Source organism: Thalassophryne amazonica, chromosome 16 (genome assembly GCF_902500255.1).
Source record: "Thalassophryne amazonica chromosome 16, fThaAma1.1, whole genome shotgun sequence".
Classification (NCBI taxonomy): domain Eukaryota; kingdom Metazoa; phylum Chordata; class Actinopteri; order Batrachoidiformes; family Batrachoididae; genus Thalassophryne; species Thalassophryne amazonica.
In genome coordinates this window covers 2,089,642-2,155,556 of record NC_047118.1, presented here as the reverse complement: position 1 = coordinate 2,155,556, position 65,915 = coordinate 2,089,642, and the positions used below count along the sequence as shown (strand labels likewise).

Below are 65,915 nucleotides of genomic sequence, written 5' to 3'. Positions count from 1 at the left end.
TTTTAAAAAATGCTGTAATTTCTAAATGGTTGGTGCAATATTTTTGTGAAACTTCTTGAAATGAAAATAAAAAAAATGTTCACTATAAGTGCATCTTGACGGTTTCTCTTCATCCCCATTGTGGTTGAGTATTGAGTCAAAATGACTAAAACAGGGTAAAAAATCCCTGAAGTGCTTTGGACAAAGAAAGAGACACTTTAACCAAATATGGGGAAAGTGGCATTAAGTAAATAATTTGTAAATGTTCACCTGAAATCGTTTATCCTTCTGGGGGGCCTCAAACTGGGGGATTCAATTTCAGAAAAAAATTAATTGCATCGGTTTTTAAAGTATAAAATTAATCAAGATCAGTGAAGATCTTTGTGTAAGTTGAGATTTTTATAACATAAAATGTTGTAAAAATAAGTACTACACTATCTTTTGAGTTACAGTAACTCTGTTTGTCTTGGGACAGTTCTTGCCTCCAGACTGGTACTTTAGGGCCCATGGAAAAACCTGTACATTTGTGAATCAGGGGACTGAACCCTCTTTGTCAGGTTCAGCTCTGCCTGCAAGTCGTCTTCATCCTTCGGCTCCATCCCAGCTTCACTCTGTGAGTCTTCTTCATCAGTATGTCCACATCTCTCAAACAGCCATCGATTAGCTGCAGCCAGGTGAAACATGGGCATCCCCTTGACCTTCTCCACCCACTGGAGGCCTCAACATTCAGTGACCTTCGAGGTGGATCATGCACAGACAAATTCGCCACATGGCCAAAACGCTCCCTCAGTGCAAGTATCGTCCTCATTTTATTCTCCATAAGTAACCACTCATTTGACACAAAGTCATTCCAGCAGCACCCAAAGGTCTTCCAAAGAAAGGCAGTACCAGAGACGTTTGCTTAGTGACCAAGTCTGACAACCATACAGTAGAACAAGTAGCACCATGTCCGCAAAGACTTGGATCTTTGTTCTCTCAGTAGCAGGTTAGAGATAAACTTAATAAAATAAATCACAGTTGACAAAATCTGTGTTGGGAATAATTTGACAAAAACAGTAAGACTAAAGAATAAGTCCAGAAATCTGCTTTGGAGATGGTGTAGGATGTAATGGGTTGTGCATTGTTGCAAAACTTCGCATGACTTTGATTTCTTTCTTCAGTTTCTTAAAATTGTGAGGTGTTTTTCTTTGAAACAGAGCTCTGTGCTTTCCGAGCTCACCTTCTACTTACACCTGTGCACTATAGTGCATGCAGGGGTGATGGTTGATTAAGAACATTTGGGCAAATAATGGTGGAATGATTGCGGGTTAACCAAGGATCAAAGTGGTTGAATTGGAAAAATCATTTAAATCTCAAGATCACAGACCAAGGTCAAAATTTGGGCTTGATGTTTATATACTGGGGATACTGAGATTGGCTATTTCCAGTCAAATCACAACATAAGTCACTTCAAGCGGTAACACATGAGTAAAGTTTAAAATTTACCCACCCCCCAAGCAAGGACATTGGTGACTAATCAGGAAAAAGTCCCTCAGGTGGTTTTTCAGTTACAGGAAGAAGCCTCGGTGGGGTTTGGCCATACTATCTATAAAACAAAAGCAAAACAAGGAATTGTCAGTCATCCTACAGTGCATGTGGAATGTATTCCCTGCTCTTCTCTCTTCAAAAGTCCCACACTGTGAATACTTTCCGGATGCCTCGTCGACCCAGCCTGCTACAGTCTTGGTCTCATGTACCAGCCATCTGGTGTTCCAACCTCACTGTGGCCACAAAGATATGTTATTTGCTCACGTAAACATCAGCTCTTCATCCCATCAGTCTGCAGCTGAACCAGTTCTTCAAATAAAAACAGCCTCGATGGTCGAGTTCCATCTCTGTTCTCTCTCTGAGGACTCTCATTGTCAAAGCAACCTGTGGCCTCCCCGGGTCCCCACCCCGCGCTCCTGACAATCTGCTCCTCGTGTTTAAAGAGCAGCAGGGCTCTCGGGGCGGGCCGGGCGACGTATGAGCAACAGACAGTCGAGCCGGGCGGCTCACTGAGAGGTATTGTCTCCCTTTACAAGTCAGTGTCAGACACCAGGCCCTGGCCTTCTGCCTGCCACCGCCCCGGCGAGCAGACACACTTTTCACGCGTTCTCCTGGGGACTCCTCTGACGGACACAATGGGCTCGCACTCAGCAGAGCAGAATACAGATTGTATTTGACAGTCATTACAGGTGGCTGTTCACACACATTAAGGCTTCAAAAGAGGCTCATGTTTCAAATCGAAGTTAAATGGACACCCACGGCGGCACGAGCTGATTTATGAAGATGAGATAACAAGGGATATACAAAGATATCTATGTGTCTGATGCTGTTGTATAAATCATAAAAGTTCCAAATATAGGCAAAGAATTTGATTACGGAGTAAAAAAAAAAAAAAAAAGCGATATTTTTATGATGCGATTAGAATCTGGTCTAATTTACATAATTTGTTGTGAGCTAATCCTGATTTAGAGCTGGATTAACTACACTGGAATAGATTACGAATTTTAAAATTAGACAGACATAAAAGATGGGATGGTAAAGATTTAAATTTACACCAAAGAGTCAATTATTATGAAGCATTATGTAAAGGTTTGGGGTGGCTGGGATATTTTGGGGTGGATCTTGAAATAAGGTTGGAACCAGAGAAAAATAAAATAAAATAAGAGTCTTTAAACTGTAAGGTGGGTAAAGGACACGAAAAAAAAAAACTAAAAAAACAGACTCATGTTAATTAACAACTAACTTGCCCATAAGTTCAGGGAAACAACAGAAAGTTGATTTTTGGCTGTCTGTTTTGGCATCTGATCTTCACCAACAATTGAGACCTTGCTGCACATTTCAGCAGCTTTTGTCACCGTCTAGTGGCTGATGTGAGCATTTCCGGGCTTCAGGTACATTTACTACATGAAACCAAAAAATTCAGTACAAAATGCATTTATAAATGTCAGACATGCATAATTTTTTTGTCACTCAGAGCTTTGACCTCCCAGTATTAATGTTTTAAAATTTCGATATTGGGAGTTTTTTGGTTCTTGAGTTTTAAGAAATGAAAGTTTGCCTGAAAGATGTACAGAAGGATGGAATTTCTCCTGACAAGCACAACTTACAGTTGTTAAGTAAATATGGAGTGCATCTCTATGAATGCAAAAAACCAAACCAAACAAAACAAAAAACCAAACAAACAAAAAAAAGTGGTGTCTTTGGTAGATCTATGCACTCTACTGGGTGCCTCTCTAATTATTATTAATTAACAATTTCAAGTTATTGAAGTTATTATTTTAAAGCTCTAATGTCTTTATATTAACTATATCACGTGAGCAGCCAGTGACATTACAATATTGACAACTGGACGTAATGCATCCGACTAATCAATACTGATTTTGATCAGTCATTGTCTTCAGGCTTTATATCTTCACCTTATAGAGTTCACTGTAAACAAAAAAAGATTGAATTTCCAGTGGAATGTAAATTCTGATTTTTTTTCATTTTAATTTCCTTATGCAATTTAGAAATTTAAAAATTTATTTCCTTTAAACTGGCACTGAAAAAATCTCTACAACATGACATAAATACGTAAATAACAGTACTCTGTTAGAACACAACTAAATGATCACTTTTGCTGCCACTTTGGGGATGAATACATGAACATTTCCATGTTACTGAATATGTCTTAGACCTCTGTATGGTACATTCGTCTGGAGTAGGCAGTCCTCAAAAACTGAGATACTGCGCAAGAAGGAGACTAGTGAGGGAAGCCATCAAGACACCCATAACAACTCTGAAGAAGTTACAAGCATCTGTGGCTGTGATTAAAGAAATTGGCAACTTTATATATTTTCATGCTGGAGTGGAACAGAGGACTTTGTTTCGAGAAAATGTGTTAAATCTAGGCTAGTAAACTATAGCTGATATTTCACATCTCTAAAATTCACATATCAAAAAGTCTTTTTTTTTTGTAATGACATAAAACATTAAAACATGTGAAAGCCCAAAGACTTTCTACATCCACATACTGGAGCAGATATCAGTTTTACAGCAAAAATTGTACAAATGCTGGTGCAAGCACCGAATTTGGCACAGTGATTGCCAAGGTAGGATTGAATAAATCTGGTCAATAGGGATCGTGGAAGTTCAAGTTGGTGGCCATTTTCCAAGATGGCCACCAAAATGACCTACAGCAAATGAGTTTTTCTTGCATAGAAATGCTCCTACTTGATTGATTTGTGTGATATCCATGGCAAATTGTATGTTATTCATCACAATGGATGTTAACCTTATTACTTATGAACTACGGGTGTTTATACTACCAGCATTACAAATTTTTAAACTTAAACTTTTTATACTGTTACTGTATATGTAGTTCATTTATGTTCTATTCTTTTATTTTACTTTTGATTTTTATGTTTGAACCACAGTGGAAATAAGTGTTTTCACTTTGTTATTCATGTATTCTTTGACGCATATACGTTGTATGTGTATTGAATTGTGCTAAATAAAATCAATCTACCTGAAGATGGTGACCAAATAGACCCCAAGATATATTTTCTCTCACAAACATGCCATTATGTATTTGATTTCTGTGATCTTGGCATTATATTGTACGTTTTCAGGCATGTTGGATTTAATTTTTCATGTTCCACCAATATAACAATTTTCGTGCCGTAAATTATCATTTGACCATGTTGACTGTGGATATTAAATATAACACAATGTATTCAACAGTTAACACCTTTCTATTGGCTGACATGCAGTCGTTTCAAGAGATGAACACTTTAAAAACATGCTTAATGGGAACTATTAACACTCAATGTCATACACTTCACTTTAATTTGCACATAAGCAAAATAAAACATGCTAAAGACCATAAATAGCAAATAACATATCAGTAGCATTTTAATTGATCAAACAGCATTTTTATGCCAAAAAAGATGATTTTGGCAGTCATCTTGAAAAATGGCTGCCATCTTGGATTTTCAAGTGGCCATTTGACTATCAATATAAAGAGAATTACCACATCCAACAAATGCACCATTTTTCCATTATTTTCTCCACTAACACATCTCCATCTTGCTTCGTTCGTTTAAGTGATTAAATGTAATTCTGCATAGTGACAGTCAGTCAGTGAGCTACAGTCACATGACGTCTGTGTCAATCGAAGCTTTTGTCAAACACGCAGCACAATAAGAGAACATGTAATCCACAGTATATTGTGGCATTAGTGGGAGAACATGGAGCTTAAAGCCGTCAACCATCAAACACGCTTTGATGGAGGCTGAAAACAGAGTTTGAATAAAAAAAACAAAGTTTGACTCTGTCCGTCAAGTGAGGTCAGACGAGGGGGAGTTAGAGAGAAGAACAAAAAGAGAGTGACAGATTGCCGGCCTGTTTAAACGGCCTCTTAAATTCATACATCCCAGCTGTATTCAAACTACAGCGACGGGCCAAAAGAAGAAGGTGTGGCGCCACACCCCTCATTTTCCAGCTCATTTCCCAGAACAGAGCTGCTATTTTGTCCTCAGCCATTCACCTCACACAGACACCTGCTGGCCAGAGGGAGGAGGAGAGACCGGGGGCCAAAGTTTAACCAGTTCACAAGTGAAGATGCCACACGAGTGTCACAGCTCTTCAACGCCGCACAATTCAACGTTAACACAGCCGGATACCAAAAAAAAAAGAAAAAAAAAAGACAAAAACACCAGCCAGCGTTCAAATTTAACTTCTCTATGACCTCGAAGGTTTGACATCGCAGAGCAAAAAAGTTGAAATTTACTTTTTTCCTCCCCACGGTGTCCAGTTTGTTTTAATAAACAGAGTGTGTGCAACAGTTTCAGAATGAACAGTATGCTGATTTAGTAAGAGTTAACATTTATTTGTTAATAATCAAACTTTATGATACAACACATTATTTTATATGACCTTGACCATATTAATGTTAGCAATCAAGACAGTGAGGCTTTACTGACATCTGACCACCGTGATCGTGATGATGATGAAGAAGAAGAAATAACATGCATTTTATAAGTACTTGCAACAAATATTGCTGGTGATATTGTTACATATATGGAAAGAATATTTGATGCCTCTTTGAAAGGTAAATTCTATAGCACAAATGGAAATCATTTATTATTTGTTTTATATGACACCCAAGTAGATCCACATTATTTGATATTTGACCTAAATTAAACTGAGACAGATGTTTCCTCTGGGAGTAGGAATCGGAGGGCAGCGGGACCTGGAGGGTCACTCCGGCCGGCGGGCAACTCGCCGACACACCGTCGAGTTCCTCAGAGAGCTGCTGGGGAGATTAGCAGAATGTGCAGAAATAAACATCTGCTTTGCTCAATCTTCATTTCACAGTGCTTCAACAGCTATGAAAGATGTCAGATTTCACTTCCCTGTATCATGGAAGCAGTTTTACAATATGGTACTAGACACGTGCAATAGAACCAAAGGTGTGGAAGAAAAATGCACAGGAGTGACATCACTCATACAATGAACACAACGACATATAATCCACCAATCAGATGACAAGGATCTATTTAGGTGCCCTATAGATATGGCAACCACCCAGAAAAATAACTCCTCCATCCCCACATCTCTAAAATATCCATCTATGTACTGTAGCCAGGCAGAGTGTGGGCACCGCCTTGGCCTCCTCCATGCACTGGAAGCCTTAACATTCGGGAACGTATTCACTGGATTGTGTACAAATGTGCCAAATGGCCAAAAACGTTGAAGCTGATACTCCCACTACACACACACACACAAATACTACATTTACTTCATCAATTTATGTCAGCCGGCCCCAGAAAACATGGCTGTTTAAATGGGAAACATAACAGAAATAATTTAACAACTTGCTTTTCCCCTTGAAGCAATTAAAGATCTGAAGTAACAACATGAAGCAAATATAATGCTTCATGTCTTCTGCATAAAGCAGGTTGCTTTGTTGCTAGTTTGAGCAAACGGCAGCTTTTTTATGTATTTATTTTTAAAGTCTTAGGATAGCTGCCCCACTGTCAGTCATGCATTCTGTCCTCAATCAATTTTTCTTCAGTGGTCAAAGGTCAGAGTACATAACAGGCTTGACTGTTGCAACATAAAAAAACAACAATAACTGGAGTTGTCAACATGTGAACTACGTACACACCATGTTAACCCGACAAAGCATGCACAAGGTTTGCATAGTGCTGGAATGACATCATACATAAAGGGGTGTGGCAGCTGGTTAAGTTAAACCAATCACAACTACATGCAAGGAGACTAGAACACACATGGAGATAATGAAGTGGTGATGATGAAAAGTTGATGTGACGTCAGTCAGAAGACAAACAAATGGGCGAGTCACTGAAAAGAGTTAGAGGATGGACACACGGAACACACACACACACACACACACACACACACACACACACACACACACACACACACACACACACACACACACACGTAGTGTTGAGCATCAGCATAGTTACAGCTGGAGGTACAATGTGCATGAAAAGGAAAAGCCTCAACTTCACCCCCTGCCTCTGAAAAACAGTAAGAACAGTACCACCACCGTCTCCACTCTGAATCACAGAGAGCAAACTTTTTTTTTAATATAGCAATATCCTTCATGTGTACTGCTGATGGCATCACAGCGTCCTTCAGTTTTAAGAGTAGGCTGCAGGTGTGACACCTCCTGTCTCAGATTAAGAAGCTCCTGCTTGGACTTGTGCAGGGACTCCCTGGACAGCACCGCTGGCCTGGGAGTCGGGGCTCTGCTCCTCAGGTCTGGTGGGGTTGTGCAGGCCCAGAACCTCCTGCACCTTCAGGGGAAGCTCCTGGAGGAGAACATGACGAGGGGAGGTTTTTCACAGAGTTTGGATCAATCATGTGAAATCAAAGAACTCACTAATGATTTTTTTCCTGACTGTGCAGCCAATGAGACTAAGTCAGCAGGAATCAGAAATTTAACCAAATTCCAAATGTTTCTTTCAGACAAAAATATGCATGAAATTAAAACTGACTTTGGATCTGTATCAGGAAAATGACATTTTAGACTTTTGGTACCACTTAAGGCAAATAAACAACACTTACAATCCAGCCTCAGTGGACCATGACCTACACAAAATGTATGGTGGCCATCCCAGGATGGCAGCTGTAGCCATGTACACAGTAAATTTTGCAGAGTAAAATTTACTCTGCTGGGATAACATTTGGTCCCAGTCCAAATAGAGTTAAATATACTCTATAGTAAGTCCCTTCGGCTGCTCCCTTGTTTGCACTTGGGTTCGCCACAGCAAATCCAAGTTGGATCTGCATATTGAATTGGCACAGGTTTTACACCAGATGCCCTTCCTGACGCAACTCCACATTACATGGAGAAATGTGGCAGGGGTGGGATTTGAACCCGGAGCCTTCTGAACTGAAACCAAGCGCATTAACCACTTGGCCACCACCCCTGCAGTTAAATATACTCTATCATAGTGCTAAATCAACTATATCACAGCATTAATGGCCCGGTCACATGGCATACGACGATTCCTGAACAAAGGGAAAAAAGCCACAAAGTCACAAATCATCGAGAAAAGGTGGATGAATGAGCTTTCACTTTTCCCATCACCGAATAGCCTGCGAATCAAGAGCACAATAGGAACGAAAGGAAACCAAAGCTAACGTTGACCTCGATGCTTTAAACGAAACGTTCACGATCACGTGACAGGCAGTTTACAGAATGACTGTAATCTTCGCCTCTCAGCTCAACCATGAGTTGGTCATACAGACTAAACTGTCTTCGGCTCTGGATCCATGGCCTCATCCACCATCTCCATCACTGTCCCCTTTGCCATCTGTGCCGACTCTGCACATACATGTTAATCATGAATTCGTCATCATCTATTTCGGCCTGAAGAACAGCCATCTCGTACTCATCCATAAGGCGGATTGGCTCGTCTCCATGCTGGGGATGGTCACTGTCCATGGTACTGGTCATGGGGAACTGTCCGTGTCAGACGAAGGCCACACCCACATGCAGGCAAGTCACAAACGTTTGAAACATCCGTACATAGTTGATACAATGTTATGAACACTATTGTTGCTCTATGAAAATGTTCAGCTGGTCGAGGCTTTAGTTACTGATTCATTCAGATGTCTCGTTTGTTCAATACGTCGGACTTGTGAGGCTGAATGAAGTCCAACAAAACGTTAATGTTACAAAAACTAAGAAACCGTCAAGAATGACAGCAAAATGAAATACGGACAAATTGAGGTTTTCAGCGGCATTTGTTCAAAACAAAAGTTTCGTTTGGGCTTCGTTGCCCTTCGTTAGTGCAGTGTGACCGGGCCTTAAAATAAGCTCTTACTGGAGTAAAAACACTTGATTTGACAAGCCGGAAGAGCTGATTTCACTCTGTAATTAGGGAATAACTCTGTTGTGTCTGATGATTTGCAGACGTTCCTGCTGGTTACACGGTTGCAAATTGAGCTTTAAGCCAATTCCATTGTTTGCACGGTTTATTTTTCTGTAGGTAATTCGGTTGGCGAGGGTTACCGTCAAGCCGAGGCAGCATCGCTCCAACAGCAGTCAGGGCGTGCAGTAATCCATCAAAAGTGGAAATCCATCAAATGTGAAACGGTAATTCTGTATCAGAATCCACATCAATACTTTCGTATTGTATCTTAAATTCACCCATTTTGGCATCGTTGTCTGTACACAACTTTCTTTCACTCTCAGCGCCATTACTGATATCTGCATAACAGCACACGCGGCCGATCAAGGTGTGGAGTAATACATTAAATGTGAAATGGTTGAATATTTTGCGACCTTACACCCGATATTATACGGTCTGAAATCTCACATGATTAACCAAACAGATTTGCGGAAAAAATGTAATTGGATTAGAACAGAGTGTATTTTACTCTATTTAGACTGGGACCAAATGTTATCCTGGCTGAGTAAATTTTACTCAGCAAAATTTACTGTGTAGGAGTCAGTGAAGAATTACACAGAGGTCAAAATTTCAAAATGCTCCACTCACATTGGAAAGTATACCATGTGATTTGTCTGTTAAAGATATCAAAAAGTATAGTTTGGGCTATTGATGGCTGAATATTCTGGAGTTATGGGGTAAAAACAGCAAAAAATGGTGGCAAAGGTCAATTTCTGTTTCTACAGGGGTCAAAAAAGTTGCTTCAAATTTGGTAAAAAAAAAAATAAATAAAAAATTGATGCAAGCCATTATAACCAACAGCCATTATGTTTGGACTTGCTTTGGCAAATCAACTGTTGAGGATCCAAACGTTCAGCTGATTTTTCTGAACCACTCAAATCAATTACTCCAAATTTAGCACACATTAACTCAGTTTCAGAAACCTCCAAAAACCTTCATTTAAAATGCTTTAAAAGGTCCCATAGGATGTCATTTTAAATGTTCATATAACAGCCAATAATTATTTTCTATGTACAAAATTGAGTGGATTAACTGCATCCTGGGTGGGAAACAGAGCAACACTTCCTCTGTGTGTGTTGTAATCAGAGCTTTTGTGATCTTCGTTTTCATTGCAGGACCAGCTGCACGTGGGTATCGAGTGCACACGAGCCCTGCTGTATAAAACTGTCACCCCACCACATGTTTAAGACGTCAGTGAGTGACCACCCACAGTGTTTTGCAACACTTTCTGTCTTTGACTTTGCAACACTGACAAAGAAAATAAAGGGAGGTGGGAGGAAGGAGTGTAAAATCTAGTGGCACTAATTCATTTATAGAACCTTTAAAACCAGTTTAAAAAGGATGATGTGTTTAAAAAAAACATTTTAAGATGATTAATTGACATGTTGAATCGAGATTCTCTGTATTGCAGCCGGATGAAGTATCGGTCTAAAATACATCAGCTCTTGTAGTTCTTCTTACCTTGCACTGAACCAGTTGGAGATAGATGGCCTCTGCATCACGCAGGACACTCTGCAGGTCCATTCTCATATTTAAATCATTGATGTGCTGCAAACCAATCACAACACTCAAATGTGAATCATGTTGTCGGGTAAAACATTTCTAATCTGTGTGAACTCAAACCAAAACGTACTTTCAGGATAGTGTTGAAATCGTGGTTCGAGCCAATCAGTTCCCCTCTCTGGGATTCCAGGATGGAGCAGGCAATCAGCAGGTGGAAGTTCTCACAGGGTAGACGAGTCCACAAGACCTGGGGACCAAATGAGGACTCAGTTTTCACAGGTGGAGTCCAAGGTTCAAACACGGTTTGAAACAAAAAAGGTAGACAGCTGGTAATTCATCGTTAAGATGTGCAACAACCTGTTACGTGGCAACCCTGCTGTGTACTCGCCTCCCACAGAGTGAGGATGTCCTCAAAGCAGAATTCTCTCTTGAACCAGATGAGCAGCCAGCGGAAACAGAAGCAGAGCGAACCGCTGTCCTGAGAGTCTGAAAAACAAAAAAAAACAAAAATCATGGTTACCAGAGCCATGGTAACATCCATATTCTTCATGTTTGCCATTACAGCAGTACTTGTGGTTTATTTTTAAACTATTCCAATCTGACTAGATGAATATCATGACTAACCCAGATAGTCGCAGAGCTCCGGGTCCAAAGCCTTCAGCAGGATACTGAGCTGGAGGAGCTGCTTCTTCATGGCCTCTTGAGACTCCTCAAAGTTTTGGTGCTGCAGAGAAAGAACAGATGGCAGTAACCTCACCTTTACGGTTACAGTTATAACACATCAGATGTTGCTAACTTCCAAAAACGAACATGGAACAGAAAGTGGAACATGCACCTCCTCGTGTCTCAACTTCATCATTCATATGATCCTACATGTACATCTGCTTGCTGGATCATTCCCAGACAAGCGTTCCACTGAACTAAAATGTCTGCTGATGTTCTCTAAGTTATGACAATGGTACCCAAAGAGCCTCCTAGGACACCAAATAGTAAATATATTTACTTGTTGCATTAGGTCACTGGTTACTGACCAAATCTCACAACTATACAGTAAGACAGGAAGCACCAGGACCCTCAAGACGTGGACCTTCGTGTTTCTGCAAAAGCTATCAGCGTCACCAAAGACCTTTGTCCAATGACCTCATGACTCCATGAGCACTTACCAGGTGTCTCTCGACCACAAAGGTCAAGGACCCAGACACAGTTCTTACATAAGAATTGCAGAAGTCAAACCCTGACCCCTTCAACCAATAAACCCCTAAATTTGGTGACCATAAGACATGTTTGGCACAAGTGTCGTCATTTAAAACAATTCAGAAAAAGCAATTTTATTATTCCTGACATTTTGTTATCAAACATTTATGACAAAGAAATTTAATTGAGGTTTGATGTTTTACAGTTTAAACAAAAACTCATCATAAATTATAACCAACAACCAGTCAAAGTACGTCACGCTGCCTTCACTTGGATTGGCAGCTGCGTTGAATCACTCAGAATTAGCCCCGCCTAGCAGGTGGCATAGCGACCATTTGTCTCTTCTCGCTGTAAAATCCCCAATCTGACTCGAAATAAAGGGCAGCTAGCTGCTTTTCCTCCAACTCTTGTAGCTAATGTGACCAAGGGGTGTTGGGGGTCCCAGCAACTGGCATTATAAACAATGCCAATAGTGCATCCTGAACAAGACAAAATAAACAATCACATCATTACCAACAGCCAAAGAGTTTTTTTCTGTATTTTTTCATGCTGTAAAATAAAAGTTTTCATATCTTCAAAAATAAAGTCGGTACCGATATGTCATAAACGGCTCATATTGACAGAAATGAACAGTCAGGCTTCCATATGGAGCTCTAATTTAAGCAGAAAAAGAACACAAAGAAAAAAAAAAAACATCTAAAAGCACTACTGTACCTCTACAGTAGTGGGCGAAAAAACGTGATTACCACAAATGTTTAGTAGAATTCTATAAACGCAACTTACAGTACTTGTAGCTGATCCTGTACTGGGTGACGGTTGCACTTACCAACAGCTCCATGAAGCCTGTCAGACACCAGAATGACTCCACCTCATTCTGCGTGATGAAGAGCAGAGGGGATAAGAGATCGCTCATCCCCTGGACATAACCTGAGTGGGACAGAGACAGAGGACATGTCAGAGGGACGGCAGACATTAAGATGTTGAAACGTTCATCAATTGGGGAAAAACAAATCAACACCTCTGTCATTCTGAACACATATGGTTAAAACGTCAGTCTATTTTATTAAGATCTTCAGGCTGGTTTTGGCTCTTAAAATGTGCATCTTCACCACAACAACTCCTCACACATACGCACCGAGATCAAAGTTGTACATGCAGTAAGTCATCAGCACATCATGAAGCAGAGCTAATCCAGGATTGTCCTTTCCGGAGAAGAACGTGTTGTGTCTGTCTGTCCTGTTGACATCCCTCTCTGTCACAACACACAAAAAAGGCAGTTTAACAGGTTCTGCTGAACAATGTGATGAACTGATCTTCTGCAGTCTCACAGACAGTACGACTGACCTATCAGGTTTCGGTATCCTCTAAGGAGAGAGTTCCTCATCTCCTGTTCCTCACTGACAGACTTCCACTGAACCTTCATTCTGAAATATTCGTCTCTGCAGACACAGGAGGACATCAAACTGGTTGATGGTGCAAAGAGACATGAGGTGGGGGTGTGCTGTGCTAAATTACTAACGTTTTCTGGCGCAGAATGTCTTCCCTTTCCTTAAAGGTGCTGTTCCATGGATAAAAGCCCAGGAGGAACTTCCACACCTCCTTCCTCAGGGATGGCATGATGCCCTAAAAACATGCAAGCATGGCATGAACACCTGTGCTGGGAAGAAGTGATAACACTCTCAGTGGGTTTTTCTTCTTACCCCTCTGAACACAAGCTCTTTGATTCTCTCTGGGTTCTGGATCCGTCCTTCAGAGTCCACAAACTCATCCCACTGGTTCAAGGGTTGTCCTCTCTTTACTTCTGGTCTGGGACTGAGCTCAACCCCCTTCAAAAAGAAAAAACAGAAGCAATGACTATCTTTGCTATCCTCTGGGATGTAGGTGAACAAATTTCAATTCTAAATTGTTTGTGTGTCATACACATGTGATGAGCTCAAAACCCGGTTCTTCATCAGGCTGAGGAGGTAGAGTTGGATCCTGAGCACTGTGAGGGCGGATGGAGGACTCTGGAGGCCGAAGTGCCCCCTTGAAGAAATTGGTGACTTTAGAGAATCCGCCAAAGGTAGTGGCATAAGGGTCTTGCATGAACCTCTATTGATGGAAAAAAGCAGAATTACAGACAAGGACAAAAGGAGGCCTAGAGGATTGTAAGTGTACTTTATTCCCCTTATAAGTTTTATTGACTCCGTCAAAATTGGCTACTAGCTCATGAAGTAATATTTGCATTCTCAAAGCAGTATTAACATTTATCACCCCCTAGTGGCCAAGAGACAGAACATATTCTACCTGGAATACCTTTCAGGTTCAATCTACCATATTTTAATTACACATAATAAAAGAATGAAGAAAAAAAAAATACCGAAACAAGATCAGAGCCTCCATCATCAAAAAGTTGTAGCTCATCAAAGGACTGTGAGAGGGCACCTGAATCATGTGGGTAGACGAGGAAAAGCCGCCCATCAACGGGTGACCTGAATATAACATCAGGAACATCGTGACAAATTTCTAATCATGTCATGTGTCACCAAAGATGTAAACAGCACTGAAATTAGACATGACCTGTGACATTCATTTCCTGTTTGGGCTTGTTCGAGGGTACTTACGGGGCCAAGATGATGTAACGCTGCAAAGCCCTCAGCAGTTCCCTGGTTCCCCCTCTGTGGAAATGCAGAGGTGGTAGCGGGTGAGCCCCTCTACTGGTCAACACCAGAAAGTTTCGACCCAACGAGAACCGTGCCCTCCGGAGTGAGTACAGTTCAGAGAGAGGAAGCGAGAAAGCCCACTGTCCTGTTACCAAAACGGAAGCCATTTGAATTGCACAAAATTGTTCCCTATAACAACAATAAACCCTCGTCCTTTCTCATTAAAAAGTAAATGTGTCCAGTGTAACAGAAATGGAAACTGCACCTGATTCCTTGAGTGGAACGTGTTCTCTGTCTCTCTTCACTGTGTTGATAACCGCCCAGTCTGGTTCATACCCAGGGTCAAAGAGCGTATCCTCTGCCCCCTCTTCCCCATCCTAATGACAAACAAGGTGGTCAGCTCCAGATTATATTTGAAATTGAATCCTTACAAAACAAAAACAAGACATCACAAGTATGACACAGATGATTACTGACCATAGAGTTGTATCTTAAAGTAGAAGTTGGACTCCCGACACTATGTACATAATGCCTCAGTGCCAACATGAGGAGTCCTCTGTCATTACCAACCTGATAACACAAGTTCCTGCAGTCCTGCTAACAACAGATTTATGAGGTTCCAGTGCATAAATACAAATTTGCATAATTTGTGTTTTTCATGATGAAAAAATATTAATGCCAACTTCCTTGCCTAACCCTAACCAAAGCAAGTGCAGAAATGGGACATATTTATGCCTGAAACACAATACCTCAACTTGACATCAATGCATTTCCTGAATACAGTGAATGTGATTCTTGAACAGTTTGTCCTCTTTGGTGATGCAGACTCTGGGTCTTATCTTCCACCCGGTGCAGAGCCCTGCACACTGCAGCACAAGCGTCACTGATAGTTTCTGTTCAAATCATTTTGGGATTACTGGGAGTGCCCTTGCATGGTTGACATCTTACCTGACCAATCGTTCTCACTGTGTTTTGTATAATAACATTACCTCTAACCTTGGTGACATGAAATGTGGGGTTCCACAAGGGTCTGTCTTTGGCCTTCTGCTTTTCTCCCTTTGTATAGCACCACTTGGGCACATATTGCGGTGTTTTGGGGTTACCTTCCATTGCTATGGTGATTATACTCAGTTATACATGCCGATAACTGCTGGTAATCTCATCCACATAAAATCCTTAGAAGACTGCCTTGCACCAATGAAAAGCTGGATGACTAGAAACTTCCTAATTTTAAACTCTGATAAGACTGAAATGATGGTTCTTGGTCCAGTGAGATATCTGCATCAATTTGACCATCTAACGCTTAGCCTAAACTCGTGTGTCATACATCACACTGACAAAGTGAGGAACCTTGGGGTAACTTTTGATCCTACATTGTCCTTTGACCTCCACATTAGAGATATTACGAGGACTGCTTTCTTCCACTTGCGAAATATAGTGAAGATTCTTCCCATCCAATCTATGGCTGATGCTGAGATCCTGATCCATGCGTTTATCTCTTCTAGATTGGACTACTGCAATGTTCTATTTTCTGGTTTACCGCAGTCCAGCATTAGGGCTCTCCAATTGGTTCAAAATGCTGCTGCCAGACTTTTGACATGAAGCAGGATGTTTGACCACATTACACCCATTTTGACATCTCTTCACTGGCTTCCTGTCTCTGTGGGATCAGATTTTAAGGTTCTGTTGCTAGCCTATAAAATTGTTCATAGACTGGCACCTCCCTACCTAGCTGACCTAATTAAACCCTACGTACCGGCCCGGGCTCTGCATTCTCAGGGTGCAGGACTACTTTGTGTCCCTAAGGTGAATAAAAAGTCTGTGGGTCATAGAGCTTTCTCTTATCATGCCCCTGTTCTGTGGAATGATCTCCCTGCATCAATAAAAAAGTCAGATTCTGTAGCATACTGGCATAGTATGTTACTATACTTTTTACTCTTAAATTAATTTTATTAGGAAACGGAGCAGGCAGCGGCCTCAGTTTTATCTAAAGTCTGGGCCTTTTAATGAAGCTTAGGGCTAGTGGCCTGCAATCACCTTAGTATTTCTTCTGTTTTTCTTGTTGCTTAATGCTGACAAATTATACTGTATTTGTTGTGTTTACAATCCCTGATTCTGTTTTGTTCTCTCTGTTTGAGGTGCAGCTCCACCCAGAGATGGGAGTGGTGTCTACTTCTGCAACCCTCCTGTCCTGTGCAGCAGCAAAATTTCCTGCATATTCATTTTGTAAATTGTTTTGTTAAATGTGTCTGTATCATGGACCAAGCAGAGGGTCACCCCTTTGAGTCTGGTCTGCTTGAGGTTTCTTCCTCAAATCATCAGAGGGAGTTTTTCCTTACCATTGTCACCTGTGTGCTTGCTCTGGGGGTTGGTAAGGTTAGACTTTATTGTGTGAAGCACCTTGAGGCAACTTTATTGTGATTTGGCGCTATATAACTGAAAATAATTTGGAAATCACTTGTCAATTCTATGCCACATGACTAGTTTTTTTTAATATAAAGTATAAATATGCTTAGCTGTACGCCCAAAGATGTGCTGGGTTTAAAATTGGGTGTGATGAAGTGAAGTACCCACGCATCCTTATTAAGGGGCAGCAAAAGGCAGGTGTGCCATAGACCAACAAAAACCTTGTCTAAAGTCAACACGTTTCTGATATTTATATGATAAACTGTTTAGATACACCTAGCATAGGTGAGTTCATGACATGCATACATACATGCAAAAATTACAAGTAAGCACTAATACATCGAGTTGGAAACACCTGAAAACCACCTGCGCTATGTGCTTTACATCACGTACCAAAGACTGTTGAAATCTGTCTCCTTGATTGCAAATGGTCACAGGAGAACTCCATCCTTTATTTACATGCAACTCTATGCCAGAGGTTCCCAATCCTGGTCCTCGGGGACCAACCAGTGTGATTTTTATTCTCCCCGAAGGAGCCAATCAATTGTTGCAGGTAGAGATAGAATAAAAAAAAAAAAAAAAAAAAAAAAAATCTAATAATACAGGTTGGGGTCCCTGAGGAACAGGAATGGGAAACAACACTTCTGACCTTTTTAGAGTAGAGTACAGCCGGAGCACTGTGGCCTTCATCCTCCAGGGGGCTCCATTCCAAAGCAGGCAGGCCAGCCTAACAACAAACACATGGTTAGTCCTGGTGCATTGCAGATCATCTGTGTGTCTGAACAGGACAATTCTGCACAAAGTTGTTTACCCTTTCCACAATGCGGATGAACCCTGGGATGGTGGTCTCCTGGTTACTCCTCTTGGCATTAGTGTGGAGGTATACCCCTTCCTTCTCAAAAATTAGCTAAGGAGAAAGAAAAGTTACATAGATATAGAACATCTGAAAGAATTTCAAAAGCTCAGATGAGTTTCTGATTTCCAGCGCTGTCAGATTCCTGTAAAAGGCACAGGCTTAGCAAAACCTGCATGAATGGAACACAAATGTCTTAATATTAGTCAAATAACAGTAAGAAGGACATGTTACCTTTACTGCATTTAATGTATCTCATGAAAAGAACAAAACAATTAGGAACGTAGAAGAAATGAAGTGTTTATCACATAGTATGTAGCCCTTAGTCATTTCAGCACGACAGATAAAAATCATCTACTTCCTACCAAAGAATGTTTTGCAACATCTATCTCTAAAATTCCTGTAAAAGAAAGTAAGGCTTTGAGGTACTATCTTTAATAAAACTCAAATTTAAATTTTGTTACTTACACTAGAAGTCTTTCAGAAAGCGCTGTAACTAGGTTTAAGGATATGATTCCTTCTTTATGTTCTCTAATGTCATATACCAACACAGAGCAGAGTAGCTACCTAAACTCTGTAAGGGAGTTAGAGTATCTTGTCAATAGTTTTACATCCTCATTGAAGACAACTTTGGATGCTGTAGCTCCTCTGAAAAAGAGAGCTTTAAATCAGAAGTGTCTGACTCCGTGGTATAACTCACAAACTCGTAGCTTAAAGCAGATAACCCGTAAGTTGGAGAGGAAATGGTGTCTCACTAATTTAGAAGATCTTCACTTAGCCTGGAAAAAGAGTTTGTTGCTCTATAAGAAAGCCCTTCGTGAAGCTAGGACATCTTTCTACTCATCACTAATTGAAGAAAATAAGAACAACCCCAGGTTTCTTTTCAGCACTGTAGCCAGGCTGACAAAGAGTCAGAGCTCTATTGAGCTGAGTATTCCATTAACTTTAACTAGTAATGACTTCATGACTTTCTTTGCTAACAAAATTTTGACTATTAGAGAAAAAATTACTCATAACCATCCCAAAGATGTATCGTTATCTTTGGCTGCTTTCAGTGATGCCGGTATTTGGTTAGACTCTTTCTCTCCGATTGTTCTGTCTGAGTTATTTTCATTAGTTACTTCATCCAAACCATCAACATGCTTATTAGACCCCATTCCTGCCAGGCTGCTCAAGGAAGTCCTACCATTATTTAATGCTTCAATCTTAAATATGATCAATCTATCTTTGTTAGTTGGTTATGTACCACAGGCCTTTAAGGTGGCAGTAATTAAACCATTACTTAAAAAGCCATCACTTGACCCAGCTATCTTAGCTAATTATAGGCCAATCTCCAACCTTCCTTTTCTCTCAAAGATTCTTGAGAGGGTAGTTGTAAAACAGCTAACTGATCACCTGCAGAGGAATGGTCTATTTGAAGAGTTTCAGTCAGGTTTTAGAATTCATCATAGTACAGAAACAGCATTAGTGAAGGTTACAAATGATCTTCTTATGGCTTCGGACAGTGGACTTATCTCTGTGCTTGTTCTGTTGGACCTCAGTGCTGCTTTTGATACTGTTGACCATAAAATTTTATTACAGAGATTAGAGCATGTCATAGGTATTAAAGGCATTGCGCTGCGGTGGTTTGAATCATATTTGTCTAATAGATTACAGTTTGTTCATGTAAATGGGGAATCTTCTTCACAGACTAAAGTTAATTATGGAGTTCCACAAGGTTCTGTGCTAGGACCAATTTTATTCACTTTATACATGCTTCCCTTGGGCAGTATTATTAGACGGTATTGCTTAAATTTTCATTGTTACGCAGATGATACCCAGCTTTATCTATCCATGAAGCCAGAGGATACGCACCAATTAGCTAAACTGCAGGATTGTCTTACAGACATAAAGACATGGATGACCTCTAATTTCCTGCTTTTAAACTCAGATAAAACTGAAGTTATTGTACTTGGCCCCACAAATCTTAGAAGCATGGTGTCTAACCAGATCGTTACTCTGGATGGCATTTCCCTGATCTCTGGTAATACTGTGAGAAATCTTGGAGTTATTTTTGATCAGGATATGTCATTCAAAGCGCATATTAAACAAATATGTAGGACTGCCTTTTTGCATTTACGCAATATCTCTAAAATCAGAAAGGTCTTGTCTCAGAGTGATGCTGAAAAACTAATTCATGCATTTGTTTCCTCTAGGCTGGACTATTGTAATTCATTATTATCAGGTTGTCCTAAAAGTTCCCTAAAAAGCCTTCAGTTGGTTCAGAATGCTGCAGCTAGAGTACTGACGGGGACTAGCAGGAGAGAGCATATCTCACCCGTGTTGGCCTCCCTTCATTGGCTTCCTGTTAATGCTAGAATAGAATTTAAAATTCTTCTTCTTACTTATAAGGTTTTGAATAATCAGGTCCCATCTTATCTTAGGGACCTCATAGTACCATATTACCCCATTAGAGCGCTTCGCTCTCAGACTGCGGGCTTACTTGTAGTTCCTAGGGTTTGTAAGAGTAGAATGGGAGGCAGAGCCTTCAGCTTTCAGGCTCCTCTCCTGTGGAACCAGCTCCCAATTCAGATCAGGGAGACAGATACCCTCTCTACTTTTAAGATTAGGCTTAAAACTTTCCTTTTCGCTAAGGCTTATAGTTAGGGCTGGATCGGGTGACCCTGGACCATCCCTTGGTTATGTTGCTTTAGACGTAGACTGTGTTTCATAGTTGTTGTATGGCCTTGCCTTGCAATGTGGAGCGCCTTGGGGCAACTGTTTGTTGTGATTTGGCGCTATACAAGAAAAAAGTTGATTGATTGATTGACTTAATAACAAGAAGGCAGGGCTGGTGGCCAAATCATTAGAGCCCTTTGTTTCAGTGCGGAAGGTTCCCAGTTCAAACTCCATCCCTGCCACATTTCTCCATGTAATGTGGAGTTTTTTCAAGAAGGGCATCCGGCATAAAACTTGATCACTCAGGGTCGCCACAGCAGATACACAAGGGAGCAGCCGAAGGGACTTACTTAAGACCCTGACACTTGCCGGACTTTGATGCACGCACTGTGTCCTGCAGGAGAGTAAACTCGTCGTTAACGAGTGTAGACTAAACGTGAGAGGGGTGTCGGCATGTGCAATTGTGCAAAAAGAATTTTGAAATGTTAAAAAAAAAAAAAAAAAAATCTTCCATGCATAAATGTCGTGCAACGTGAAGTGATAGTGAACAATGCACGATCTACTCGCCAACACTACATGCAGCTCGTCGAGTAAAGAAGTGAACAGTGCGAGTGGTTGCGTCAGCGCACTGCATCAACGATTACAACAAAATGTTAAAATCTATCACAAACATACTTGAACAGCCGCACACAAGAAGGAACGAACATGCAACTGTTTTACCAAGCCATTACAATGTAAACATGACAAATAATTACCGTTTGAAGGCTCCAAATGCTTTCTCCACCTTGTTCAGCACATGACCGCGAGAAGAGCAGCAGCTGAACAGCCCTCTGTGACTCCGGAAGTGATTAAAGGCATTTTCAACAGCTAACTTGGAGAGGAAATGATTAATCCGCTACAAAATAATTATTTTATATATGCAGCATCCAGCACACAAGCGTGGCAGCCAGTGGAACAAAGCATGGCATCCAGCTGGGAACACAGCGGGTGGGATCGCCAGGATGATGTGAGAGAAAGTGCGCGCATCAAAGTCGTGCAAGCATCAGAGATTTAGTATCTTTCAAAGATCAACCCCCCCCCCAAAGTGTACTAGGATGGAATGGCACCGCCTCTGGGCTCAATAGGTCACTTTCCAGGTGGCTGAAATTGGAGTGCCACTGGTACCACTGTGGGCACCACTATTGTGGAAGGTGTGGGATGTTACCATCTCTTGCACTGGTGAGTAGTCCCAGGTAGAGCATTGTTCTGTATCTCTGCAGTGGTTTGGGTTCTGTCCATCACTGAGATTAAGGGTCTGTGTTCTAATATCTCATGGTCGCAGGGCTTGGATTTTCATGAGGTGGCTGGTCTGCCATCCTCATGGTGGCTTTTCACTTCCTGTTGGCACAGGGTACTGGTCAAGTCACATGAAGGGGGGAGTGCTCTGCCTCCATCTTGAATGCTATGTGGCATTGATGAAACTCCTCACAGTCATTCTATTATCATAGATCTAATTTGTTGGTGTCTTTGTTGTTGCTGAAGACGGTGACAGTGGTAAACTGTCACCATCTGTGACCCCCTTGAATCCTGTGGGTGGTGGAAGAAAGGCAGCAAATCACACAAAACTACTTATCCTCTTAAAGGTTATGAGCCATGTGCTACTCACACTAATACAAACAAGACAAAATCAATGTTAGAGAGTTTAAATCTGTGTTCAACTCCCAAAATTATTAAATCTAAGCCTTCACATGAGACTCATCCCCACAAAATCAGTAGTACTGTACTCAAGATTTCACCCCTAGAGTGCAAAAGCACCAAATACAGCTCAATCTGACAATATTCTGGCAGTTCTTGACTGCAGCACAAGGAAATGGATCCTCACTCAACAGGATAACCACCAGAACCATGACAACAATCAAAAATAAGGTTACGGTTGGATAACTGAATTAACTGAAGTCCAGAAAAAGTATAAAAATGTTTTTTTTTAACTTCAATGTTTCCAGATATGTTTAAAAAAAGAAACTGATAGGTAGTGTGATCATATTATGAATCCCCTATTTAAGAGTAGCTTTCTGAGAAAATCAGCCATGAGGGCCCAAAACATGGAAAGTGACATCTCACCGATTTCAATGAAATTTGGTGTATGAACAGTATTTGGCTAGTGTATAACTGTCAGACAATATTTTAACATATCCTTCAATGGTTGCCATGGTAACCAGTCTTGTAATTTGGAAATTAGAATTTATTTATGAGGACATGAATTTGCTATGCAAAAAAGCTAAAAAAAAAAAATAAAAATAATAAAAATAAATAAAAAATGCTGTGCAATAATGTAAACTGTCACTATGTGGACCATACCTGTCGCCTGTCATTCAGCAAATACAAAGACAAGCATTTAATCTTACCATATATGTAAAAAAAAATCCAATTGCATCACAAGGAATACTTGTCAGGAAGCCAAGCAAAATTCCAAATTTGCTGCCATTTCTAGTGTGCTCTGCAGTCGAATTTCATCAATATTTTATCGGCGTGTCATCCTGGTGGAAAATGTCACAGCTGCCAGACCAGCTAGAGGAAACATGATGAAGTAAGTTTGTTTTTATGTTTTCAAGTTAACTAATTTATTGACAAGACAAACAGCTTTGTAACATTGTCTCAAGTTGTCATGTCATGTAAACAGTAACATGCTGATGACAGAATTGAGTTTTTTTTTGCTGAATCCATTCATTCAATCATTGGGTGATTGTGATTCAATGTCAACAGCAAATGAAATTATGAATGAATGGCACATTGAGGTCAATAACACTGTAATGATGATGATGATGATAATGTGTCACTCTTGACATGTGATATTATGACAGAATCCATGCATGATCCACTGATTTATTTTCAGTGTTCCAATCAATTTGACCATTTTCAGTTTTCTGTTTCTTCAAAATATGGCTACGTGGTCTACAGGGGTCACTCTTAAAATGTGGTATGATGACAGGGGCTGTGGATGATCCACATAGTCTCAGGGGTCCGATTAATTCCACCATTTTCACTGATTTTTTTCACAATTTTTCAAAATATGGCTACATTTGTCTCATGTATTGGCACATATTAACATATGCAACAACTTTTGAATATATTAACATGGTCTACAGATGTCATTCTTAAAATTTTCTATGATGACATCAGCTGAGGATGATCTGCACATTCTCAGGGGTCACATTAATTTCACCATTTTCAGAAATTGCGGCCATTTTCCTGGTTTTTGAATAGTACATGGCTATATTTGTCTGACACGTATTGGCATACAATAACATATGCAACAACTTTTGAATATATTAACATGGTCTGCAATGGCCACTCTTTCGATGTGATAAAATAATAGGATATAAATAACATGGATAATCCACACATATGCAATGGTCCCATCAATTTTACACTTTTCAATGTTCACTTTTCAATTCAACGCAATTTCCCATCACTTGAAAATAAAGTCACATTCATGTGAAACATATAGGCACTTAATATTAAAGGAAACAACTTTAAATGATATTTGCATGGTCTACAGGGGTCACACTTTAAATGAGATATGATGATAAGGTCTATAGATGAGCCGCAAATATGCAGGAATCCGGTAAATTTTTACCATTTTAACCGTTTTCAAAAAACGGTTACTATTAAAAAAAAAAAAGTCACATCTTCTAAAACATGATGAAACCACGTCATATAGAAGGCAACAATTATACATTTTAAGTATACACCCATGGTCTACGGGAGGGTATTTTTAAATTTCATATGATGAGGAGGGTAATGTTATAATCTGAAGACAGATAGGTGTCAACTCAACTTTGCTGTTTTTGCTTTTTTAACTATGTTTGAAAATTGGAGCAATTTGTACTTTTCACAGATTCACGCAGCATCTGATGCGATTGGAATTTATTTGATAAATGACAAGCTGAGATGTCCCTCCTCAAGATATAGATCGATAAATTTGCCAGTCAAGGTCCACATAGTGACAACAGGCAGAGCAATATTGTGACTATTTTTTTTTTTTTTTCCACATTTCTGAAATAGAAAGTAACTTCAGCGTAAAAGACACACACCATTGCCTAACAGCTCAAAGGTACAAATGAATGACACATATTTCTGAAATCTATAATCTGCTCATTCTACTGATATGTAATGTTCATTTGTATGTAAAACCAATCACTCTGTATGCTGTGTCTAAAAACGGTGAAAAATACAACCACTGCAGTAGCCACAACAACTGATTTTGGCCCTTTTCCGGCATAGTGTGTTTCCATGGCAACCAAACTGATTTTTTTTAAAATACTGTAGGATATGCCATTTTTCCTCTAAGTTGGTGTGAAAAGTTTCATTAAGATCTGCTGACCTTGACTTTCCACCCCATGGCCGATGTTCTCAGTCAGCAGCTCTTAAAGGCTAATAAATAAAATTGTAGTAGTGCCAAAGAAAATTCTTATTATGAATTAAACCTTAAAAATTTGAAAGGCTGTACAGCTTTAAGTAAATTTATTTCCCCCTTATAGTCACTTTCTCTTCCACTACTGTTGTGTCGCACAACAGTCTGTACTTCAGGTTCTTTAAATGGAGCAATAGTTCCACCTGGTAGAAATTTACCATTAATGCAGTTACAACAGAATTTCAAAAAGAGCGCTTGTATGCTCAAACTAGGATAAAATAGTTTTTATTATCATTGACCCAGGGGCACAACAAAATTGGGGGTGCTCCCTCACAGCTACTGTACTCCACAAAAGAAACAAGACATCTTATACACCACAAAGAATTGTTTAAATATGAAATATACATATATATACACATACATATATATATATATATATACACATACATATATATATATATATACACATACATATATATACATACATATATATACACATACATATATATATATACACATACATATATATATATACACATACATATATATATATACACATACATATATATATATATACACATACATATATATATACACATACATATATATATATATACACATACATATATATATATATATACACATATATACACACACATACATACATACATACATACATACATATACACACACACACTGAAAAACTATGGAGCAGTGCAAAAAAATGGAAGTATATTTTAAATGATTATTATTCGATTGCTCGGTATGTATGGGGAAATATCAGACCTCTGTGAAAAACACAGAGGTCTGATATTTCCCCATACATACCGAGCAAGTGAGGTTAATACATATTATCTTCTCAGGGGAAGAAGTTGTTTGTCAGCCTGCTGGTGTGGGACTTTGTTGACTTGTAGCGCCTCCCACAGGCCAACAGGTCAAACAGGGGGTAGGCAGGGTGTGAGGGGTCTCCTGTGATGACCTTGGTTCTCCTAAGGCAGCAGGATGTGGAGATGTTTTCCAGGCTAAGCAGAGGCTTCAGGGTAGCATTTATGACCCTCTGCACTGCCTTTCTGTCCTTGGCTGTGGAACCTGCGTACCACACAACTAGACAGTATGTCAGTACGCTCTCCAATGAGGAGTGACAGAAGGCCAGCAGCAGCTTCATGCCCATGGTGTTCTTCCTGAGGACATGCGGGAAGTGTGTAGCCGCTGCTGGGCCATCTTAACCTGACATTGAGGTCTTACATTGGAGGTCCAGGTGTGGTCTGCGGAGATGTGGGTGGCAAGAAACCTAAAGGTGGTGACAGTTTCCGCCCGTTCTCCAATTATGAGGGGAAGGGGGTGGTCCTGTCTGTTCTTCCTGAAGTCCAAGATGAGTTCTTTTGTCTTATGAACTTTCAGGGTAAGGTTGTTCTCTGAGTACCAAAGCGACAATTCCTCCACCTCAGACCTGTATGCTGTCTCAGATGAGTCCAACCACTGTGGCATCATCCACATATTTTATAATGCGGTTGGTTGGAGAGCAGCTGTAGGTGTACAGGAGAGGGCTCAGAACACAGCCTTGAGGGGAACCAGTGCTGCTGAGTGTGTGTGTAGAGGAGCGGTGGGGCCGAGCCTCACAGACTGTGGGCAACTAATCAGAAAGTTTTTAATCCAGTTACAGGTGGGGAGGGGGATCTGTAATTTCAGCACTTTGGTGATGAGAATGTCTGGTATGATGGTGTTAAGCGCTGAGCTGTAGTCCACGGAGAACATCCTCACATAGCTCTTTTTGTTCTCCAGGTGGTTCGGGGGGGGGGTACTGTTTGCCCTGTAAGCAAACTGGTGGGGGGTCAAAGGAGGAAAAAAGGAGAGTACTACAGAGTACTTGAAAAAAAAAATACTGTTTGACATATTGGCAAATTTAACATTTATAGATGGCAAATTCTAACAATACACGTTAAAGATAATTTGTTACAGCAGTTCAAACAAATGGGGGGGGGGGGGGGGGGGGCAAACAAACAGCAAAAAACACATGAGAACGTCACATGATCCAGTCTGACTGCTGTGTCAGATAAGTCGGTGGACAAAAAGAACAAACAAACCAACTAAAATACACGCACAGACAAACCTTTCCTAGAAACATAAGAATGTTTATTATTTGACGAACAACTGAAACTGTCGAAAAGTCCCGAGTCGGTCTGTACGAAGTGTAAACTTTACTGTTATCGAACGTGAGCAGTAAGCAGCCAGGAACACTGACGACATTAAAATTAAACAGCTTCCCGTAAAAAAAAACAAGCTTAATACCTTGTAATCTTCAACATTTTGCTCCATTTTTCCTTTCGTCGTTTGTGTTGCTGTTCGACTCCTCCAAAATAAAGACGTCACACTTCCTGCTCCGGCACTACCCCGCCCACACTTCACGACCAATCAGAAATCCCCCTCCATAAAAGTAGGATTAAAAAATCCGCTTCCCAAGAAAGTCTGGATATTTTATTTTATTATTTTTCTTGCTTTACTGTTCTCCCAATTTTGCATTGTTCCTGCTTCTTGGCATGTATTTTTTTTGTAATGTGTTCGTGTGTGTGTGTGTGCGTGTGTGCGTGCGTGTGTGTCTGTGCCCTCGCGTATTTAAAAAAAAGTATAAAATAACTCAAAACATAGAAATATTTGATGGAAAAAAAAAATGTTGTCGATGGCCACGCCCACAGCACCTTGTCACGTGTGCCACATGCGTTCGAGTCTTTTTTCCTTATAAAATTTTACTTGAAATTTCAATATACAAAAATGAACAAATATATAAATGCAGACGATTGTCATAAAAAGGAACACAACAATATGCGTTCGAGTCTTTGGTTTGATGGCACAAATGTGACTTTACTGATGGCTTGAAAGGCTGATTCCTGTCTTCAAATTAAAGCTTTCGCCTACTAAATAAATAAAACAAAGCAACACAAAAACAAATAAAAAAAAACAGTTTAAAGGTTTTAATAATATTATAATTATGTTATAGCCATGTGAACAAAATAGTGACCAGTAGCGAAACCGAACTGTAAAATAATGCACACACAAACTAGGTGTAAGTGGAACCCCAAATATGAGGTGGGGGGAGTATGAGAAAACAAATATTCCTTCTCTTTCACGGACTACACTTTGATTTTTGTAATAATTTCCTTCCTTTTATTATTTCTGATTTTCCCTGAAACCCCCGCATGGATTTTATTTTGAAAGTGTTTCCAGGAAATGTCTTTTATTAAACTTGGCTAGCTTGCCGTTTGTTGAGAAGAAGCCTAGCTAGGGGAGAGAGAGGAATCATAGGCGGAGGAAGGAACAAAAAAAAAAAAAAAAGGGGGGGTTCGAGAATATCTGGGAAGGCGAAAGAAAGAAACTGAACAGGTATGTGAACGTCTTCCGTGGTTTCAGCCACTTTGTCCGTGTGTCGCCGGGTTGTTGTTAAAGCGTAAAATGGAGGTGAAGTGCGGCTGAATCATGTGGAGGTTGAATAAACAAGCTGGACAACAACAGGAGCTGCAGCAGCGCAGCCTGGGACGTGCACGCACGCATGCAACAAGGCTGAATGCATGGCAGTGATGGCACTAAAAATAGATGGCTCAATCGGCTTTCCAAAGGTGCACTAGTTAGCATTGTCTGATGTTGAGCAGAGACGTCGGAGACTGCGACAGACTGATTGATCCGGGCTGTGTTTGCACATAATGACGATATGATAAGTGCAATCTGTTGTAAAACTAAAGCACAGATCCTCTTGAAGCACAAATCAAAATCTAAAACGACTTATGTAGGTTTTTTGTTGTTTTTTTTAATGCAGATATCACCAGCAGCTTGCACCGTCTCTTCCTTGCGTAAAGGCTCAGCTTCATATACAACATCTTTAAATCACTCAGTGCCTGTGCTTGACTTCATCTCCACCAGTGAAGAAAAGAGTCGTCCACCAGCAAGATAGAAGAAAAAAAAAACCCCAACTTTAAATCCTACTACATTTCAAGCTTCAAGAGTTTCTCAAGTTTGCCACCATTAAAAAATAGTCCTTCAGCAGTGTTCATTTCTTCTTGCATTAAGACGGTCCATCTAGACGAGCTGTAACCAGAATCGTTATGGCCTCCATCACACAGCCAGCCAACCCGGACATCCCCGACAACCACAGAGAGAGCTGGCTCTCCCTCATCTCTGCTATGGAAACCTACTGCCAAAAGTCAGGCTGTGACCTGGCCATAATCTCAGCGTGTAAGAAGTTCCAAGCAGCCGATGGAGATAGCGCAAGGAAGCAGGACAGTAGCAGTGCCTTTCCTAGGGAATGTAATTACTCGTATAGCGTGTGGGGTCAGGGGTTTCTGGCCGAGTCAGCACGCCGCTACATTGATGACATTGGTGTGTTGCACTCTATGACCATGCTGACAGCCCAAAGACATACCCGGCAGGCAGACGGAGAGGGAGGAGCCAAAGTGGGGCTTGACCAGACCTCTGACGCTGGACACAGGGGGGTGAGTGAGCTGTCTGCACTACATACTGTGTTGTGGTGTTAATTTAAAACGTATATGATGACAGTTATGGTTGCGTCTCTGTCATTGCAGGGTTTTACTGGGGACAATGGAGTGGGTGGAGTCAGTCCCAATGGACGGCTCTACTCCCAAAGCTACCCTTCAATCTATAGCCCAGGAGTTCCAACCAGACACTCTTCTGGGCGAAACGTAAACGGAGAGCGTGAGCGGGACAAGAGTGCGTTGGTAGCGACTGAGCAAGGGAGACAGAGGGCCGGGATTGTGGATTTGGAAGAAGAGGATGAGGACGAAGAAGAAGATATGGATGAGAGGAGACCCTACGAAAATGAAAGTGCTGGTAAGGATACATGGGGGGAAAAGTGCATTCAGGTCTGTAGATATTTGGGCATTTACAGATTGATTTAAATGGTGTACTACAGCATGCTGGAGCTGAAAACACCTCATGAATACAAGATGAAACCACAGGGTGTCATCTTTAATTTGACAGTATTTACATCCAAATTAAGACCTGTTCTCTGTACGTCTCCTAAAAGATCTGGGATCTACTGTTCCTGGTCATGCCAGTCCACTGAAATTACTTTAAAAAAATAATCTTGAAACATTTAGTTTATATGTCATGAGTCCAGAGTATGTAAAATTTTCACTTTCTAAAATAAGTGACCAAAAATATTAGTCTTTTTACATGATATTTTTTTTTTAGATGCACTTGTACATACTACATACACCCACTGAAATTATTAATCCAGGGGATCTGAAAATTTCAAAATGTACTTCCAGGATGACCAGGATTTTCTACAGCTGGTAGCTTCTCTAATTTGCCAGCACTCATTGGATCATGCCACCTGTCTGTCCTTGTGCAGTCCACTTCATCTGCATTGCCCCAGTCCCCCCAGCTATAAACGGGTAATGGCCTTGTGTGGGGAAGTAATCGTCATCAGACTAATGTCCCATCCAGGGGGAGTTGTAGAGTCTTGAATGCATCCCACTACAGAATTCAGGGATGAGCACTGGCACCAGTGGGCCTCTGGGCCTATATTGGACATACTTCTCTTACTTGTTGGAGTGACCAACAATGGGCAAAGTCCAAGATGGCCAGTGCAGGAAAGAGGATCGTAGGTTTATGCAAGTCAAGAACTCTGGTGTTCAAACAACTGCTGCTTCCAAGATCAACATGTTAAACAATTGAACAAGTTCCTGTGAGGTGTAACAACTTTGCCCAGGTCTGGAAGAACACTCAAACTATTATCCTTAGTCGAGTGAAAACTGGTTTGGAACAACCCATGAACAGTCGAGTGTAGTAGCTTGTGAGGTGAACTCTCTAACCAGAAGGCTGAAACCCAGGGCTCTGACCTTGTGGTGAGAGAATCCTTTTAGCTGTTGGGGAGTGAGGTTTACTGACTAGTATTGCACAGCGACTCTTGCTGGCCTCCGTCACGCGAGCAAAAGGGAAAGTGGCTCATTGCACAGAGTGGATGATGTAATTAAGTACTACCTCAAAATTCTTAAGCAAAACCTCAAACCACCAGTGAGACCAGGGTTGGTGACAGTGTACCATGAAGGGCCAAGGTTTTTCGTTGGAACCAGTTGCCTCAGCAGGTGATTTACTCATGAGCTCCTCACTTCAAATTAGACCCTGCTGAGGTTATCTGTAGCAAGGACCTGCACCATCTTGGGACTTCAGAATACCCCAGAGGTTGAGGTGGGCGTGGTCAAGCAGGTCAATGATCCCAAACGTACCGCAGAGCTGGTTGTGGAATGGATAAAGCAGGTTAGTATTAAACCTTTTGAATGGCCTTCCAAAAATCCTGACTTCCACTTGATCAAAGGCACCTCGACTGAAACCAACAAATGTAAGAACTCGTCACGCCAAGATTTAGTGGTCACATGTTCAACCTGAATCCTGCCAGATGTTTACCACAAATGTCAGCACAAAGTCAAACTTGCTAAGAAACAGTTTGTGAGAATTTCTAACTTTCTCGTTTAGGTGTTTTTTCTATGGATGAGGATTCTCTTTCTCGAGACTGTGAACCTTTTTTTGAGTCTGATGGGGAGGAGGAGAGTACTGATGGTAAGAGTTTCTTATTTTGTTTTGTTTTTTTCGTGTAAGCATAAGGTCCGAGTTTGTGCATCTCAGAAATGTTTCTTTCTGTTGTAGGTTCATTGAGTGAAGATGCCCCTCCGCCCTCACACACCATGGCTATGGGTTATGTCCCCTATGCATCACGCCACGCTCACCCAATGGCTCTGGCTCGCTCCCTGCCAGTATCTGTGCCTGTGTGGGCCTGCCGAGGAAACAGAGCTGCTCAGGGTGATGGCCACAGCGGAGAACGGGTTAGTGGATGGGAATGTGCTTTCCTAAAACCATCTTTCAAACAATTTTAACCTTTTGTGATTTGTGAGCTCGGGTTGCCTTAGTTTGAAGGGAACAAAAGTTTGGATAGTCAAGTCTGGGAGCATGCATGGGTCTTACACCATGCCTTGGGTGTTGGATAGCAACCAACCAGGCAGACACATAGTCCGTCCCAACCTCTTGAAAGTAGCCACCCATCAGCCACCGTTAGATGAGTCATGGTTGTTCATTTGACCTTCTCTAACCACTGAGGTCCTCAACACTGCTTACCTGCGTGCTGGATCATGCACAGAGAAATGCACCACATGGCCAAAATGTCACAGCTGATGCTCCGTCACAGTATGTGACACGTCTCATCAGCATCTCCCCAAGTTGAACCTCATTTGACACTAAGTCAGTCCAGCACCCAAGGATCCTCTGAAGAGACCTGGTAAGAAAGACATCCATTTGCCGCCTTAGGTCAGTGGTTCATCTGACAGCCATGCAGTAAGATGGGAAGAACCAGGATGCTGAAGACTTGGGCGATATCAGCATTGCCATACATCTCCGTCCAGTGACCTCATGACTCCATAAACTCTTCCCATGTGCCTCCTGATCTCAAAGACCAAGGACTCAGAGACATGAATGTGGCTGCTGAGATAAGTCATTCTCTCTACACCGTTTGACTCTTTCACCGCACACAAATGCACATCTGATGGCCAAGTCAGGAAGTCGCTGAAAGCCTGGATCTCAGTCTGTCACACACTGTAATACTATATATATATATTTGTGCCAAAATTGCAGAGTCTGTTTTTTTGTAACTTGGTTGCTATGTAATGAACAATTTGGAACGTTCATATTCGTTCTTCCTCTTATACATTTCTGCTGACTCGTACTTCTGCAGCTTGAGGAAGAGGGGCCAGGAGATCAAGATCTGAAGTGTGAAAAGACAAAGATGGTTGCAGCTTTTCACAGAAAGAAATCGTAATTGAATAAATCTTGTCAAGTTGGGGTTTTTGTTTTCTTGTGATTCTGTCAAATGGCGCCAAAGCGATCTGCACCAGATTTGGCAGATGTTATGCATTTATGATGAAGGTCATATTTTTGTAGCATGAGGAGGTCAGATCACTTCATCCGGTCCCATATTTAAGTTTAAAAGCGCCCCTGCCCTAATGAGTGCTACTTACAACTTGAAATGATCTTTATCTCTTTTCAGCTGGAAACATTTGTTTCATAGTAAAACATCAAACATTAGGATCTACTTCACAAAAATGACAAAACTTTGCTTCAAAAATGGGCAAACGTAGGGACATGTGTGAGGAATATGTTGTTGATTTTTATTGCAACTTTTAAAGCACCGAGAAGAATGCAGTATTTGTCATCACACCACTGCAGTGCTCGGAGCGTTAATGTTCAGGAATCTTTTGGAACATTCTGGAAATTCCCTGCATAGTACAGGAACAATGTGTCCATCTTCTGAACCTTTTTTGTTGACCATATTGGTTCATTCGAGGTACCAAAACCAGCTGGGAGCAAACGTTGCTGTCGCATTCCCTGTGTTCTGCTTGTCAACTACCAAGATGGATTGGTGGTGTCACCAATCCATTACCGTATCCCGAAAATAACTTTAGGTAGGTGGACATCATCAGGGAGTAACGCACACATCAGACGGGTGTAGTATGAACAGGGGTTAGTGGATTAAAGTAACTGATTTCAGCCAAATTTGAGGCGATGAATGAGGGTCAACTAAGCACATTGTAATTTAGATTTTGAGAAAAATCTAGAAGTCAAGATCACAGGACGCGTTCAAAATCTGGCTCCAGTACTTTGACTCTGGAGAGTACTTTGACATTTTCTGGTTGAAATCAAATTGATTCATTTCAGGAGTTATTCAGAGTAGTTGTTTTGAGGAATTGGTTGAAAATAGAGCTATGGTTACTACAGCGTCAAGTCAGAAAAAGTTGGGATGGTATAGAAAAATACTAATGAAAAAAAAACCCTCAGTGATTCATATTTTTACTTTGATTTGTAGGTCTGCAACCCCCCCCCCCCCCCCCTCAAAAAAAAAAAAAAAGTTGGGACAGGAGCAGTTTAAGGCCAGTAATGTGGTTACAAAGAAATAAATACAAAAATTAAAAGTTATTTCAAACAGGTGATCATGATTTGGTACAAAAGCTGTTTCCACGGTCAGCCGAGCCCTGAAGGAGCTATGCTAGGCAGAGGATCTCCAGTTTGTCATCACATGTATGAGACTATTATTGAAATGTTTAAGAATGGGACGTAGCAACACATGAAACACGTCATCGTTTAGTAGCCTCGGTGCTATCACCTTTCAAGTGTTGTGAAAAGGAATGGCAGCATTACAATATGGTACATGCTTTAGCTTACAAATGTGTGTTTTTTTTTTTTCAGAATGCATTGCAGGTATAAAGTGACTAGAAAAAAAAAGAGGAAATATCTTGGCTTTATATTGCCCGTACTTAAATAAAAGTCAAAGTAAATGTAAGAATCTTTGCTTTTTCCAAACCATCCCACCTTCTGATTTGGGGTTGTATTGAACACTAATATGAAGACATATTGACATGTCTTCAAACTCAGCGTCATGTAGCAGTTCACTGGTTAGCTGGTGTTAGTAAATCACAAAGAAATAATTGGCATGAATCTATCGGACATAAAAGTCGTGGGCACTGTACTGTCTTTGTCTCACGTTTTGAGTTTTATAAAAATCGCAAAGAGCAGCCCTCATCAATAACTTGCCGCCACCCAAATGGTATGTTCCACAGGCATATTCCAGTTCAGAACCATGTTTTTCCACCATCCCTGCATCCGGGTACTTAATGTCAGTTATTATGTACTACCTAACCATTACTGTAGAAGTAAGTGGCAGAGTAGTAAGAACACAATTCATACCACTACTAATACTATGCTGCTGCCATCTTACCTTGACCCAGATGTTTAGATGTGATGCAGATGTGTGTACCAATGTATGCTGCAATGTTTAAACTGCTCCTGATGTGTATTTGTACAAATCCATGGGGATACAGGAGAAGTCGGTCAGATACGAACTGGGCCTGGGACTAATCCTACCCCTGACCTGGGCTGACTTCTCTTGTTACCATCTATGGGCTCTTGGATGCTCCTAAGATTTTCATGTATCTCTGCCAACTTCTTAGAATTTTCCTGGGAAGTTGTTCTTTGGGTAACAGGCTCCAGCTGCATCATGGGATACTGTCATGTAGTCACATTATGGAAGTAGTAGATCATCAGGGTACCATTTGACTAAATGCCTTCTGAGTATTCAGACACCCTACGGATTCTGTGTACCATTTTTTGCCGACTACATCATAATGTAAGGTCCTTAAATCCCCTTGTTGGTCCCGGTGTGTAGTGGGCACCTTGTATGGCAGCACCCTCATCTCGGGGTGAATGTGAGGCATTATTGTAAAGCACTTTGAGCATATGATGCAGATGGAAAAGCACTATATAAATCCAGTCCATCTACCATTTTTTTACCATTCAATGTTGGAATGCACATTTAGGTGTCACCCATGTTTTTGAGAATATTGATTGATTTGTGAAAAGTCCCATGTTTGATTAAAAGAAAAAAAAAAATCAGAATGAACCTTTTACAAAAGAAGAAAAAAATCTGATTTGTTTATTTCCTTCAAATTGTTGGTGTACACACACTGCCATCCCATTGCTGACGTACACGTTCTCTCCTTCCTTTAGGTGGGTTGTGCCGACCTGGAGCACATTGCTGCCAGTATGAAGGCCTTGCTGGCTCCTGGAGCCACTGATGGGACTGAGATGTTTGGGGCCCTGCCCCGGCCCCGTCTAAACACAGGAGACTTCTCCCTCAAGCACTGAGAAAGACAGGAAGAGCCAACGTGAAGGGGATAGAGGGAGAGACGTACCTCTGAGAGGAACTGTGAGCCTTTTTGGGCTTGCAGACGTGATGTTGACTTTGTGAAACAGCGCGAAAGCTAGTACCCCCATTTATTTATCGCTAACCAAAATTAACAGCACATTCAAGGAGTAAGTGAGGGAAAAAAAAAAAAACACTGTTGATATCAACACTAATGCCCCGTCTCACCACTGTACACCCCCGTCACTACACGGTTTAATTCTACACTACATACGTAAGGATCAGAAACCGACTGCACCATCCACACTGACACACGGCGTCTCATCGACAGTGTGTGGTGCTCCTGGAAAATTTGGTTAAATAATCTGTTGAGTGACGAAGTGCCGACATAATAGGCAGCAGTTCCACAGCTTCTACAGAATTAAAAGTTGTGAAGCTGAAGCTTGGATTAATTTTGACTCAACAGTAACCAACTTTGTGGAATGTAAAAGTTTATCAAAATATATCAACCTTTTTAAATGCTTTACTGTTTTATTTTGTCTTAAAGCAGCTGTGCAGGAAGTCTAAATTTATGCAGTTTGGCTAAATGACCTTTTAAATGTGGAAAATGGGGGATAAAACAAACAAACTTAAAGAAAACTAAAAACCTGGCATGTGAAATTTTGTGCTTAGTATTTTGTGATGAAAATTGCTAAACTAGCTGTTAGTCCACGAGACAGTGGTCAGTTTTGACTTAATTAGTTCCACTTAAGTGGACTAAACAACACTTACAGTCCTGCCTCAGTGTACCATGGCCTACACAAAAAGTATGGTGGCCATCCAGCGTGGCTGCTGTAGCAAGGTAGGGGTCAATGAAGAATTACGCAGGGGTCAAAATTTTAAAATGCCAGATTGTTTGTCTGGTCATAATGATTCCAAAAAGGTATAGTTTGGACTATGACTGAATGGTATAGAGTTATGATGACAAAGGTCAATTCTAGTTTGAACAGGAGTTTCTTCAGTTTTGGTAAAAAAGAAAAAAAAGATGCAAATTATTGGTTGCACTAATAGGATTAATAAATGGAATAGTTTTGACTGTTGAATGTTTGACCTCCATAGTAAAGGTCAAACAAGACTGAAGTCCATTGGATTCTGTGATATATGACATGTTACCCTGTAACTTGATAACTAAGTATAACAGATAGTGCAAACTATTCCTTTTTCAGTTAACCAATTATTTGCATCATGTTTTACCAAAATTGGAGCAACTCTTTAACACCTGTACAAACTGAAATTGACCTTTGTCACCATTCTTGCTGTTTTTACCCAAATCCCCAGAACATTCAGTCACAGATAGTTCAAACTATACCTTTTTGGAATCTTTATTATCAGACAAATCATGTGGTATAGTTTTCAATATGATTGGAGCATTTTTAAATTTTGACCCCTGTGTAATTCTTCATTAACCCCGACCTGGCTAGAGGCACCACCCTGGATGGCCACCATACATTTGGGTCAGCCACGTGTGCTGAGCCTGAATTGTAAGTGTTGTTTTGTGCCCTTAAGTGGTCCCCCAAACCAGCTTGGCCAATAGACTAGATATGAAACACGATGTCAAACCAGCACGGAGGAAGCTCCAGTTGTTTTTACTGGAGATGAAGGTGGTGCATGCTGGGAGATTTTGTAGACTTCTTTGAGGAGTTTACTGTAAAGTACATTTGGCAAAGTCATGTCAAGCCGGTTAATGATGGTTTTGAGCATGAAACACAAAAAGTCATTTAATTCATTACCATCTGGAGTCATGTAATTGTGATAACACTGTTATCAATGCAAAAGAAGCGATTGGAGCATAAGAGCAGGTGATTGGGCTCTCGGTGAGAAAAGATTCTGCTGCCAGAAGGACATTCTGCTCCAACAATACCACCAGAAACAAACAAATCTGTAGCTGATAATAAGAAGGTGTTGAATTTCATATGAAGCCTTTGAAACTGTGAGCGGTACTCCAACAACTCCTCATCGTGTGGGTGTCTTCATTTTTATTATTTTTGCTATTGCAGATGAATGACTGATTTATAGAATGATTGTAAAATGACCTTGTGTTCTCTGGGATGTTCTTCCACCCTCCTCTTGAATATTTTGTTCGAATAACAGATTGAATGAGAAAGACAGACTGAGTCATGTTGATTTGAAAGGAGTTAAACTGTCCATCTTTGATATTTCAAAAGAAAACCAATGTTTCAAGTTCTTTTCTGGTCAAATAAAGGAGCAACACCAACAGAACAGACTTGTGGTTATATTTCAGTGAGTACACTGTAGTAATCCTAAAGGCCTGCAGAGGTCACTTTATGGTCACACCTGGGCTGCAGCATCACTCTCCAGGGAGTTGGTGGACACCATAAACAACCTGAGTGCACGGTGTTGGGACAGAAACTGAAGTTTTCTTGCTGCACAGTGGCGTTCATCAGGGATGTGTTGTGGCTCCTACCCTGTTCAGTGCTTGCATGGGGTGGGTGTTTTGTAGGGTTGTGGGGTTAAAATTGGCTTAGGGGCTTTTGTTGGTGAGAAAAGGTTAACTGTGGGTGAAGCTGTGATCTTTGCAGTATTGGTGTACACCCTGTTTGCAGCACCTGCAAAGCTTAGTAAGAAATCAGTGTCTGTGTTTGCAATTGTGGATCAAGACTTAAAGATCCAGGCTTTCTGCAAGTGGCCGTCAGAGGTGTAAATGTATGTGGCAGAAGTGTTAAACTTGTAGTGTTGAGGACTACAGCAGCTGGAGAAGGCCAAGGGGACACCTACAGTTTACCTGGCTGCAGCAGATGGTTACTTTTGAGAGATGGAGATGGACTGGTTGTCTGCCTGGGTGGTTGCAATCCAAGACTCAGGATGTGGTGGATGTGGAGACGCACAAAAGCAGTGCATGCTTCCAAACCTGACCTGAGCTCCAATGTGGTAAATCTACTTTTACATGTCAAGCAAAGGGGTTTTGGTGTGATTTGTTTCTGGTTATCCCTTTGAGCTCTTAGGGTATTCTCTAGATTTTATCATACCTTAAGGAATTACCCTTTTGATGTACTTTTTTTTAGTATAATGCCCATGTGTTGCGTAACAAAATGTAAAGAACAATATATATTAAAGTTAAGCTGTATTGCATAAACATAATGGACGTTGTTGGTGTGGAATAGTCAAATTTATTGGCAACATTTCGTACATTGAAAAAGATGCAGGTTCTGAAGTGTGCACTTTTAACACGTCCAAAAACAAATAAGATCTTACTGAATGTTGGTAAGCAATTCAACCCATGGTAATGCATAGGTGTTGTGTAAGTGGTTTTACAGTCAAATTATCATCATTACAGGAGTATGCAGATTGCTGCCATGTGATCATGATGCATTCAGATGGTAACAGGTTTTGCACACCTGTGGCTCCCTCTTGTGGCACTTCTGATTTCATCCTTTGAAATGATGATGCTGAGAAAGCGGGAGCAGTTTTTTTTTTTTTTGTTGAATTATGTGGAATATAGATTCAGGAAATACTGTACAAAAGTCAAAGTAGTTTCAGGACGTTCCACAGGTAAAGTGCTGAGTTTGAAGGAGTTGGTTCTGTGATGATGAGGGAACCTCAGGAAGAACTATCCTGCTTATTTAAATTATGGTAGACTGTATAAATAAGCAGTTATGCAGCAGTAAATGAAACGGTTATCTTAATATCGGTAATAAAGGTTTTAAGAGAACTACTGTATTTTTGGATGTAGAGTTTACCGCTATTTATACCCAGACATTGATATGACGAAGGAACGTGTTTGACGAGTAACAGACCATTCATTCATTATTCTCCTGCTTATCCGGGTCTTGGTCACAGTGGCAGCAGATCAAGCAGCTCATCCCACACTTCCCTATCCTTGGCCAAGTCCTCTAAATGCTTCCTGGGGGATCTGGAGGTGTTCCAAAGCCAGCTGGGGGATATTATCCCTCCAATGTTGTCCTGGGTCTTCCCCAGGGCCTCCGTCCAGTAATAGACCACATTAAAGAAAATGTTAAACACAGTCGGAGTTGGCACAGGCAATCATGTATTAGCAGTTAGCTTTACCATATGTGATCAGGTGTCACAATCCAAACCACTCATCCACTCCATGACACCTGGGTAACAGTAACTGTCAACTTTCAAGTAGGGGATTGTGTGTTGGTGTGAAATATGGTGGGGACCTATGGTAACCATGAAGGCCCAACAGGAACCCTAAATGTGAGACATCTAGCGTGGCTCTGGTGAAACAAGGAATCCTCAAGGGCGTATCAGGCAGAGGAGGGGATGACTTGTGAAGGAGGATGAAGGCTGCACCAGATCCTCAGACCTCAATCGTCTGGGATTTCCCAGCCATCAGACCAGGATAAGGACCTGTCAAGGACCATGTGTTTGTTGGTATGCAGCGACATTCCCACAGTAAACAAACCCACACACGGGCATCTGTAGATCGATTGTGGATGCAGATTTTTCAGGAGTGGAAGTCTTTGAAGGAATGCAGATGAACAACACAGAGGAGAAAGAGGAAGGTGAGAGAGCAAGAAAGATGCCCACCAGCAGAAGGTTCCTGCAACAACTGAAACGTCAAGACTGTGCCTCTTCAGTCATCTCCACATTCACCATCCTTTCCAGCAATCGATCTAGATGCAGTCTTCCTCGCCACAGAGGAATAACCACGACGATGATCACATATGGTGACACAGTTGATGTGATTGGTAACTATTGTAATAATGTCTTTGATATGGCTCATCAGTCGTCAAACATGCCACTTCAACATAGTGTCCGGTACATGTTTTTTATTATTTAAGAATTTAAAATTCTTCTTCTTACTTATAAGGTTTTGAATAATCAGGTCCCATCTTATCTTAGGGACCTCGTAGTACCATATTACCCCATTAGAGCGCTTCGCTCTCAGACTGCAGGCTTACTTGTAGTTCCTAGGGTTTGTAAGAGTAGAATGGGAGGCAGAGCCTTCAGCTTTCAGGCTCCTCTCCTGTGGAACCAGCTCCCAATTCAGATCAGGGAGACAGATACCCTCTCTACTTTTAAGATTAGGCTTAAAACTTTCCTTTTCGCTAAGGCTTATAGTTAGGGCTGGATCGGGTGACCCTGAACCATCCCTTGGTTATGTTGCTTTAGACGTAGACTGTGTTTCATAATTATTATATGGCCTTGCCTTGCAATGTGGAGCGCCTTGGGGCAACTGTTTGTTGTGATTTGGCGCTATACAAGAAAAAAGTTGATTGAAGTTGACATGTAGCGTTACGTGTCACGTCTGAAAATACAGTAACTCCCTGAGAACTTTTATCACCAGAATATAGAATATGAAATGAACACTTCCTTGGCACCAGAGAAAGCAGACACGATGTGTGAAGATCCCATGATGTTCTCCAACTTTTTTTCCCAAGCTCCCCATGTCTGTGCTGTCAATTTCTTCAGTTTAAATGATTGTATCTCCATTTCCTCCTGCATTCTCCATCCTCTACCATGTCACTGATCCTTTTTCCGAAGAATGCAGAATGAATTTGTGCCAACCCAGAATGCAGGGAATATCTTCTCCTTTATGTTGGTATTGATCTTCTGAATCAGCCGCACTTCCTTTTCATCCTCTCCTTCCACCAGAAGAAACTTGATGATGCCAGCTGGCTGGTCGATGTAGATTCCCATTGTTGGTGTCATGGGGAGCTCGATGTCCACATTCTCCCCGTTGTGCCAGACTTGGTAGCAGGATCCAGACCATCCAGCACCCCAGGAGGATTCATTCTCCCCGATACCACAAGACCCGTCTTGCTCCTTTCTTGGTGCGGTCTCAAAGACGGCGCCAATCACAACCCATCCACTGTAGTCCACTTCCCAATACCCTCGATTACCCAACAGGCCGTCCTTACAGAGGACCTGAAGAAGAGAAGAAGATTGCAACAGTAAACGAGGTGAGATCCAAGTCCAAACCCTCAGTTTGTGGTAAAAAGAAACTGGATATATTTTTGGTGCACATAAAGTGTGCTTGGAGTATTTATTCCTTCATAATGAGACACAACAACTGCACAGAAAGTGCTTCAAAAAGGTGTCCTGCAGTCTGTGGAGAACTGGCAACATAATCCAAGTTAAATGAAAGAAACATCTCTAAAACTCTGCAAAACCTTTTATAACTAGAATGCACTTGTCATCTGAGGGTATAAGACATGAAATCAATTAGTTCTCTTGGAAGCTGTAGATAAGATGTGTCCAGCCCAGCACATTTTGGAATGAGTCCATGGTTGTTTAAATTATTTTGACCGTTTTGTGCTTGAAACAAGACTCATTTATTCAACAAAATCTTCTTCCAGACATTCTCAGAGGTTAAAATGGGTTCATCATGGACATGAATGCCATGACAATGCTGGCCTTTCAGCTTTGTCTTTCAGCTGTTTTTTTTTTTTTTTTTTTTTTCTCTGCAGAATGATTTACAACATACAACTGCCACAGAAAAAGCCTGTTTAAGACTTTCTGTCATCAGAATGGTCAAAATTATGCATTCTCTTAATTTAGTGGTGGTGAAAGTTACAAAGTATTGTTTAACTTGCCAAGAGCTCTTTACTTTCAGTTTGGGATCATGATTGATGACAGCTGTACCAATGGGAAAGAGTTTGGTTTTGGCAGCACACACTGGATTGACCAACACCCAGTACAATGAAAGTCCACAGAGCAGAATCATCGGTTTGCCAAAATCAGGGACGTTTCTTAGAGCCATTTACGGATTCCAAGATCATAAGTTCAAACTAAGCAATCAAATATTTCCTTTTAGAAAATGTGTTACTTATCGTAGAAAACAAAATCCCAAACAAAAGCAGAAATGTGTTTGCTGTTAGAGTCTGATGCATTTATTTAAACAAAAATCATTTCTGAATCTGGTGAAATGTGAAATTTTTGAAAATATTTTTTGGAGAGGACAAATTTTTTAATGAAAAGTCATATTTTGCAACATGCTGTTGTAACTTGATCTAATTTTAACCATTTTAAATGTAGCTCAGGCATTTTGTCAGGTAACTGCATAAACAAAGGAATACTTTGGTGTGTGGTTTTTATCTGTTTTTTTATACTTTTATGGAGGATTATATTGGAGGGGAGATTTTTTAAAGGAAAGTTCCAAGTTTCCAATGATGATAAAAGGACATTATTTGAAAATAAATAAATCTCCCCAGCATTCAGTAAATGGCTGAGATAGCACTGTTAGATGTCAAAGAAGGTTTCTTAAATATAAAATATGGTTCCGCCTTTTACAATTTAATAACACTGGAAGCTGAAATATACACTGACACACAAATTGGACCACAAAACTGTTGTGTGGGCCGCCGAAGAGGAGGTACTGCTGGCCCACCACCAGATGGTGCCCTGCCATGCTGGCACCTTTTGCCCTGCAGAGGGCGCACGGACCGGTTGGATCCTCCAGGTGCACCGTTTTGGCTGTCAGCTGCCAGTCATTATTCATCACCACATCCATAAGAACCTGGGAGAGACACCATAACTCTGCTGAGTTATCAGCTTACCACGCAGGTAAACCGACTCAGCCGTTTTGTGCTGTACGCACATTCATTGTTACTGAAGTCTTTGCAGTTGTGACTTATACTTGCAGCTTGTAGCCGAGTTTGTGGAAGTTGGAGGAGTTGGCGTCTCTACTCCTCACTTCTGACTTACTAAGTATAACCATTGACACTGCACGTCCTCCAGTTTTTCCTCTGCACTCTGGGAGTATTTGGATGTATTCCTACACAAGGATTTTTGTGAGTTGCTGACTGTTTGTTGGGCGTTCACACACCCACCCTTAACCTGTTTTTGTTCCTGCCAGCAGTACCGGTCTGACAGCCACGAGCGGTGGCCACCTGGGGGAATCAGGACTTGGCGGCTCTGGTGTGTTGCAGGTCTCCGTTGGCGGTGGAACTTCGTGGGTTCCGGCTCTCCTCTGGATAGGCGTCTCCTACCCTCAGGCCTACCCACGTGTCACCTTTTTGATTATTGATTGACTGAAGCATATTTGGTTTTGTTTGCACATTTGCATAATAGTCATTTATTTGAATTCCTATTGGCCGTTCATGTACGCCCCCTGGCGTGGGTCCGTGTACTTCACTTTCCCAACAAAAACAGTCAGAGTTCCAACCATAACTTTTTAACAAATCATGGTAGATCTTAGATAATTGGCATGATTATTCACCATGTGAGCCTGATGTACAAGAAACTAATATTACTGAGATAAACTAAAGAATCTAGTCACAATTTCCAAGGGCGCAATTTAGAACTAGAAATTGGGGGGACAAAGTGCGAGGCCCGCAGGGCCGAAGCCCATAGGTTGGGGGTCTGGGGGCTGCTTTAGGCCCCCAGAAGCCAACAGTTTCTAGATAAGCTTCGATTCATTCTGAGCATCCAGAACAGTAATTTTAATGTTTTGTGAAGACCATAAAGTGGACACCATTTGACTTATACAATATGAAACTGTGGCTATAAGTACTTTATTCTGAGAATAGCCAGCATTGATTTTATTAACATCCTGGTGTAAATAAGGTATCACCACATGTGTAGAACTCAAAAAGAATGAAAGGTTGAGTTTTCATGAAAAAAAAAAAAAACCTGCAATGTGGTAAAATGTATTTATAAATATGAAAGAACAGACTCTTAATGATTAACTATTGCATACTGTATTTTTTTTCTCAAGATTTGTTTTTGCATAAGTTTGAAAAAACAGCAGATCATAAGTTTAGGATAAATTACTTATCATGAATTTAATTTTCAAAGTGGCACTAATGACAACACTCATACTGAACATAATTTAACTTGCATAGACTGATTTTGGAGATCAAGCAATAATTGCAGATGGGCTTTCTGAGGTCCCAGATAGCTTTTCTGATTTCCTTTTCTAACTTTCAGAATTTAGTAAATTAGCATATGGTCCATTGATACTTATGTGTAGACACTAGTCCCTAGAGGCAACTATTTTTGGTTTCAAATCTGGGCAAATGCAGTCCCAGAAAATTCAGAATGTGACAAACAAGAAACAGGTGTTGGAAACGAGTCAATGCTGCTAAAAATACAAACTTTTAGAAACAAAGATACTATTCTGACATGGTTTTGCACATAAGACTGACATAGCATGTTTCAAGTACACACATATATGTCAGAAGGTGGGGGGGGCATACCATATTCTGTCCCCCCTGGTTGAAAAGGTGGTGGGGGGGACATGTTCCCCATCCCCCACCAAATTGCGCCCATGACAATTTCACTAATAATACTAATTTTCACTATGCACCCTTTAATGTGGAAGTGCCCATAATGTGATTGATGTATCTTGCTTGTTATCGAAATCTTTGTGTATGAGGCAGAACTTTTGTAAATGTATATTATTTATTTTTGATTAAACCCCCATACAATGCTTTGGAAAGATGCTTGATATATTAATATAAACCCCATTATCCTTTTGGGCAATCCAAGAAGAATATGTGGATTATCCTGAGTGGTCCAGGTATTAAAAAAAGATCTGATTTTTATCTGTTTGTAAGAAAGTTCTAATTCCTTGTGTCTCAGCAGAGTTTTCTGGATGACAGATCACCTTGTTGATCAAATCCAGGAATGGAATAAATAATAAAATATAAATATTATAGTCCATATAATTGAATTAACATTAGGCCATAATGGCCACTTAGTTATTTCCAGATGTGAGGCGCTCGTAGAAAACGACACTGATTATACTCCGAGCTCTACCTGTGGCGAGTGTTCGTATCTCTCAGGCCTGCTGGGATATGGGCAGACCGCCTCTGTTGTACGGGCAACCTTTGACCCCTGCTCTGAAATCCACAAAAGCTTCTGTGCAGTTTTATCATCAAAAGAGGTGGGGAACCAGTCTGAGTGAGCGGAGAGCGAAAATATGAGCAGGAAGAGAGAGATAAATGTTTCAGGTTTGGAAAAATAAACTGGCTTTGAATATCTTTTAAAAAGATCGATTTTAACATTAATAGTACAGTGAGGGTCATTCATGATGTTCATGTGAAGACCACCTTACATTTCATGAGGTCTGCCCTGGTGGTTGGTTCGGGGATGTTTGGCTCGTACGGCTTCACTGAGGAGACAAACAGGAAGAGGACGTGCACAAAACTTCATCCTGAATCCTTTGTCAGATTTACACAACACCATGTCTGTAATTTGTTCCAACAAATACTTGAGCTGCGGTGAACAATACGGCGTGGCATCTTTACCTTCTGCCTGAGTACTGCATTTTCTTCCTGGAATACAAAAAAGATTGTTAATTCACTGTTACACAACCAATCAGCTCCATAACATTTGGGTTTTGTCAACCTTTTCCCCTTGTGTTATGCAGCAAATTATGAATCCAAAGCAAACACAACACCTGCACAATGGAGGGTGGGCCAAGGAGCAGGTTCAACATGACCACCAACGAAACCAGTCAGCTCCAGTCTAACTGATGGTGTAATCCCCAAAAAAGCAACACAGTGAACTCTACGTTCTCTGAGTAACAAGTCATGTAACTTAAAATCCACAAACACTCTGCAGATGAGAACAACATGTAGTCCAACGCCAAAGCAAACGAAGACTTCCCCAAGGGAAAGGGATGGATTACTCTGTAGGGAAAAACAACCCCCCCCCCCCCGTCTCAAATCCAAAGAAGCGTGCAGCCCATCTGCTAACGGAGAAGAAAAAGGAGCCAAAAATGGCATCACTGGATATCAGCCAGTGAAGAAACCATACACACACCAAGTTAAAAAATGCTGTGTCCAGCCCTAGAGATATTAAACATTGGAACAAATACCAAAGTGTCTACTATTTTGGGGGGAAAAAAACAATTGGAGCCTGAAATCAGGTGTAATCAGAGGTCAAAACAGCATTTTGGAACACTGTGAGCAATCTGGAAAGTTTGAACAAAAATTGTGATTGTGACTAAATCGTGATCCAAAAAAAGGCAATATTCTGATTTCGGTGGTGTACACTGGCAATGATCTTGTGTAAAAATAGGTGAAAGTGGACAATCAAGTTGCAATATGCAGCAGAGGTGGGAGTAAGTCACCATCAAGTCACTCTGAAGTCATGAATCAGCAAGTCAAGTCTCAAGTCATAATGACCACCTGTTTGCAAGCTGACTTGAGGCTTGACTTGGGACTTGCTGATTCATGACTTGAGAATGACTTGACTTTGTCCCACCTCTGATATGCAGTAATCAGGAGTGTTCTGAGCCTCCTTTGGATCCTCCATGAAACCCATAATGCTCTCTTCAGCAGGACATTTTTGGAGATTTTAACAAAAATTTAAGCTGGCACACCCGTTGCTTTAAAAACAAACAAACAAACAAACAAACAAACAAACAAACAAATCATATTCACTGAAAAAAGAGAATAGTTAAACCAACTTAAATGAATTGTTTCAGTTGGTACCATCTAAATGAATTAAGTTGTTTGAGCTTTGACGTTTGTAAGCTAGAGTTGATCTAACTTAGTTCAACTTAGTTTGTTTGAATTAAGTTCAAATAACTTAATTAATTTAAATGTTACCAACTGAAACAACTTTTATGTTGGTTCTTTTTTCAGTGTATAACAGGAATCAGGTGTAATCAGCAATAAATCAATTACAGTCAAATTCATAACAGAATAGTAGGTACCAGTAAGAACTCTAACATGTCAATTTTAGCTCCTATTTAAAATATTGGACCCAATTTCCTTTTGCAATTGAGATGAAAATCTTGGCCAAAATTCAGCAATTGAAGACGGGTTTTAATCAACGATTTCCCCTTTGACAGATATTCTGGGGTGTCAAGGTGATGATTTGCACCTGTGGGTCATCTGGCCTAAATCCAAATCTTATTAGAACCCAAATCTGTAGTATTTGAATAAAGAGAGGATGCAGATGAAAGTCTTACTGGCAGATGACAAATTTACCCATTATTTTAAATGCAGAAACATTGTTGGAAAAGGTTTAAAACATTGTCTGAAAAGGTGCTTTAAAGTAGACCTGCATTGAAATAAATGCAGTCAGATCTTCGGACCAAAAAATGACTTACATTTACACATGAGATCCTTCTGAATGTAGTAAAGTAAATCTGCAAGCCCAGATCTGTCATTCAACGGAGAAATCTTCATTTGAAAATGACAAATTTACAGCTAACATTTAGCCCTCCGCAAATTGTCCCTCTCATCATGGACGCTGCAGAGACGTCACGGAGAAGACCCTCTCCCAGCATGCATTGCGCGCCAACTGTAATTTGTGGATTTACGTCAGTTTGCATCTGCACCTTTTTCTTGTCTTATACAGAAGGATCTACTTTTTTAAAACTTCATATTGTCTTGCGGCACGTTTGGTGAGTACACATTTCTTTTATTTGTGCTTGAAAATTATTTTGGGGGACTTTTTCATAGGCCCGTTTGATTGAGTGGTGTCGCAATGAAAATCTACTGTCTTTTGCCTCCGGTACCATCGCGGGATATGGAGGCGAGACCCGCAAAGAATCCCAGTCATTAAAAATACATAAACCTCTCTCAGGGTCCATGGAGCTCTGGGGCTCCGATTGCCGAGACGTGCGGTGCTGTGGATTTTGCCGCAAGAAGTCTGTCCTCGCAGCAACAGGTGTACCAGCCGCTTCGCATTAAAACAGCGAGCGTAATCTCAGGACTTGTGCCAAGTGTGCTGCAGCTCCATTCAGTAGACAGAGAGGTGATGCCGGTGTTGTGCGCTGAATCTGGCACAACACCGGCTGCAAAGCAGACACGGGTGGTGTGAGTGGCCCGCGTCGGCGGTTAACGAGCTCGTTAACGAGCCCGCAGACTTAATAAGCGCAGCGGAGGCAGAGAGCGGGAGAGGAAGAACGGCGCCCGCTGTCGATGTCGTTGCTGATCTGAGCACACAGATCTGTATCTCACATTCATTGCAGCTTACTTTTGGATGTTGAAACCAGGACGTGTATAAGTAACATTACTAACAGATAAAATCAATTTCAATGCGGGATCGGACTGAAGGCGGGAGCGCGTCGTCTTGTCCCTGACGTCATGGAAATGATACGGCTGTACAAACTGTTTTCACAGAGGGCTAAATTTTAGCTGCAAATTTGTCATTTTTAAACAAAGATTTCTCCGCTGAATTACAAGTTTGGGTTTACAGATTTACTTTACTGCATTCACAAGGGTCTTATAAATACATATCAGCTATTTCTTTCTGAAATCTGACCACATTTATTTCAATGCAGGTCTACTTTAAACAGTTTTGTAAGACTGACAAGAAGAACTGTGGAAGCAGTAAGGAAACAATTTCTATTGGCTAAGGCTTGACACTGCCGAAGGTACCAAAGGCTTCTGGAGACCCCATGTCAGCGCCCAGTCGATCTCCCGGGCTGATCTTTCCCTCCGTATTCTGACACTGGAGCTTCAGGCCATGATAGGGTTAGCTAAGGTAAAGTGAAGTGTTACGTCTGCCCCCTCTGAAATACTCAGATGGAAAAAGCTGTGGTGATGTATGTGTTGTGTGGGCCGCCAGAAGAGGAGGTACTGCTGGCCCACCACCAGAGGGCGCCCTGCCTGAAGTGCGGGCTTCAGGCACGAGAGGGCACTACCGCCACGGACACAGCCGGGAGTGACAGCTGTCACTCATTATTTCCTGACAGCTGTCACTCATTCTTCATCATCTCACTCCATAAAACCCAGACGTCATCTCCACCTCATCGCTGAGATATCATACTTCTATGGAGGTAACTTTCTCTGCCTGTATTGATTGATTGTGTTGCAGCTGTCTTACCAGAGGACCGGCGTGGGTCGCGACTGTTTTGTCCTACGTCCCGTCAGATAAGTGGTTAAACAGACGCTGCACGAGTGTGTATTAGAGGTGGAGGTGGCATTCCCACCGTTGTTGTTACTGGGTGTACACACACCCACACTTGACTGTCTTTGTTCTTCACCAGCAGTACCAGATCCAACAGTCGGGGACGGTGATCACCTGGGAATTCGGGACTTGGCGGCTCCAGTATTCAGCAGGTTCGGTGGCGGCGGAAATCGTGTGGTTCCGGCTCTTCTCAGGACAGACGTCTTCTATCCTCGAGCCTGCCCACACGTCACCTTTGTGTATTGACTGTTATCAAACTCTGAGATTGTCTGTATATTCGTTGTGCACCTTCACAACATTAAATTGTTACTTTTTGGCTCATCTATTGACCGTTCATTTGCGCCCTCTGTTGTGGGTCCGTGTCACTACACTTTCACAACAGTATGACCAGTTTCCAGGTTTAGTTTCTGCAGCCGTATGGTTACTTACAATCTGTTAAAAACGACAATTTAATTCATGATTATTTTGTTTTAAAATGCAGGATCGGATACTAAAATGTGTTATAGGGCCAAAGTACTGCTGCAGCTAAAACTGTAGTACTGTTTTGAATGTCTGACTATGTGACTGTGTTGGACAGAGAGATGTTTGCCCCTTGATGTACAGATAGATGCTTCCATCCTCGTTATCGCCTTTAGTTGTTGCACTCAGCACACAGTAGTTCACGGCAGAGTTTCTGTTATGTCGGTCCAGCACTAAAGCCTGGCCATGCCAGTCAAGGTGTAGGTTTCAACATAAAGATTCCAAAGTCTCAAAAGTTCATTTGTTAGACACACATATCCTCTGCACTGACAGCACGCTCATTCAAAGGATTTCATGTCGGTATATGAAGATGTGTTTGTCACGTTCTGCGTTGATGTGTAATCTGTGTTTGTTTATTTCTGATCCAGATCCGAGGTGACTGTACGCTCCTCTGATCTTCTAGGAAAATGTCCCACTGCGTATAACTGATCTGTACTCAAATTACCACCTCTTGCATTTCACACTGACAACCAACTCTTCATTAGTCTCGCTAAAGTCCACTGTTCCCCTACTGCTGCATTAGACTGATGTTTGCTGTCCCAAATGCTCTAGTGTTCCATAAAGTGTTTCGAGCAAAACTTTTCTTTGAGAGAATACCGCGTTCCATTTACCCAAAGTAATTGTGCTCCAGTTTCCAGGTCCAGACAAAACTGCAACTCAGAAAACAAGTTGGGTGCCTCAAAGAGTGCTACAAAAACATTTGGTCCACCGAGGAGACCTCAAGGAAGAGGACGGACGGCACAGATGTTATATTTGCAACATCTTCCACGTTAGCCAATATTAGCAGTACCATTTGATAAATAAACACATTACGTGGTGCATCATGCATAAAACTATCACAGCAGCGTGTCCAGAGACATCAGTAGGACAGTACTGTGTGCATGATTTATTAAATGGGACACAGAAAAATATGCAAAACCTACAGCTTTCACTACAGCTGATGCTTGCAGAAGCCTTCTTGGATCCTTGAACCAGCATTTTTCGAGAATATGTGAAGTATTGACTCACTCCGAATGCAAAAGATTAAGAACCATGTCCTATTTGTTCTGAGTCAGGCTCAAAACTTCTCAATTGCCCTTGTAGATGTGACAATTCCAAGTGATGGCAACATTAGAAAAAAGAGCAGGAGAAGATCAAGAAGTACCACATAAAATTGGTTGTATATATTAACAACAACAGCACTTGTACAACACCAATTCCAATGAAGTTGGGACGTTGTGTAAAATGTAAATAAAAACAGAATGAAATGATTTGCAAATCCTCTTCAACCTATATTCAGTTGAATACACCACAAAGACAAGATATTTAATGTTAAAACTGATAGACTTTTTTGTTTTTGTGCAAATATTTGCTCATTTTGAAATGGATGCCTGCAACAGGTTTCAAAAAAGCTGGAACAGGGACAACAAAAGACTGGGAAAGTTGCTGAATGCTCAAAGAACACCTGTTTGGAACATTCCACAGGTGAACAGGTTAATTGGAAACAGGTGAGTATCATGATTGGATATAAAAGGAGCATCCCCAAAAGGCTCAGTCATTCACAAGCAAAGATGGGGTGAAGATCACCACTTTGTGAACAAGTGCATGAAAAAATAATCCAACACTTTAAGAACAATGTTTCTCAATGTTTGATTGCAAGGAATTTAGCTTCAAGGCTGAAAACCAACATTGAATGCCCGTGACCTTCGACCCCTTCAGCGGCACTGCATTAAAAACCAACATCATTGAGTAAAGCATCTTACCATGTGGGCTCAGGAGCACTTCAGAAAACCATTGTCAGTTAACACAGTTCGTCACTACATCTACAAGTGCAAGTTAAAACTCTACCATGGGGTGATCATGCTTTCGCAGTAGCAGGTCCTAAACTTTGGAACTCGCTGCCCCTTGACTTGCGTGCCATCTCGGATCTGCCCCTTTTTAAAACAAAACTCAAAACGTATTTGTTTAGATGTGCTTTTGATACTTAGTCTTTTTAGACTTGGGAATAAAATGAATCCGTGTTCCTCTTTTTAACTATATTTTAAATGCGATTTTTATATGTACAGCGCTTTGGTCAACTTAGGTTGTTGTAAGGCGCTTAACTAATAAAATTTGATTGATTTGATTGATACCATGCAAAGTGAAAGACAAACATCAACAACATCCAGAAACGCTGCCGCCTTCTCTGGGCCCGAGCTCATTAGAAATGGACAGACACAAAGTGGAAAAGTGTGCTGTGGTCTGATGAGTCCACAATTCAAATTGTTTTTGGAAATCATGGACGTCGTGTCCTCTGGACAAAAGAGGAAAAAGACCATCCAGATTGTTACCAGTGCAAAGTTCAAAAGCCAGCATCTGTGATGGTATGGGGGTGTGTTAGTGCCCATGGCATGGACAACTTACACATCTGTGATGGCACCATCAATGCTGAAAGGTACATCCAGGTTTTGGAGCAACACATGCTGCCATCCAAGCAACGTCTTTTTCAGGGACGTCCCTGCTTATTTCAGCAAGACAATGCCAAGACACATTCTGCACGTGTTACAACAGCGTGACTTCGTAGTAAAAGAGTGTTGGAACTAGACTGGCCTGCCTGCAGTCCAGACCTGTCACCCATTGAAAATGTGTGGTGCATTATGAAGCACAAAATACGACAACGGAGACCCCGGACTGTTGGACAACTGAAGTCGTACATCAAGCAAGAATGGGAAAGAATTCCACCTACAAAGCTTCAACAATTAGTGTCCTCAGTTCCCAAACGCTTATTGAGTGTTGTTAGAAGGAAAGGTGATGTAACACAGCGGGAAACATACCACTGTCCCAGCTTTTTTGAAATGTGTTGCAGGCATCCATTTCAAAATGAGTAAATATTTGCACAAAAACAATAAACTTTATCAGTTTGAACATTAAATATCTTGTCTTTGTGGTGTATTCAACTGAATATAGGTTGAAGAGGATTTGAAAATCATTGTATTCTGTTTTTAATTTACATTTTACACAACGTCCCAACTTCATTGTAACTGGGGTTGTATTTACTTTGTTCTGTTACTTATTGGACACTGAAAATGGAGGGACTGTGAATAAAATGGACATATTTCCATAATAATACAATAACATGCTTTAGGAGGGCGGTATGCATTTTCAGAGACCCGACCTGTCATTTTGGGCGACTGGGCATGAACGGAGGGCCTCTGAAAATACATACCGCACGACGACAGCATGTTATTTGCATTATTATCACTTTTTACTGAGATACACAACACGTAACGCGTACATAAAAGGTTGGCTCACTTTAACTTTTGTCGTGTCAGCTGGTGCGCGCACTGCTCTCCAAATTCGGCAAATTCAATGCTTCAATCCCAAACATGATCAACTTATCTTTGTTAGTTGGCTATGTACCACAGGCCTCCAAGGTGGCAGCAATCAAACCACTACTTAAAAAGCCATCCCCTGACCCAGCCATCCCAGCCAACCATAGGCCAATCTCCAACCCTCCCTCTCTCTCAAAGATTCCTGAGAGGGCAGCTGCAAAACAGCCAACCGATCACCTGCAGAGAAACGGTCCACCCGAAGAGGTTCAGTCAGGTCTTAGAACTCATCATAGCACAGAAACAGCACCAGTGAAGGTCACAAATGATCCTCCCATGGCCCCGGACAGTGGACCCATCCCTGCGCCCGTTCTGCCGGACCTCAGCGCTGCCCCTGACACTGTTGACCATAAAATTTTATTACAGAGATTAGAGCATGTCATAGGCACCAAAGGCACTGCGCTGCGGTGGTCCGAATCATATCCGTCCAATAGACCACAGTCTGTTCATGCAAATGGGGAATCTTCCCCACAGACCAAAGTCAACCATGGAGCTCCACAAGGTTCCGCGCCAGGACCAACTCCACTCACCCCATACATGCCTCCCCTAGGCAGTACCACCAGACGGCATCGCTTAAATTTTCATTGCTACGCAGATGACACCCAGCTCCATCCATCCATGAAACCAGAGGACACACACCAACCAGCCAAACTGCAGGACCGTCCCACAGACACAAAGACATGGATGACCTCCAACCTCCTGCCTCCAAACTCAGACAAAACCGAAGCCACCGCACCCGGCCCCACAAATCCCAGAAGCATGGTGTCCAACCAGATCCCCACTCCGGATGGCACCTCCCCGACCCCCAGCAACACTGCGAGAAATCCTGGAGCCATTCCCGACCAGGACACGTCACTCAAAGCGCACACCAAACAAACATGCAGGACTGCCCCTCCGCATCCACGCAATATCTCCAAAACCAGAAAGGTCCCGTCTCAGAGCGATGCCGAAAAACCAATTCATGCATCCACCTCCTCTAGGCTGGACCACTGCAACTCATTATCAGGTTGTCCTAAAAGTTCCCCAAAAAGCCCTCAGCCAATTCAAAATGCCGCAGCTAGAGCACTGACGGGGACCAGCAGGAGAGAGCACATCCCACCCGCGCCGGCCTCCCTTCATTGGCCTCCCGCCAACTCCAGAACAGAATTCAAAATTCCTCCTCCTACTCACAAGGTTCGGAACAATCAGGTCCCATCCCATCCCAGGGACCCCGCAGCACCACATCACCCCACTAGAGCGCCCCGCTCCCAGACCGCAGGCCCACCCGCAGCTCCCAGGGCCTGCAAGAGCAGAATGGGAGGCAGAGCCCCCAGCCCCCAGGCTCCTCTCCTGTGGAACCAGCCCCCAACCCAGACCAGGGAGACAGACACCCCCTCCACCTCCAAGACCAGGCCCAAAACTTTCCCCCTCGCCAAGACCCACAGTTAGGGCTGGACCAGGTGACCCCGGACCATCCCCCGGCCATGCCGCTCCAGACGCAGAGCGCGGGGGGGTTCCCATGATGCACCGCCTCCCCCCCTTCCCGCTCCGCACGCATCACTCCGCACCCAATCACCAGCGATCGATCTCTGCTCCCCTCCACAGCACGTCCCCCTCCTGGCTCCCTCCCTCAGCCCCAACCAGTCTCAGCAGAAGACCGCCCCTCCCCGAGCCTGGCCCCGCTGGAGGCCTCCTCCTGCCAAAAGGGAGTTCCTCCCTCCCACCGCAGCCAAGTGCCTGCCCACAGGGGGTCGCCCCGACCGTTGGGGTCCCTCATAATTATTGTATGGCCCTGCCTCACAACATAAAGCGCCCCGGGGCAACTGCCCGCCGTGATTTGGCGCTACATAAAAAATAAGTTGATTGATTGATTGATACTTTAACTCCTGACCCTATCAGTGTCACCAAATGCTGTTTCCTCTCTTGAGATACTTTGCATTTTGTATAAAATTTGCTGTAATTTCTTAATGATAATGCAATATTTTTTTGTTTAACCCCTTGAATTTATCCTACTTTACAAGTACATCTTCATTGCTTAATTACCTATAGATTGTGGTGGTGTACAGAGGCAAAATTACAAAAATTGTGCCACTTTAGGTGTCTGACTGTAGACGGCAGATGCGAGCAGCCAAAATGAGTTTCCTTTGAGGTGCAATAGGTCTCGCGCTGACAGGGTGAGGAGTTCTGATGCCTGGGAAGTGCTTAAATTAGTTTCACATTGGAAAAAGCCAGTTGAGGTGGTTTGGGCGTCTGATATCTTTTGTGTTCCTCCCTTTTTGAGGTCTTCTGGGCACACCCACAAACTTGGGGTTGACCCAGATTAGGAAGTATATGTGCCATCTGAGAAACTCAAAGTGCCATACAAATTAGAAATGATGAAAGAGTAAAACCGTAAAACCATACATAAAATCTAAACTTGTGCTGGATGAGTGGTTGTTAATTGAGCTGCTTGGAATGATACTGCTGAGAGCTGGCTGCTTTAGCTGCTGTTCACTGTCGTACTGTCCACAAGAAAATCATCTGGAATATCCATATTGGGACCAAAACACACTTCTCGCCTTTTCATCTTTTCCTCTGCAGACAGTTCTTGGGTTGCTTGCGCTATGATGTCATTTGTTTACGCACAGCCAGGTAGCATTGACGTAAGTGGTTGGGGGGGATATGTAGCAAGGAGCAATATCTTCCTACTAACTTGGATCCTGGCGGATTCCCCTTTGGCCGAGCCGGTAGTGCATCACAAGTCTGGTGTTCGAATCCCACCAAAAGTCAAACTTGTTAGTCAAGTAGAATCAAAACTTGTTTCTATGTCTTTGCTTGTATCACATATTAAAACTCGAGCTACCTTATGGCAGCTGGCCAACCATGCACGTAACGACGCACTCATCCCTGCCGCAAACTTCCATATCATGGTCACATGGTTACAGTAACTCATCATCAGTGGGTTATTGTATAGAGAGGTTGTGCAATAAGAAGCCAATAAGATTACACCATTGTCCTATTCTGAAAAGTTCAATGTGCTGCGTTTTGACAGTCATGTTAAATTTGCAATTGCCAGCTTCATCTACATGTGCACATATGTTCAGGCTCCTCAGGTTCTCCGTAATACGGTGCAACCGTTATAGGTCCTTGGTCTGTCAACTAGGAATACCACTGCAGGAAACTGTAAAGTATCATATTGGAAAACTGCCTTTGGGCAGACGGTCTTTTCAAATACAAGGAGCCAACACATGGAAGATGCTACTTACCGAACTTACACTAGACCAAAATGACCAACATTTTAAAATGAAGCTGAAGAAATTCCTAAAATCTAATCAACTGTGTAATCATGTATTGGGTTAATTTCCCTCAAGGATGGTGCAGGAACAGCTCAAACATACACAGGCCTGGCTGTTTCTATTCTCATTCGCCAGGTGGTGCCAGCTTCATATGTGCCAATTTATATCTGGAATATAAATTGGCACAAGTTTCATCCAAATGACAAAATACACTGGTCTGCTTGTTAAATTTCTCTGACCAGTCTTACTACTTGGTACCTGAACCCAAGCTTCCCATGCGATGTGGATCATGCTTGTAAGGGATGAACATCTCTACGGGGTGCTGTTAAAGGTCAGCTCTGATGCTCAAAGAACACACTTGTTTCAGATGGTTGGACTTCAGCTCTCCCACTCTTTGCATTCCCCTCACAGCAGGAAAGTGGTACTTGTGGGGATTGGATTAAAGACAGCACCATCCCAAGTCACTGATAGATGTGGTTGTGAGATGAGATGAGGTGGCTTCTGTCCACAGATATCCCTCTTGTCAAATGTCATGACTCGATGCCTGGAAGTTCTGATGAACTCAAAATAACCTTGGGACTTTTCAGAGAAAAGGAAGAATTTTGGTAGAGGCATTCAAATTGCTCAGTTAACTTCAATCGTTGAGTAATAAGAACCATTCAAAGGTTGTTGAGTGGGTGTCGAGCGGTGAGGATCAAACTACTCTGAAAAGGCTTCGGGCGCTCAAGAATTTCAATAACTGTAATGTTCTTTCTTTATCAATAAGTCTACATAAAAAGAAACGTGAAACTTCTAAACATTCTTATTCAACACAACATACATTTACGAGGTCTATTAGAAAAGTATCCGACCTTATTATTTTTTTCAAAAACCATATGGATTTGAATCACGTGTGATTGCGTCAGACAAGCTTGAACCCTCGTGCGCATGCGTGAGTTTTTCCACGCCTGTCGGTTGCGTCATTCGCCTGTGAGCAGGCTTTGAGTGAGGAGTGGTCCAGCCCCCTCGTTGTTGTTTCCTTGTCAGGAAATGGCGGAATGATTTGGGCTTTTTTTCCATCAGAATTTTTTCAGAAACTGTTAGAGACTGGCAGCTGGAAACCATTAGAAAAATTTATCTGGCTTTCGGTGAAAATGTTACGGGCTTGGTAGAGAATAAGGAGTGTTACTGTTGCTTTAAGGACGGCCCCCAGCGGCTGTGGGGCGCCTCAGATTTCACTTTTAACAAGAGATTTTGTCATGGAAAGCCGAGTGGAGGCTTTGCGCATCACGATGGATTCACTACTGGATCGAGACAAAACCACCTCCGTTTTGGTCTCACAGGACGGCATTGAGATAGCGTTCAGACAGCTGTCGGTGGTTTTTCCATCGAGTGATTATCCAAGAAATTGTGGATGTGCCTGGACATGCCCCAACATGTCCTGTGAGGCTTCATCACGGCGTTGCTTTGCGCCACGCGGCACCGCCGCGACGCGCGAAGCCTCCGCTCCTCTTTCCATGACAAAAACTCCTGTAACAGTGGAATGTGCCGTTCATTTCCAAACTGGACGCTGTGTTTTATCCGGGATGTCGTCTGACTAGCACAGGAATTGTGAAAAGACATGGACATCAGCACTTTTTTGGCACATTGAGACAGACGTGCGGAGGAATTCCGCGCGTTGCGGCGGTGCTGCATGGTGCAAAGCAACGCCATGATGAAGCCTCAACGGGACATGTTCTGGCATGTCCAGGCACATCCACAATTTCTCGGATAATCACTCGATGGAAAAACCACCGACAGCTGTCTGAACGCCATCTCAAAGCCGTCCTGTGAGGCCAAAACAGAGGTGGTTTTGTCTCGATCCAGCAGCGAATCCATCGTGACGCGCGAAGCCTCCGCTCGGCTTTCCATGACAAAATCTCTTGTTAAAAGTGAAATCTGCCGGAAAATGGTTGATGTCCAGCTCTTGTGATAACCAGAGAAATGGCACATGATGGTCACGGATCCAGACAGCCATCTGTTTAGAAATGAAATGGTCGCTCAACCTGTCGATGGCGGCTTCGGAGCACGGCGCGCCCCACAGCCGCTGGGGGCCGTCCTTAAAGCGACAGTAACACTCCTTATTCTCTACCAAGCCTGTAACATTTTCACCGAAAGCCAGATAAATTTTTCTAATGGTTTCCAGCTGCCAGTCTCTAACAGTTTCTGAAAAAATTCTGATGGAAAAAAAGCCCAAATCATTCCGCCATTTCCTGACAATGAAACAACGACGAGGGGGCTGGACCACTCCTCACTCAAAGCCTGCTCACAGGCAAATGACGCAACCGACAGGCATGGAAAAACTCACGCATGTGCACGAGGGTTCAAGCTTGTCTGACGCAATCACACGTGATTCAAATCCATATGGTTTTTGAAAAAAATAATAAGGTCAGATACTTTTCTATTAGACCTCGTATTTAATTCTTTTTTAAAGAAAGCAATTAATTGTCAAGTTGTAAACCTCACTTTCAAATAAAAAATCTTTGTAGGTGTACAGTGTAGTACACAACATCACAGAGGTTATCGGATTCTGATAGAAGCAACCGCGGTAGTGCGCATACAGTACAGATTGTGCACAGACTGTAGCCTTTTAGTGTAAAATTGAATAACAGTGTGATTCTAGTGAATTCAATTGTTTCGAGGTTTCAACAGCAAAGTATATCTAGATGTGGTAGTGTGGAGTGTGCATGCCCTCCCCTACCTGTTTTTGGTAGTGCGCACCTGGGTTGATTATGTTTCTGCGCGCACCTGGGTTCTGATTGTGTTTGATGTGAGCCAGGGATATAAATTCAGCATTGTTTTGTGGCTTCGTTCCTCTTTTGCTTCCTGGTCTCTCTCGTGAGGCAGCGTTTGAGTGGCTTTACATGCTGTGGTGACTGCGTGCGTTCATCATTTTCCTTCCTCTCTGGAGCTTTGGGTGGCTCTTTATTAGTGGCTTGGAGTGCTGCTTTACTCCGAGTACCACTGCGGCTTACAGCTGCTGCTGTTCGCGGGCGTGTTTGGGCCACCAGCGTCTGATTGGGGTAAGCGGTCGACTTTGCCTTTTTAGCCCATTCAGTTGTCTTTCGTCGTTCTATAGTGTTGTTTTTTCTTATAGCGTGGCACTTTGTGCGCTCTTACGCACGTTGTCTGGAGGCTGGGAGTGCGTCTCCACTGGGGTCTTGAGCAGACCGGTGCGTCTTCTTACTGGTGAGTTGCTGGTTTGTCTTTTATAAACAATTCTAAATTATTTTGGTCTGCTAATGTGGTGTTTACATCACAGCGGGACCAGGCTGCACCTCCCGCGGTGGCTGCTGGGGACAGCTGCGTCGGCTTGATCATTTAGAGGCTGCGCCTTGCGCAACTACCTCCTGCTGCTGATTTCCTGGATCCTGGGTATTTGACCAAGCTGCATCTTGTTAATAGTCTGGTAACAAATTGGACTTTGTATGGACATTGTAGGGGTTACAAAGCCAGAGGTGGGCGAAAAAAAAAAGAGAAATAACATATCGCGTGCTGGCTTTGTGATCCACATTTATCCCACACCTGTATTTTCGGAGTTTGTTTTTTATTATTATCGCCCTACGTGTTTAATGTGGTTTTTAACTGTAATATATTGGTGTGTGGTTTATTTGCATGTTTTCTTTTTTTGTGTGGATGAGTTTTGTAATTTTATTGAGTTTGGGTGTTTTTTTTCTATATTGGTAAATGGGGTGATTTTAACTAATCAAGGTTGGGAATAAATAAAGGCATATTCTTTTTATAGGTTTTTTTTTTTGGTCTCTGTTCCCTTTAATTCAAAAAGGTAAAAACGAACCTGTCTGCCTTGTGCAGGGTCCTAGGCCTATCCTAGGTGGCGTTGTCAGCAACTTTGTCAATCTGTTGATATTAGGTCTCCAACCTGAGCGCTATATTGCGCTCTCTCCCACCCTCCTGCCATATATCTATCTACAACCCCAATTCCAATGAAGTTATAAAAACAGAATCCAATGATTTTCAAATCCTCTTCAACCTATATTCAATTGAATACACCACAAAGAGAAGAAATTTAATGTTCAAACTGATCAACTTTATTGTTTTTGTGCAAATATTTGCTCATTTTGAACAGGTTTCAAGAAAGCTGGGACAGTGGTCCAAAAAGTATCAGACCTCTTTATTTTTTCAAAAACCATATGGATTTGAATCACGGGTGATTGCATCAGCCAAGCTTGAACCTTCGTGTGCATGTGTGAGTTTTTTCACGCCTGTCAGTTGCGTCATTCGCCTGAAGCAGGCTTTGTGTGAGCAGTGGTCCACCCCTCTTGTCGGATTTTTATTGAGAATAAATGTCTGAACGATTTGGAGCTTTGCATCAAATTTTTCCAGAAACTGTGAGAGACCGCCAGGTGGACACCATTCAGAAAATTAATATGGCTTTCAGGGACGATTTTTATGGGGATTAAACAGATTAAGGAGTGATCCAGCCAGTTTAAAGACCGCCCACAGCGGCTGAGAGCGTGGCGCGCGCCGATCGACAAGCTCAAACCCAGCTGAAACAACCAGATGATTTCCAACGTGAAGCTTTGTTGATCTGGGACGTCGTCTAACTTTCACAAAAAAGGCAGAAGACGTGGACATCAGCACTTTTTCGGCACATTCTACTGTTACAGGAGTTTCTTTCATGGAAAGAGAAGCGGAGGAATGCGCCACCATGCCGCTCATGGCGCGGGACAAAAGCACCTCTGTGTTGGTCTCACAGGACGGCTTTCAGGTGGCTCAGACGGCTTCCGGTTGCTTTTCAGTCATGTGAATATCCGAGAAATTGTGCATGAGCAGGACATGCCCCAACATGTCCTGTGAGGCTTCATCACGGCATTGCTTTGCGCCATGCGGCTCCACCGCGACACACGTCCCTCCGCTCCTCTTTCCATGACAAAAACTCCTGTAACAGTGGAATGTGCCGTTCATTTCTAAACTGGACGCTGTCTTGATCCGGTATGTCGTCTGACTAGCACAGGAATTGGGAAAAGACGTGGACATCAGCACTTTTTCGGCACGTTGAGACAGACGTGCGGAGGAACTCCACGCGTCGCGGCAGAGCCACATGGCGCAAAGTTAGACGACGTCCCAGATCAACAAAGCTTCACGTTGGAAATGATCTGGTTGTTCCAGCGGGGTTTGAGCTTGTCGATTGGCGCTCGGAGTGCACCGCGCTCTCAGATGCTGTGTGCTGTCTTTAAACCGGCTGGATCACTCCTTAATCTGTGTAATCCCCATAAAATCGTCACTGAAAGCCATCTAAATTTTCCGAACGGTGTCCACCTGGAGGTCTCTCACAGTTTCTGGAAAAAAAATTGATGCAGCAAACCTCCAAATCGTTCAGACATTTATTCACAATAAAAAAACGAGAGGGTGGACCAGTGCTCACACAAAGCCTGCTCACAGGTGAATGACGCAACCGACAGGCGTGAAAAAACTCATGCATGCGCACGAAGGTTCAAGCTTGGCTGATGCAATCACATGTGATTCAAATCCATATGGTTTTTGAAAAAAATAAAAAGGTCCGATACTTTTTGGACAGACCGCGTATGTTTGTTTGTTTATATATATATATATATATATAAAAATTCAGTTGGTGATGTACTTAGACCACATTTAGGACACGTACTATAGCTTGCGATAGCTTCCCTCTGATATGGACGTTACTTTCAAACAGTGTTTAAGAAAAGATGCTTTTGAATTGGACTCACTTTGATGAAACATCAACACTTTCTATCTATTGTTTAGGTCCAGTGTTAGTTTCTCCATTCTATGGAATATTAAGAATTTAGGAGCAATTATGTTTTCTGACTTTGTCCATGTGATACATCTCTCTGGTTGTGATCTACCACGGAGGTGCTTGAGGATGGGTGAAAGGTCAAAGGGACACCTTGGTTGACTTCCTGGGTGGTTGCCATCTTTGATGGAAGGTGGTTCTGTAGTGTGGTGAACACAGTCACAGCCTTTACTTAATACAGTGTTGATGCACCTTTGGCAGCAATTACAGCCTCAGGTCTTCTTGAATATGATGCCACAAGCTTGGTGCACCTATCTTTGGACAGTTTGGTCCATTCCTCTTTGCAGCACCTCTCAAGCTCCATCAGGTTGGATGGGGAGCGTCGGTGCACAGACATTTTCAGATCTCTCCAGAGATGTTCAGTCAGATTCAGGTCTGGGCTCTGGCTGGACCACTCAAGGACATTCACAGAGTTGTCCTGAAGCCACTCCTTTGATATCTTGACTGTGTGTTTAGGGTCATTGTCCTGTTGAAAGATGAACCGTCGCCCCAGTCTGATGTCAAGAGCGCTCTGGAACAGGTTTTCATCCAGGATGTTTCAGTGCATTGCTGCATTCATCTTTCCCTCAATCCTGACTAGTCTCCCAGTTCCTGCTGCTGAAAAACATCCCCACAGCATGATGCTGCCACCACCATGCTTCACTGTAGGGATGGTGCCTGGTTTCCTCCAAACATGACACCAAAGAGTTCAATCTCTGTCTCATCAGACCAGAGAATTTTGTTTCTCCTGGTCTGAGAGTCCTTCAGGTGTCTTTTGTCAAACTCCAGGTGGGCTGCCATGTGTCTTTTACTAAGGAGTGGCTTCTGTCTGGACACTCTACCATGCAGGCCTGATTGGTGGATTCCTGCAGAGATGATTGTCCTTCTAGAAGGTTCTCATCTCTCCACAGAGGAATACTGGAGCTCTGACAGAGTGACCATTGGGTTCTTGGTCACCTCCCTGACTAAGGTCCTTCTCCCCCGATCGCTCAGTTTAGATGGGTGTTCAGCTCCAGGAAGAATCCTGGTGGATCTGAACTTCTTCCATTTACAGATGATGGAGTCCACTGTGCTCATTGGGATCTTCAAAGCAGCAGAAAATTTCTCTCCCCTTCCCCAGATTTGTGCCTCCAGACAATCCTGTCTCTGAGGTCTACAGACAATTCCTTTGACTTCATGCTTGGTTTGTGCTCTGACTGTCAGCTGTGGGACCTTATATGTAGACAGATGTGTGTCTTTCCAAATCATGTCCAGTCAAATGTATTTACCCCAGGTGGACTCCAGTTAAGCTGTAGAAACATTTCAAGGATGATCAGTGGAAACAGGAGGCACCTGAGCTCAGTTTTAAGCTTCTTGCCAAATGCTGTGAATACTTAAGTACATGTGACTTCCTAGTTTTTTTTTTTTTTATAGCCAGGTAGCGTCGACGTAACTCTACGATACCGGCCTAGCGAGGTTGGCCCGCGAGCTAACTGAGGCAGCGGCGGAGGGACGAGGTTGGCCCGCGAGCTAACCGAGGTAGCAGTGGACGGCGGAGGAGAGAGGCTGATGTATAGAGAGAGTGGTTGGTGGGGAAAACTGCCTGAGTGGCTGGTCCGGAGAGAGCTGTCCGGCGGGGAAACATTGTGGTTGACCGGTGAGGCAACTAAAAGTAGTCGGCTATAAGCAGGCGGCGTGCTGGCAGCTAGCAGCTTAGCATAAGTAACAGGACCGAGCTTATTAACCATTATGGGGCCAAAAAAGAGTGGCACAGAGACATCAGAGTCAAACATAAGATCAGCCCCTTTAAGCATAAGTCCAACCATTGAAAAGGAGCTAGAGGACATTAAGAAGTCTCTGAACTTTATAACACTGGACATGCAAAACATATCGAACCAACAAAAAACAATTATAGACTTAATGGCCCAAGTGAATGAACTGAAACAGCAAAATATGGAGAAAGACGTGAAGATTAAAACTCTTGAAAATAGAGTATCAGAGCTTGAACAATATTCCAGGATAAACGATTTTATGGTTACAGGCCTTGACCTCAAACCAAGAACTTATGCAAGAGCAGTAACCAACGAAGAGGAGCCTACTGACAAAGACCTGGAATCAATGGAGCAGCAGGTGGTCACCTTCTTTGCTACCAAAGGAATTACAATGAACACGCAGGATATAGAGGCATGTCATCTGTTGCCCCGAAAAGACAAGCAACAAAAATCAGCAATAATAGTAAGGTTTGTTAATAGGAAACATAAGTTAACCATATTAAAGCAGGGAAAGAAACTTAAAGGGACCAAGGTATACATAAACGATCATCTGACCCCAAAAAAATGCAGATATAGCTAGAAAAGCCCGTCTACTAAAGAAACAAAACAAAATCCAAGGAACATGGACCTCTAACTGCAGAGTTTACATAAAACTATTAGGTACACCAGAAGAAGCTAAGGTACTATGCATCAAAGAAGAACATGAACTGAACAAATAATTGAAAAATGAAATATAAATAAAAAATCTAGATAGTTTTACCTTCAATTCAAAATGACAAATTAAACATTAACAATTCCCTGCCTATAGAGGACAATGAAAGTACAAAACCAAGAAATGCAATTTAAAACTTTTGAATGTAGTGAATCTAAAATGCAACATGTTATAGATGAAGTTGACCCGGATATAAACTTTTATAATGACATAAATGATGACTGCATGTATTATCAAGACCAGCAAATACCAACTCAGAATAAACCTAATGAGATGTTGTCAATTGTCCACTTCAATAGTCGCAGCCTTCATGCAAATTTTAAAAAGATAAAAGATTACTTGAACCAATTGGGTACTTTGTTTAATGTATTAGCAATTTCAGAAACTTGGATAAAAAATGATGAAACAAACAACTTTATGTTAGAAGATTATGAGATGTTTGCACAGAGCAGAAATAAAAAAAAATGGAGGTGGTGTGGCATTATATGTGGATAAAAACTTACATGCAAAACAGATTGACAACATGACATTGGCTATTGATGATAATATGGAGTGTATAACAATTGAATTGATAATGGAAAACAGAAAAAATATATTGATTACGTGTGTTTACAGATCTCCTGGATCAAGTATTGAAATGTTTACGGAACTAATGCATAACTTGTATATGAAAATGGAACATAAAGATGTTTTTATATGTGGGGATTTTAACATAGATTTATTAAAAATGAGTACACATAAGCCTACGGAAAATTTTATAGATACTATGTATAGCTTGTCATTCCATCCAAAAATAACTAAACCAACCAGAATCACTGCACAGAGTTCATCACTAATTGATAATATCTTCACTAACATATTAAACAATGACATTTCCAGTGGCATATTAATAAACAATATAAGTGACCACTTACCAGTATTTT

At 41.9% G+C, this 65,915-nt stretch overlaps 5 protein-coding genes across 5 annotated transcripts in view; 2 read left to right on the top strand and 3 right to left on the bottom strand.

Annotated features, from left to right (window-relative positions):
• Positions 1-5,024, bottom strand: part of nucb1 (nucleobindin 1) — a 14,978-nt gene extending 9,954 nt beyond the window's left edge. Inside the window, exons 1-3 of the mRNA XM_034191297.1 lie at positions 5,018-5,024; positions 1,698-1,700; positions 534-542 (exon numbers count right to left, since the gene is read on the bottom strand). The gene's annotated coding sequence lies outside the window, so the exon portion shown is untranslated. The remainder of the gene's footprint in view (positions 1-533; positions 543-1,697; positions 1,701-5,017) is intronic.
• Positions 5,025-7,597: 2,573 nt separating this feature from the next.
• Positions 7,598-27,498, bottom strand: tbc1d17 (TBC1 domain family, member 17). Its single transcript, XM_034191295.1, has 17 exons — positions 27,376-27,498; positions 17,994-18,089; positions 17,832-17,909; positions 15,042-15,153; positions 14,738-14,921; positions 14,494-14,605; positions 14,055-14,225; positions 13,835-13,960; positions 13,654-13,757; positions 13,479-13,573; positions 13,270-13,386; positions 12,961-13,061; positions 11,565-11,664; positions 11,329-11,426; positions 11,071-11,187; positions 10,899-10,985; positions 7,598-7,829 (listed from the first exon to the last, which is right to left on the bottom strand). Exons 1-17 carry the CDS (start codon positions 27,400-27,402, stop codon positions 7,698-7,700), a joined length of 1,857 nt encoding a protein of 618 aa, XP_034047186.1. The 5' UTR covers positions 27,403-27,498; the 3' UTR covers positions 7,598-7,697.
• An 837-nt stretch (positions 27,499-28,335) lies between these two features.
• On the top strand, positions 28,336-36,349 carry akt1s1 (AKT1 substrate 1 (proline-rich)). The gene is made up of 6 exons (XM_034190804.1): positions 28,336-28,464; positions 28,895-29,567; positions 29,658-29,922; positions 31,570-31,653; positions 31,741-31,916; positions 35,644-36,349. The coding sequence occupies exons 2-6, from the start codon at positions 29,181-29,183 to the stop codon at positions 35,779-35,781; spliced, it is 1,050 nt and encodes a 349-aa protein (XP_034046695.1). The 5' UTR covers positions 28,336-28,464; positions 28,895-29,180; the 3' UTR covers positions 35,782-36,349.
• Positions 36,350-41,214: 4,865 nt separating this feature from the next.
• zgc:195001 (uncharacterized protein LOC567531 homolog) lies at positions 41,215-47,017 on the bottom strand. Its single transcript, XM_034190428.1, has 5 exons — positions 46,958-47,017; positions 45,960-46,023; positions 45,804-45,860; positions 45,506-45,645; positions 41,215-41,671 (listed from the first exon to the last, which is right to left on the bottom strand). Exons 1-5 carry the CDS (start codon positions 47,015-47,017, stop codon positions 41,267-41,269), a joined length of 726 nt encoding a protein of 241 aa, XP_034046319.1. The 3' UTR covers positions 41,215-41,266.
• Positions 47,018-53,464: 6,447 nt separating this feature from the next.
• Positions 53,465-55,339, top strand: LOC117528635 (proline-rich receptor-like protein kinase PERK10). Its single transcript, XM_034191262.1, has 2 exons — positions 53,465-54,966; positions 55,227-55,339. Exon 1 carries the CDS (start codon positions 53,482-53,484, stop codon positions 54,910-54,912), a length of 1,431 nt encoding a protein of 476 aa, XP_034047153.1. The 5' UTR covers positions 53,465-53,481; the 3' UTR covers positions 54,913-54,966; positions 55,227-55,339.
• Positions 55,340-65,915: the final 10,576 nt, after the last annotated feature.

Excerpts from the sequence above, each read along its gene's own strand:
- tbc1d17 (XM_034191295.1), bottom strand. The coding sequence starts at position 27,402 with ATGGAGCAAAATGTTGAAGATTACAAG. Across the intron at positions 18,090-27,375 it reads AAAATGTTGAAGATTACAAG|CTAATTTTTGAGAAGGAAGG; the intron begins GTATTAAGCTTG and ends CTTTCTCCTTAG. Across the intron at positions 13,574-13,653 it reads GACATTCTGCGCCAGAAAAC|AGACGAATATTTCAGAATGA; the intron begins GTTAGTAATTTA and ends CTGTGTCTGCAG.
- akt1s1 (XM_034190804.1), top strand. The coding sequence starts at position 29,181 with ATGGCCTCCATCACACAGCCAGCCAACCCGGACATCCCCGACAACCAC. Across the intron at positions 29,923-31,569 it reads CTACGAAAATGAAAGTGCTG|GTGTTTTTTCTATGGATGAG; the intron begins GTAAGGATACAT and ends TTTCTCGTTTAG. Across the intron at positions 31,654-31,740 it reads GGAGGAGGAGAGTACTGATG|GTTCATTGAGTGAAGATGCC; the intron begins GTAAGAGTTTCT and ends TTTCTGTTGTAG.
- LOC117528635 (XM_034191262.1), top strand. The coding sequence starts at position 53,482 with ATGATCAACTTATCTTTGTTAGTTGGCTATGTACCACAGGCCTCCAAG.
- zgc:195001 (XM_034190428.1), bottom strand. The coding sequence starts at position 47,017 with ATGGGTTTCATGGAGGATCCAAAGGAGGCTCAGAACACTCCTGATTAC. Across the intron at positions 46,024-46,957 it reads CTGATTACTGCATATCAGAG|GAAGAAAATGCAGTACTCAG; the intron begins GTGGGACAAAGT and ends TTTGTATTCCAG. Across the intron at positions 45,861-45,959 it reads TATTGTTCACCGCAGCTCAA|TGAAGCCGTACGAGCCAAAC; the intron begins GTATTTGTTGGA and ends TTGTCTCCTCAG.